The 69,332-nt window shown below is 45.2% G+C and overlaps 8 protein-coding genes across 10 annotated transcripts; 3 read left to right on the top strand and 5 right to left on the bottom strand.

The window, feature by feature from the left end:
- Positions 1-21,849: 21,849 nt before the first annotated feature.
- Positions 21,850-22,353, bottom strand: LOC123867685. Its single transcript, XM_045909865.1, has 2 exons — positions 22,108-22,353; positions 21,850-21,956 (listed from the first exon to the last, which is right to left on the bottom strand). The coding sequence occupies exons 1-2, from the start codon at positions 22,334-22,336 to the stop codon at positions 21,850-21,852; spliced, it is 336 nt and encodes a 111-aa protein (XP_045765821.1). The 5' UTR covers positions 22,337-22,353.
- A 3,177-nt stretch (positions 22,354-25,530) lies between these two features.
- On the bottom strand, positions 25,531-29,850 carry LOC123867296 (protein ST7 homolog). 3 transcript variants are annotated; one of them, XM_045909285.1, is made up of 5 exons: positions 29,689-29,850; positions 29,365-29,576; positions 29,064-29,258; positions 26,938-27,665; positions 25,531-25,984 (listed from the first exon to the last, which is right to left on the bottom strand). In XM_045909285.1, the coding sequence occupies exons 2-5, from the start codon at positions 29,506-29,508 to the stop codon at positions 25,681-25,683; spliced, it is 1,371 nt and encodes a 456-aa protein (XP_045765241.1). In that variant the 5' UTR covers positions 29,509-29,576; positions 29,689-29,850; the 3' UTR covers positions 25,531-25,680. The 3 variants fall into 3 exon arrangements, with proteins under 3 accessions (XP_045765241.1, XP_045765240.1, XP_045765242.1); XM_045909284.1 differs by having other exon boundaries at positions 29,365-29,850; XM_045909286.1 differs by lacking the exon at positions 25,531-25,984 and adding an exon at positions 26,028-26,295 and having other exon boundaries at positions 29,365-29,848.
- Positions 29,851-30,356: 506 nt separating this feature from the next.
- On the top strand, positions 30,357-30,738 carry LOC123867914. The gene has a single exon (XM_045910247.1). It carries the CDS (start codon positions 30,498-30,500, stop codon positions 30,672-30,674), a length of 177 nt encoding a protein of 58 aa, XP_045766203.1. The 5' UTR covers positions 30,357-30,497; the 3' UTR covers positions 30,675-30,738.
- Positions 30,739-35,118: 4,380 nt separating this feature from the next.
- On the bottom strand, positions 35,119-52,680 carry LOC123867326. The gene is made up of 2 exons (XM_045909317.1): positions 52,671-52,680; positions 35,119-36,717 (listed from the first exon to the last, which is right to left on the bottom strand). The coding sequence occupies exon 2, from the start codon at positions 36,336-36,338 to the stop codon at positions 35,196-35,198; it is 1,143 nt and encodes a 380-aa protein (XP_045765273.1). The 5' UTR covers positions 36,339-36,717; positions 52,671-52,680; the 3' UTR covers positions 35,119-35,195.
- Positions 37,615-45,956, bottom strand: LOC123867325 (proteoglycan Cow). Its single transcript, XM_045909316.1, has 11 exons — positions 45,808-45,956; positions 44,558-44,609; positions 42,926-43,028; positions 42,722-42,853; positions 42,231-42,405; positions 41,199-41,271; positions 41,035-41,130; positions 39,646-39,744; positions 39,267-39,572; positions 38,809-38,971; positions 37,615-38,514 (listed from the first exon to the last, which is right to left on the bottom strand). Exons 1-10 carry the CDS (start codon positions 45,925-45,927, stop codon positions 38,817-38,819), a joined length of 1,311 nt encoding a protein of 436 aa, XP_045765272.1. The 5' UTR covers positions 45,928-45,956; the 3' UTR covers positions 37,615-38,514; positions 38,809-38,816.
- On the bottom strand, positions 48,627-53,690 carry LOC123867327 (inorganic pyrophosphatase). Its single transcript, XM_045909318.1, has 4 exons — positions 53,474-53,690; positions 50,806-51,469; positions 49,102-49,211; positions 48,627-48,831 (listed from the first exon to the last, which is right to left on the bottom strand). The coding sequence occupies exons 1-4, from the start codon at positions 53,682-53,684 to the stop codon at positions 48,800-48,802; spliced, it is 1,017 nt and encodes a 338-aa protein (XP_045765274.1). The 5' UTR covers positions 53,685-53,690; the 3' UTR covers positions 48,627-48,799.
- Positions 53,691-56,974: 3,284 nt separating this feature from the next.
- On the top strand, positions 56,975-59,733 carry LOC123867684. The gene has a single exon (XM_045909864.1). It carries the CDS (start codon positions 57,382-57,384, stop codon positions 59,731-59,733), a length of 2,352 nt encoding a protein of 783 aa, XP_045765820.1. The 5' UTR covers positions 56,975-57,381.
- Positions 59,734-64,993: 5,260 nt separating this feature from the next.
- On the top strand, positions 64,994-66,886 carry LOC123867682. Its single transcript, XM_045909863.1, has one exon. It carries the CDS (start codon positions 64,994-64,996, stop codon positions 66,884-66,886), a length of 1,893 nt encoding a protein of 630 aa, XP_045765819.1.
- Positions 66,887-69,332: the final 2,446 nt, after the last annotated feature.

Genomic DNA, 69,332 nt, shown 5'->3' with positions numbered 1-69,332 from the left:
GTGCTGTCGGGTAACGTGAACGTCGCGGGATGATTGCATCGGCTGCCGAGCACGTGCCTCGCGTGCGCACCTCACACCGCCTTCCCGTCACATACAGTGACACGTGTGTTCACTTTAGGCTTTAACTACTGGTCATTATTACCAATAGCAGAAAGGTCACTAGTTCCGAGTGAACGAAATCGAATTCGTTGACTCATCAGGTTTTGCATAGGAGCAGAGGTGACGGCGACAGTCGGAAGGCACGTCCTAGCGCGCGGTGCATAATCCGACACGCGTCGAGCCTCGTGAATATTCAGCAGCCTCCCCGCCGCCAGCACGTGAGCGATCAGCGCGGCTATCGGCGCGCTACGTGCTCTATGTGCAGCTACACGTGTGATGTAAGCCGAGCACGTGCTCCGGCGAGCCCGTCCGCATGAATATTCACGCGGCAGGCGACCGATCCGATGAGCCGTCGATAATGTACTCGCACGACGCACGCGAGCCACGAGCAGCTTCTAACTCGGCTCTGAGCTGTCCCGTTTGGCCGTTTTGTATAATCCAGTAGCATTTCGACTGCTATAAATGTAACTTGTATGTTTTACTTGACAAAAGACGCCGAGTCAGCGACTACTTGCGTGTATCGGCTTAGGACAGGCTCGTGCGTACCGACACACTTTCTACCAACACACACACATCCGTGCGTAACAAAATAATAATATACCGATATTCCTAATTACTTTAATTTTTGAGATAGCCCCCGTCACAAAAATGGTCTAAAATCGGTAACTTTAGCCCTATTTCTTAATTTTTCTTAAGATTAAAAAAAAATGTTTGTATTCTACTCAATGAGCTGCAAACAATGATACCCCACATATGCCCACATGCTAGAATAAGGAAATCCGGCTCTATTTTTATGTATGGGAGCAAGCCCCCCTGAAAAATAATTTAATTGAATTTCTAATTCAAGCTTGGTTTTGCGTTAGCATTTTACACCAAATAGCAAAATTTCAGGTTTGTGAGTCATTTCGTCTACGAGCTAGAGACCGCACGCGGACAGACAGACAGCAGAGTGATATTAATAGGGCTCTGCTTTTGCCTTCTGTGTACGGAATTCTAAAAAGTAATGAATGGATCAAGCGTGGCATTGCAGTGTTCAGCCCAAGGTTCGCTCAAACGGTAGTAAATAGGCTTACCTATATCATACCTACATACTCGTAGCGTGGGAAATATTGTGAGGAAATATCTCGACACGGATTGTGAAATATGAGCGCGCTGCCAGCCTCAGCAGAGCTGTGAGATTTATCCAGCACTGGGACACTTTCATTCATACTCATATTGAAAACACGACAGTGTGCGTCTGTATGCCTACTCGCTAGCTATTACAACCCCTTAGTCCTTGGGACCAAACGCCAAAGAGTATAAGGTACTTTTTATCCCGGAAAATCGAAAAGTTCCCACGGGTTTTCACAAAACCTAATTCTACGCGGGAATCATCAAGTAAGCTATAAACTTTACGAAAGACTTGTAGACCGCCCCGGCTGCCCTAGGATGTAGTTTAGATCTGAAAATCTATTGTTAGTGAGGATGTTGAGGTGAGGTGAACGTGTTAATAAAGCACACGTGTCGGCCTCCCACGCGGCGCGCGAGCGATTGAGTTGCTAATACTGCGCCCCGCGACACCACCCGACACCGCGCCGCGCACGGCTTACAACTGAGATAAGCTGACAGCACACTATGTGTTCATTTATACGTTACACAACAGGCAGTGACGCAACACAAATCTACAGAAAAGATATTTCAATAAATAGACTAGCGCTTGGCTGCAATCAGACCTGCTAGCAAGAGATGATCAGCCTAAGATGAAGCGCGCTTGCCCAGAAGATGCCTATTCACTCTTGACTTGAAGGTACCCATATTAAAAGTGGATGGGAAAACAGACGCCGGAAGGGCGTTCCATATCCTAGCGGTTCGGATTACATTCTATTTTGTTCAGTTGAAATTGATATCGTGAATAGTCAGCACCAGCTCACACAGGTCTCCTCTCAGAATAAGAAAGGTTTGGCCATGGCATAGTCCACCACGCTGGCTCAGTGCAGATTGAACAACTATAAAATGTTATCCTACACCATTAAAAGACAGTATAACAGTGTTTAATTATTGCTTGAAAAATTTTCAAAAGAAAAATAAAACCGACTTCAAAAACCAAAAACACTAAAAAGTAGAAAATAATTTTTGTTTAGCTACACATGTAATGTACCTAGGTATGAAGTCGAGCGAGCATATTAAAACAAAATTAGAAATCCAAGAGTGAAGCTCGCCCGACTTCATACCTAGGTACATTACATGTGTAGCTAAACAAAAATTATTTTCTACTTTTTAGTGTTTTTGGTTTTTGAAGTCGGTTTTATTTTTCTTTTGAAAATTTTTTATTTCACAATTTTTAGTGGCCCCACTGTACTATAATATGCTATGCCCAGTTAAAACCCTACTGTTTACTAAGCTATTACAGTGATCGCGAGCAATTTGCTCTTATCCATTGAGGAGTTCTGTTCTCCATCTCCGAAGATATTCATCAGATCTTCACCAAATTTATATGGGACCACCTGCACAGTATACCCTTTCAAACAAAAAAAAAATTCCAAATCGGTCCAGGGGTCTTTGAGTAATCGGGGAACATACATAAAAAATTAAAAAAAAAAAAAAAAAAAAAAAAAAAAAAAAAAAATCCCGACGAATTGAGAACCTCCTCCTTTTTTGGAAGTCGGTTAAAAAGCACAGAGCTCCGAAAAGTTGAAAGTCTAGAATCGAACCTCCGACCTCCCAAATAGGAGGCGGACGTCTTAATCACTCGACTAGCGCGGCTTTTACTTTCAATTGGTGTAATAGAAATCTCAAGGAGGAGACTCGAGGGGCGCGCCGCCGCCGCCGCCGCCGCCTCTATGCTAAAGTATATAAAGCTTAGTTTAAGGTGATATCAGAAAAGGCACTGCCCCTCAGCCAACTCTATTATTATAGACGTATTCGTTGTAAACTGTCTCTATACTCAAGTGCGATTCAGAAATCGAGTTCAAGAATAACCTGAAATTCTGCTTCTATGTTGTTCCCTCGGGCTATTAAAATCTCAAGTAATCCCGTCCGCCACTAACCTCTCCACCTTGCCGTTAAAAGTAATGTTAGCGCCGCCCGGACCATGGGATATTAATGCTAGTGTTATGATAGGCCTCTTTTAATAATAAATACTATTCATAACGGTTCTCCCCTATCCAGGAAACTTCCGATATTTTTACGATAATAGACCTATCTATATCTAGCGCTAGGTAAAAATTTTGACTATACAATGTGTTTCAATCGAGATAACCACCAGCCACTGCCTCAGACAAGCGATAAATCTTTTCGTTTGGTTATAATTTTACAGTTTTTTTTTTTGAAACAACATAAATACAAAAATAACAAAATAAGTAAAACAATAAAGAAAACTTAAATATTTAATGTAATCATTTCAAATACAGCGGTGTTCTTCTCAGTTGAAACATATCTTAGTCAAACAGTCTGCTCTAAGTTGACCTACGAGATATTGCTACGATTTGTGCTACATCGCTGCTACGTTCAAGCTACGAAATCATATAGTTGTATGGTAATACGAAATGGACAGATTTACGTCAACTCCAGTATCGCTTTATTGATATCTTTTCATATGCAAAACAAGTAGATAGTTAAAAACTCTATGTGCGTGCGCCGAGCTACGTAAATAACTAATTCACGGTTTAAATCTAAATTAGACAAACGATGAATTGTTTAATGTCGTTACCTTCGTGTATACAAACAAGTTAACCAGAGTCCTCATCAACACAGAGCACAGCTCCCACGCTGCGGGCAGCTGCCTACCGACCCAGTGTACCAACAGTTAGGTCCAGTTGAATGACTGACGGTTAAAGTTACGGTTTAGTAAAATAAAATGGACTCCACAAGCAGAATTCGTTATTTTAGGATTATAATTTTAGTGAGGAGCAGGCGAACAAAACGATTTTTGGCCGTTAGATTAAACTCGTTTCCAAACAAAACGACCTAAAACTGTGTTAAAATTGAACGGTAAAATTACAGCAGCGTTTTAGAAGTTTTCAGTCACTTTTTGCTCCTCCTGTAAATTTTCATATCGTGCTATTTCACCGTTTAGTTCGCCGGCGCCTCAATTTTACCTTTGACCTAATCGTTGAAGTATAAATACAAACTTTGCTCAACGCATTTGCTTTTTAGGATTCTGAACCCGAATTGTGCTAACAGGAGCCTATTACTAAGTCTCGGCTGCTATCCGTCCGTTCGTCTATGTGTCAGTGGGTTGTTCTCATGAACTGTAATAGGTAGAGTTGAAATTTTCGCAAAGTGTATTTCTATTGCCGTTATGACAGGAAATAATAAAAACTTCAAAATGGTCGACATTTAAATAAATAAAAAATTATAAGTAGGTACATACGTTTGAACATAATTTTGTAATATGATAAGTGTAACGTTAACTGTAACGTAAGTTTAACCGCCTGCCGTACAACAGGTCCCGCTCCGTCACGTCCAGTGCGCTCACGAGCCGCGACTCTAAACTCGTTACTCGTTAGCAGCTCGCGGTCGCTCGCTACCGTACTGCACCGCCGCTGGATACACAACACGCGACAACGGACAGTAATTACTTCGTAAACCGAGTCATCTGTTTACACACATCGACCAATCAACTCGTTACCTACGACACACTCATACGCAATGGGCCTTACTGTAAATTTTAACCTTAGTGTAACTTTTAGCGATACGACCTCTGCCTACGTCTTCGAGCTAATGTTGCTGAGTCAGTCAGCGCGCGGAGGAGAGCGCCGGAAAGAGTCTGACATCATCACAACACTATCAGAGGGGACAGCTTAGATATAATAAAACTAGATTCATCACTTCTGACCTTTGACATTTTGAAATAGTTACTCTTGATTCGTTAAATTGGTGGTGTCGGTGTTCGTCAACTTCAGCGAACGTGAACTGAAACTCGCGGTTCTGAAATATAAAAGAGATTTTAGATCTCAGCTTGACTCTATGGATTGCATTTCGGATTGGAAGATAGAAAATCGCTATTTAGTTTAAATTCCCCTCGAGCGGCGTGCGAGCGACGCGAGCGGGGGCACGCCGCCGCTTCATTGGATTCCTTACAGAGCTCCCCCGGGAGTGCGCCGTACGAGCCGCTACGCTACCCCTATACCCCTACCCGACTGAAAGATAAAGAAAAAGAAATTAAACATTGGAACAGAGTTCACTTCAAGATAAAAAAAATATTAATTTTATGCACAAAAATAATAAATTAAGTATTTATAAATGTTTTTTTTTTTCAAAGAATATTTGCCTTGTTAATCATGAATAACATTCACCTTTCCCCTCCAACTAAGGGTAAAGCTTGTTCTAGGAATAGGTGCGACAACATTGCAATGGGTGGAGTTTGAACACGCCGACCTTTCGGCTGTCAGTTCGCTCTTTTAAACGTTGAGCTTTGAGGCATCATGAGGATTGAGGATAATATTACATTTATACGAGTACACTCAGTATACCTACATCCAGTACAGTAGGTAAGTAGACATTTTCTACATTAGATTGCCTTCTACACTCCTAAATTAGGTATATAGGTATCTGTGCGCGCGCCGCCGCGCTGCTGTGACAGATGTCCGCATATCATACTAGATAGAGTATCAGTATAAACTGTCAATCGTGACGCTGAACAGTAGGTGTTTCTTGTTGGCCCACGGTCTACGGCAACATCCGCATAGCAAGTAAGTGCAAGTCCACAGCAAGTAAGAGCAAGTCTGTGCAAGTCAACAGCAATGTGATCGTATCAGCACAATCCAAGCTGTCGCGTGGGTGCGAAGTGATTGCGGAGTTATCCATGGTAATGTATTCCGTTTCATCGCAATCCCTACTCCCTGCCGTCGAAGAATTTCAATATCCGCTTTGTGCGGCGCTGTCTGTGCTGCGAGAATTACAATATTATTAAGTGTATAGGACACGAACTTAGATACAAACAAAATAAAAAGATAACATTGTAAGAGAGTACCTTTTCGAATCTTTGCATGTTGAATGTTGGCTGACTGTGTAAACAGACTGACACCAATATGATTATCTAATTCGCAAAGTGAATTATCACGAACGCGGCGACGAAATATATCACAGGAATACAAGTAAAGAGAAACAAAATACAACACGCAGCGTATCACACTAATATTATAAAGGCGAAAGTTTGTATGTGTGTGTGTGTGTCTATGTTTGTTACTCCTTCACGCAAAAACTACTGGACGGATTTGGCTGAAATTCGGAATGGAGATAGATAATATCCTGGATTAGCACATAAGCTACTTTTTATCCCGGAAAACCAAAGAGTTCCCACGGGATATCGAAAAACCTAAATCACGCGGACGAAGTCGCGGGCATCAGCTAATCTCATATAATATTACAAGCTGATGCCCGCGACTTCGTTCGCGTGGGTATAGGTTTTTACAAATCCCGTGGAAACTCATTGATTTTCCGGGATAAAAAGTAGCCGATGTGTTAATCCAGGGTATAATCTATCGTCATTCCAAATTTCAGCCAAGTTCAACCAGTAGTTTTTGCGTGAAAGAATAAAAAACATCCATACAGCCATCCATACATACAAACTTTTGCGTTTATAATATTAGTAGGATGTCAAAGCTTCACTTGTTCTATTAGGGCCAGGAATCCCCTGATACGTCACGCAATACCTCAGGCGTTTTCGTAGTTAGCTTTGTCTCGGCGCTAAAAGAGTTAACTAACTAGGCATCCCCAGTGACACAAGTTCGTACCCTCGCTCTGCGAAGTCGGCCGTGAGCGTCCTCAGTAAACAGCTTAGCCGCTGCAGCTACTTATCTTATACCTACTTAGTAAAACTTGTCTTCATTCATCGTGGGGCTCGGCCACCTCGGCCCCGGGGAACACTCGCCTCTTCCCAACAAATACATTGCCTGCATTCTTTACTTCGCAGTTTGTTTTATTTCGTGGAAGTAAATTTCTTTCAAATAAATGCAACGAATAAGTAACTTAAACAATGGTTTAACAGCCAGCAATGAAGGTATGAAGTTTAGTAAATGCCAAATGGTGGCAGAAATACTTTAAATGGTATTCTTTGAATTTCATTCTAAGTATTTCTACAAAAAATTAAATAAAATGAAAAATAATTGCAAGAAAAAACCAGAAATAATAACTCTGACACTAAAAGTACATTGTAATTGAAGTGTGCAACGAATCGATGCAAGCGGCGCGCTTGGCGCGGAATCAAATGCCTCATGTGAAAAAACGACACCAAATTGGCTTTGACTGAGCTGACTACATTGTCCCGCGAATTAGTACTAGCGTTTGCCACTTGCTGATTGTACCTACTGTACTTTAATTACAAGTACCAAGCGTTTTATACTCTTAACACAACACACATAAATATACGAAAATTCAGATTTCTTGGTGGTCTTGCTTTTCAAGTCGAAAGAATCATAAGGCAAATCGAGTCAGAAACATATTCTATGAGAGAAAAGAAACAAGTAATTTTTATTTTCACTTAACTACAATTATTTTTGTGATACCCGAGTTATAGACAACAGCACACGAGGGGACACGAGTCTCGACATCGTGTGCGAAAAGTGGAAACCTAAAATCCATTAAGTGACAAATTACACAGAAACGCATACATTCAAATTTCAAATTAAATAGTGGACGATACTCTTTCTCCGTAATGATATATTATAAATGCAAAATGTATCCGTCTGCGTGTTACTTTTTAACCCTCAACCTTGGACCTTCTCGATGAAAGCTGGCACACGCCAGAGGGATTCATTATATCCCGGGAAATCAGAGAGCTTCCGAAGAGCTTTCAAAACATAAATCGAAGTCGCGGGCATCGGCTAGTAAGTCCATAAGTAGGTAATATTTGAGGCTTTGTGCTAACATAAAGTAAGTATTATATCGAGCTCATCGCCAAACAAGCGCAGCCGGGACCGCAGAGGATTAGTAAGAAAGCTCGTCGGAAGATTCACAAAAGTTTGTATTATCTCGGATATCGGCTTTCGTTCGCGATTCCATTCCGCGCAAACGATAATTCCACTATAATCATACGAGTATTAGGATTTCGCTGCGTCCCGTATCCGAGCCCCCTCGCCCCGCTCCCGGCCGCGTCGTTCGCCTCAGACAATGTGTTGCCAGGGAGGGATTCGGCAGTTGGAAATATCTTCGAAAACTTTTCCTAGAAAACAGTATTCTTTGAAAGTGGGGCGTCTTATTGAATTTTGCTCTGTTTAGAGAATCTATTTATAGAGAATGCACCTATTTCATATGAAGTTTTTTCATTAAAAATGTGACACCCGAGGAGTTCAATTTAATTACTGACATTCAAAAGTATAGTGTTACCCGCTTTACATAAACACTTTGCCGAATTGGTATGTCGAGCAGTTGCACCATGTTGCACTCATTCGTTACGTCAACGCTTGTCACGTTTAGTTATACACACGTTAACTAAAAATTTGTATAGGGCTTCTAAATAAAAACACTCTGATTGAATCTGATACAGATTTCTAATGCACTGACAACTTTTATCTAAACCAAGCGAAAGGCGAAATAGCCTTCACAAATCACCAAAACGTGTAGTGTTAAATCCTTCCATGACCGGAAAACAGAATACTCATAAAGTATTTCCTGGCAAAAATTTCGAACGTTATGAAATTTTTGCTGCCCTGCTGCAAGCTTCGGAAATGTTTTTCTTAAAAATCATTTATAAAACACCGGTCGGCTACCGCGGCGCGATATTCATGATATTCACGCCAACAGCTCGCGCGTGCCGTATCACACACACACACACACACACACACAGCTCCTCGCTCGTAAATCACTCAGCCTCGCCCTCGCTGTCAGCTGCAGCCAGGTCGCCCACACCTGCACTGCCAGGCGAAAGTGATAACCTACTTTTCAGTAGTTTGTATCTGTTTTTTTGCACTTCTAAACATTGGACAAACTTATGCAGAATAGACCCAACTTACACAACAATAGAACTTTGATTCATCGTGCAAAATGTTGGAAAAAATACCCGAGAACGGAACCCTCGCTGCGCGAGTCTGACTCACACTTGTCCGGTTTTTCCCGATAAAATTGATTGTGTTTATTCTATAAAAATAGACTAACAAAACAAGAATGCAAGATGTCCAAAAATATTCTGTACCCAAATAAATCTTAATAACTGCAAATGAGGATACCTTACATCATAATAAACCATGATAGTATATCATCCTGCCGTCCTGTTGTCGGCTATCGGCGGTTATCAGTGGCTCGACAGTCGCATCCCGCTAATTAATCCGCGCTAGTTATCGCTAATCGCCTCGCGTTCGCTGTGAGTGCCTACCTCATTAGAACGTTACGGTTTGAGCGGCTCCTGACGCTATTAGAGTTTATTAGAGGTTGATTCTGTGCGCATTACTCATTATGACAGTGGCCTACTATATTCCCCCACTGCTGGGCATAGGCCTCGTCCCTTATATTATGCTCGAGGAATACGGAAGTTAGACTGCTAACGGGCTACGCTCGCGATGTGAATCCGCGACCCTCGGTGCCAGCACTGCGTGCCCTGCGACCGCTGCGCCTGCGACCACCTCTGTCACGTAGTATTAATATGAGCGTGAGCGCGAACCGCAAGTGTCGCCACACGCGGCATGCATTACTGTCATTACGGTACGTGTGCGGTACGCGGCTCATCACAGCGCGGCGGCTCGTTTATCTTCCTCAGCCGCGTGACGCGTGACGTCATATATCATTACCACACGAGCTTCAAAATGATCGTTTTCATTTTAATTTTACTACACTAATTTAAAAACAAAAAGCATTTGAATAGTCGTTTAACATAATAAAGCGCAACGCTGCCTCATAGATAGTAATAATAATTTGAAGCATTTTTGTCGTTTTTCATTCTATCCTTGATTTTACAAAAATATTGTGATACCAACATGGGTATGCCGACAAAACAGGCTAGATAGGGGCGTCTAACATTGTGTAGAATAGAATGGAGTATGTTTTTATTCTAATAAACTTTTACAAATGTTTAGAAATATATACAGAGGAAATATACACGGTCTGTAAAAGGTAACTGTACAACTTTTCTTACGAATAAGTATTCACTATTCAGGTAAGTATCTACTTATTTAACTAAATTCAGTTTTGTAACAGATGTTACAACTATATTGTATAACTCGTATGTATGTATGTATCTGCAGCCCACAGGCAGTCAAGGCTAAACATTGACACTCCCCAGTTATTCCACTCCGCGTCACCGCAAGTGGCATTATTGTCGTGTGAATGGTCTCCCCGCGCCCCCGCTCCGCTCCGCTCCCCTCTCAGTAGGTATTCACAATAGAGCCTTTGAAGCCGCACTTAATTGACAACCGTCGACGGGCATCCATTGCCGGGCATGTTGGAGCAGATTACCGCCAATATTGATTCGTGGACCTTTCATGCCATGCTGAGTGCTCCTTGCCCTGCGACCCATTTCGTACTGTTTGAGAACGTGCTTTGTTTTGAAAACCGTTCGAAATTTGAATTATTAACAATGATATTTGAATTAAGCAACTAGCATAATAATACTAATACTTATTAGATCTAAACTTAGCCCAGGTTCATTTAAACATAACAATAGGTACAATTACGAGACATCATACAATGTTTCATATTTGACTCCGTCGCATCCCTATGGTAGAGTTGTTAGTGAGACACAATTTAAACACGATTAGATACTATGAATTAAACGTGTTAAAGATAACGTTAGTTACGTAACTAACTACTTACCTGAATATAAACAAACTATAAATGTCACGCCCAAATCTTCGAATAGATATTGTCCAGCAAAGGAACACTAGTCGCAGATGAAGCCAGCCACGGGAATGTATTGTTAGCTAACTGCACAACACACTAAAGTATATCCTCGATCAGTACGGGGCTGTTTGCATCGACTCAACGGCTAATTGCTTACTAGAGAACTGTATTTTAAGATGTTATATTGGATCCGAAATTAGCCCTAATTCAGGTACCCAACATTGCTTATTTCAATTTAAAATAACTGCCGTTCCTAAGAATGCCTACCTTTCTAAAAATGTCTAGTTGTTAACCGACTCTAAAAAGATTTTCAATTCACTGCATATTTCATAAAACGCTGATTTATCTGATATTGACGCGATTTTTTTAATCGTGAAGGACACTGAAACTTTATTTTCTTTAAAATGTAGGAATGTATTGTAAAGTAAAGTGGCCAACTTTACCGCCTTTTTTTCGATGCCAAGCCTTTGACTGTAATCTCACCCGGTGGTAAGTGATGATACAGTCTAAGATGGAATCGGATTAGCCTGGAAAGGGTCGTTTCCTGGTATGGTAGCTTATATTAAACCAATACCTATCCCTAGCCCATATCTGCGCGGGTCGTACCGGAATAATTAATCGCTCGGTTGTACAACTTTGCCAGCAGGCTCTTACAAGAAATTATGAATTTCTAAAATGATCCGAACACAAATCCTCCTTCTTTCAAGACCACATCGCTCCCCACTGAGCCACAGGGGGCGCCTCGTCGCTTGCGGCGCGCGAGCCCGGCTTGTGTGTAAACATAGTTTGCGTGAAAGCGGTTCATGAAACTTAGACCTACTACATTCCAAATTACATATAACATCAAACTCCTACACACTCGCAAACTTGCCGAATATCACATATTTTAGTTTAGCACATTTGTGTTGAGATTATTACATTCATAATTTAAATATTAAGTTTAGTTTGGTTACCGTTTTTATGTGCCATCGATTTAGTAAATGAAAAAAATGAATTGAGAATTTTTCCTTTTTGAAGTCGGTTGTGTACACTGATTGTAACAAGTAAGTACAGGCGAAGAAAAATGTACATTTTCCTATATTTACTGTTTTCAATAAAACGAATTGGGAAGGAGATAGGTACCTACGTCCAGCTTCCCACGGCAGCGGCGCGGCGGCGTTGTAACAGATGGATACCCACGCCCGATGTCTTGTAATGCCATACAAGTACGTTCGGGTATGTGACACATATCGAACATTGCTGTAGATTGTAGAAGGTTCTCGACTTTAAGACTTTTGTTTCGGGTATAAGCTTTCACTGAACAACGCGCTTTTAACCCCCGACCCAAAAAGAGGGGTGTTATAAGTTTGACGTGTGTATGTATGTATCTGTGTATCTGTCTGTGCATCGTAGCTCCTAAACTAATGAACCGATTTTAATTTAGTTTTTTTTGTTTGAAAGGTGGCTTGATCGAGTGTTCTTAGCTATAATAGGCTATACACAAGAAAATCGGTTCAGTCGTTAGAAAGTTATCAGCTCTTTTCTAGTTACTGTAACCTTCATTTGTCGGGGGTTTCATAAATTTTTAATTTACACTTGTGTTAAATTAATATTACTATGCTTATATTAATACAACTTTGCCTATCTGTTATCTTCTGACGGCTTCACCGCTGAACCGATGTTGCCGGCAATAGAGAGAACAGCTCGCGGCGCAGGGAGTAGGGACGACGGCGGAGACGACAACTCGCATTGACACTCTAGTTCGGAGCAGCCGATCTAGTGCGTAGTGCGTATCGTTGGTTTCAACTTTCTACTCGTCTGCAAAGTTCGCTTCGGCGATCTCTTTAAACGCGTCCCTCGAGGAAGCTCACGTATAAGCTCGAGTCGTGATACACTGCGTGCAGTGCAGCAGGTGACGTCACAGCGGCTGCGGGGGACACTGCCGATGACGCCGGAACAGCCACGCGGGTAGTTAGTGCTGCGCCGCTAAGCGTTGACTGATCGCAACTAGCTGATCTAGAAGTAATGACTCAGGTAACGAACATCACTACCTCACTATCTATATCATAATGCGTGTGTGTTTGTCTGTCTCTCGAACACGTCAAACGGAGCACGGAATCGACATGATTTTTGCATGGGTATAGTTGAAGACTTGGAAAATGACATAGGCTACTTTTCGTCTTGGAAAATCAAAGAGCACAGAATTTTTGAAAACCTCAACGCAGGCAGATGAGCAGATGAAGTCGTGGGTATCGGCTAGTCTAACATTTTAGAAAGTGTAACAAGGTTAATTTTACAGAAACATACTACTAATAGGATTATAGTTGGAAGGAGCAATAGCAGCAAGCGCCAACACCAATTGTCGAAGGCTTTAGAGGACACAGTTCGCTCCCGGGCGGCCGCTGCGCTTTAGCTACAATTCGTTTTAAGATTATTGATATTCCCCTTTCCCTTCCAACTAAGCGTAAAGCTTGTGCTAGGAGTAGATACGACAATAGTGCAACGGGTGGGATTTGAACCGCCGACTTTTCGTAATTTATTTCGCCTACTGAGGCTGATAACAATAACTAATTTCATGAATAAAAGCTACTTAACGCGCTTCACGCAACATGAGCTCCTTCCGCAGTGCACCCCGCGCCTCGCTCCACGAGCTCATTACATTGTGCCAAGGTCTATAACAAAACGTATCGCAGTTTTCCTTCACATTGTGTTATTTGTTTGAGGACTATGCGCTACGGTAGCATGTCGGGGGTTCGATCCCAGAACTTTTAAGTTTTCTGAGTTATAAGAGTTTTAAGCGATTAAATATCACCTGCTTTAACGGTGAAGGAAAACATCGTGAGGAAACCTGCATGCCTGAGAGTCCCCAAAGGTGTATGAAGTCTGCTAATCCGCCTCCGCACTCCGCCAACGTGGTTACTATGACCGAATGTATTTATACAGATACTTGTTAGTTTGATAAAAAACTGTAGCAGAAGATGTAAGACGACAGTGCTAATACCCAGTGGCGCCCGCACTCCGCACTAAGTAGAGTAATAATTACAAAGTTATCTCGGCGTCCTTTGACCCGGCGAGCGCGGTCTCCGTTAAAAATCATAAGAGCACTGGCGAGCGATGAATATTCACGACGCGCTCCCACCTAACTAGCTCGCTGCACGACAGGGGGGGGGGGGAGATGGGGAGGAACACCGGCCACTCACTCGCAGAGAACTGAGGAGTTGAGGAGTTCGAGGGATAACTTTTCTTGACTTGCTTACTGCTTCAGCTCACTGAATTTTTTGCACGCTTTCTCAGTAGAAGCTGCTTGCCGAACCTGCGGTGCAATCTTCACATGAGCTATAAAGAACCCACACCACATGCCCTATACGAAAATTGAAATCAACATTTTTTGATTTCGAGTCGAAACGGCGTCCGATTAGAAACCAAAATTACAAACTTACTACACTTAAGGTACCTCCTGGCAAAAAATAACTACAGAGGCATTGCACAAATCAAGTTATAGTTTTGTAGAAACTTTTTAAAATCAAACCTCCACGCAGAGCTGTTCTTCAACTTTGTACTTTAAGTAAATATTATTTTACAAATAGCTACTAATAGGTGCCTTAAACGCGCAACTGTGCTTTTGAAATATTACACGCATGCAGCAATTGAGATTTAATTTTATTAGCTACTGACTAATTTGCGTACTCTACTCTTTCTTTGCTTATCAACAACTTTAGGGCGCATCATGTCAAGGTAGTTTCCCATCGTCAAGTGAATCTGTAATTTAGAAAGGCATGGTTTATTGCAAAAATATTAATTAGATAGCATCATCATCACAAATTCCGCATCACTCGCAGTTCTAGGCTTAGGATCAGTATCACGAGTATGTATACTGCTAAATATATGTATACTTCACTATCCTCTGACAGTAAAGTGATCGAAAGCTTCCCAAAGACCTTTTCCGCTGGAGCCGACTTCCTTTACGGCGACTTGTAAGAAAGTGCGGTCACAGTGCACAAAGACGAAGCCATTTGCTTATTAGCCGCGAAGCTGGCGGCGGTCAGCTACACAGGAGAGTTGCAAACAATGTTGTACAGCTGTACTACTGCCTAGCTACCGCCGGGCGCCGGCCGGGCGCCGGGCGCCGGGCGGGAACCACAAAGGCGCGCGCCCGCGGACTCGCCACGAGGAGGGCTCTTCGCTTCACCTTGCGATGCTTGTGAACTTTACTTATCCGAGTTGATACGATCTTTCATGTTCTTAACTGAACTAATTATTATTATTATTAATGGTCAAATTATATTGATCGTTGGATGAAGAACTCTTTGATTGAACCCTTCTCGTGATGGTGTAAACTTTGAGAGCTCGTTAATTTATTGATTACAAGATATTTACTAGAACACTATTTCGATTGGTAGCACATAAATGACGGTAGGGTAACTAGCCACGGCCGAAGTCTCCCGCCACACAAAGACCAAAACTCTTGCAGTTCATTATTTTTGCACCTTTTACTTACTTTTCAAATTCCTGGGACACAATATAGGTAAGTGCCGATAACTGAGTTAGTGACCGGGAAGACAATTAGTTTCCTCGCCGTCAGAATGTATCATAAAGGTGTTTAACTGATAAACTAAAATAAAACCTGTTATTTGCGCCAATAAAAATGATTTGAACCCGTCACAAACGACAGCAACATTCGCTCCAGTGTTACTGCTTTTTGCCAGTTCGCAGAGAGCTCTAGCCTATTAAACTACGTTTGATGTTTGTATCTTTTATCTGTATTCGAGTTTTTCGGCTCATCCTCTCGTCCTGTGTCGTGTATAAAAAGCTTGTGAACGTATCGCGAAACATGAGTTCCGAGTGCTAGAACCGACGATGATTTTAACATTCTCTCTATCTTTACTCGACGCTACGAAGAGAGGTTCTTTTTACACGGCTACTTAAAACAAGAAGTATTTAGATATGTTCATTTCTTTATTCCGACATAACTTCTAAATGCTTGAACAGACTTGAATGTAGTATGGTATATCAAAAAAATTCAATATGATGGCTGTATGGCGCGATTTTCAAATGTGAATATTTTTAGTTCGAATTTTTGGCTGGGCAGTTGTGTTTTTTAACCCCCGACCCAAAAAGAGGGGTGTTATAAGCTTGACGTGTGTATCTGTGTATCTGTCTGTGGCATCATAGCTCCTAAACTAATGAACCGATTTTAATTCTTAGCTATAATCCAAAAAAATCAATTCAGCCGTTTGAAAGTTATCAGCTCCTTTCTAGTTACTATAACCTTCACTTGTCGGGGGTGTTACAAATTTTTAATTTACACTTGTTATTTTATTTAATTACTCTGATATTCATATTGTGCGTCAGCTACGTTCTGTGTTCACGGACATGACCGACTTTATAACTTATTCAAGTTCTAAAATCACTAGTCTCATTGGACTCATCACTTGCCAGCAGGTTCAACTCTAGTCAAGCGCTGGTATGTAACTTGTATGTAATTAAAAAAAGATAATTGCTTTTTAACCCCCGACCCAAAAAGAGGGATGTTATAAGTTTGACGTGTGTATCTGTGTATCTGTGTGTCTATGTATCTGTGTATCTGTCTGTGGCATCGTAACGCCTAAACGAATGAACCGATTTTAATTTAGTTTTTTTTGTTTGAAAGGTGGCTTGATCGAGAGTGTTCTTAGCTATAATCTAAAAAAATTGGTTCAGCCGTTTAAGAGTTATCAGCTCTTTTCTAGTTTTCTTGTAGAAAAGAAGGTTAGATAACCGTTAGGTTCATAATATTATGTCAATTGACAAATGTCAAGCTGTCAAGATGGACGTTGCCTAAATACATAATTATTTATTTGAAAATAATGTTTTGGAAAACTCAAATACTTTGGATCGTCGGGGGTGTTATAAATTTTTAATTTACACTTGTTTAAATATTTCTAGATTATCAGCCAAAATTGGTATGGACTATTACGTAATAAAAAAATTATGATTGCTAAAGATTTTTGTAAACTATAATAAAATCATACCAATACTAATGCACATAACGATGCTAATTCTGTTATACACAATCTCTAACTAAAGTGACATTTATTCATGTATTGCTATCCCTTTTATGTCGCTCCCTGTCTAAACACTACAAAGTACACTCCTTGTTCAACACTATCAAATATTTAGTTTAGAGTGTGTTGAGACAAAATTAGTCACAAATCCATATTGTCAACTAGCTGATGCCCGCAGCTTCGCCCGCGTGGATTGGTCAGATCCCCTGCAGCATCAGGATTGAGGAGTTGGACTCCAAATTTTTTATGAAACAATGTCGCAAAGTTCCTCTATCGATTAAAAAAGAAATGACGCAAATCGGTTCAGAAATCTCGGAGATTTCGGTGTACATAGGTAGAAAAACACAACTTCCTTTTTGAAAGTCGGTTAAAAAAGTAGCCTATTTTACGCCCTGGTCAATCCTCTACTTGCCTGTGAAAGTCCCGTCAAAATCGGTTCAGCCGTTCCAAAGATTAGCCTTTTCAAACAGACAGACAGACAGACAGACAGACAGACAGACAGACAGACAGACAAAAATTTTAAAAACGTGTGATTCAGTTATGGTATCGTTCAAATAACCATATGAGCTTAATATGAGGTAGTTATTTCGAAATTACAGACAGACACTCCAATTTTATTTATTAGTATAGATATAGATATAAGACGTTCAAATATATAACGAACGCACACTTAGCACTGCTACACACGTAGCACTGCTACAAATGTAGCGCTGCTACACACGTAGCAACTCTGTAGCAGCTGTAGAGCGTAGCTGTAGCAAGCAATGCTCGATAGTACGAGCAAATTTTATTTCAACTTTTTACCGTATGTACAACTTTACTGATTCAAGTAAACGATCATTATCAATATATATTATATATAGGTAAGAAATATATAAAAGGGTGGAATGACTGACTTGTTAGTCAGTCAGTCATTCTACCCGTTTATATTATTCAAATTCTAATTCAAATTCAAATTATTTTTATTCAATTAAACTTTTACTAGTGCTTTTGAATCGTCAAAATAATCTACCACAGGTTTGGAATGCCGCCCCTACCGAGAAGAACCAGCAAGAAACTCGGCGGTTGCTCTTTTCAAATGTACAATTTACAATAATATGCCATACTGTATACAAGCAATTGCAGCGCCGTGTATTGCTGGAGCGAGTCAAATCCAAGCTTTTTTGTCATTTACATAATCTTTGATTGTATAATAAGCTTTTTTCAGGAGCATACTTTTAACAGATTTTTTAAACTTGTGTAAAGGCAAGCCTAAAATTGATTGTGGAATTTTATTATAAAATATTACACTCATTGCCACAAATGACTTTCCCACTTTCCTGAGGCGGAGCGTAGGATATGCGAGCCTATTACGGTTTCTAGTTTGCCGGTCGTGGAAATCACCGATTTTTTTGTAACTAAGAATGTTTTGTCGTACAAAAGTTATATTAGTGTAAATATATTGAGAAGCTACTGTAAGAATACCTATTTCCTTAAATTTCTCTCGTAGGGAATCGCGCGGTTTTAAATTATAGATTGCGCGTATTGCCCTTTTTTGTAACACGAAAATTTTTCCAATATCTGCCGCTTTACCCCATAGTAAGATTCCGTAAGAGATAATACTGTGAAAATAGGCAAAATATACAATTTTTGCAATTTCCACATCAATTATCTGTCGAATCTTTCTAACAGCGTAAGCAGCAGAGCTGAGTTTGCCAGCAAGTGTTGATATATGGGCGTTCCATTGAAGCTTTGCATCTAAAGTTATCCCCAGGAACACGGTGGTCTCCTCTACTTTCAACACATCATCAAATCATTATTCTCCTTCTTTTTGACCTATATATCAATAAAAGGTCTCGCTGGATCTAGAAACCCGTGATTTCACCTTCATGCAGGGAGATGTTGTAACGTAGACAGTAGACGCCCACTAACAAAGGCTTTCCAACCGAATATTAACATGAGCAATAAAAATACTCAATGAATATTTCTGGTTGTGGCACAGTCGTAGCTTCACTCTATCTCTACTCAGAATAATGAATGTAGCGCCAAAATTGAGGCAATAAATCGTCAAATAATTTTCACTTCGTATTATTATAAAGCTCGCAGTAAACGCCGCCCGCTCGCCGTGAAACAGCGAATGGTGTTTAAAGCTGTTTGCGATGAGGCGCGCCGCCCGCCGGGAGCTCCTCGACTCCAAACCCGGGAACTTTGCACTTTTTCTCACTCATCAAACAATACTTAGGTACTTTCCTCTGCCACTATCGCGGTATGCATTACGGAGACCTAGTCCACAGGGTAGCAACTTGCTGCCAGTAAAATTATTGTCATGATTTCTCAGATGTTTGAAGCCACTCAGCTTAAAATCTCTCTAAAAAGTCGACAACGCCAAAGCAGTGGAAATAATACTCATCTTGCCCTCGCGGCCTGTTACATAAACATAAAAGTTTATCCCTAATTGCAGCGTGCCGACGGACCCTATTAATAAGCTTCCGTAGTTTGTTTGTATCTCTGTCCGTCTGTCTGTCAGCGGGCTATATCTCATGAACCACAATAGGTAGAGAGTTAAAAAATTTATAGAGTGTGCATTTTTATTGCAGCTATGACAACAAATAATGAAAAAACCAAGTTTTTTTTAAAGTTGGTACTAGAACTTGTATGTGACACACAGCATGTAGGTGCGTCAGTGCAGGCAGTGAGCCGCATCTGCGCCTATCGGCCGTACCTCATAGATATGATATTGCTGGTGTGGGTGTGCAGTAGAGCACACGCAACACCGAGGCCAGCAGGCCAGCAGGCCAGCAGGCCGCAGCTGTGAGCACAGTCGGCAGGTGGTGGTGGAGCCGCAGAGCTCATCAACTTTTCATTTCCTCGCCTTTGTTTGCGCCACACTACGTAGGTACTATCTACTGTTGTGGAAATTTTTCACGTTTCCAAATGTCTTGCTTTTGTTTCCCTAATTACTACACTGGACTCCACATAATATTACAATAATTGAAAATGGCAATGTTAGAAACTCCTTAATTAAGTGTTCTTTGTGACGAGATGAATGCTTACTGAAGCCTCAATTTTATACAAATTGGTTGAAAAATATTACACGCAACAGTTTTTTTTAAATCCGAGGTTATATTTTGTAATGTCAAAGTTGACTGAAGTAATTGGTTTTGCACTATTTGCAATAAAATTCCACCAGAATAAAAATATTAATATAGGTCAGTAAGTAGTTACCAACAATCGTGTTGCCTCTTGAACATAGTATTCAGTCAGTCAGTAGTCAGTAGTTTAGAAAAAGAAATGGATGCATTTTACATTATTTCAGCATAAAGTAAGAATGGCTCTGGATAAGATCTTTTACATTATTTCAGCATAAATTAGAAAAGGTGACGTAATATCCCGCCACGTGACGTCACAGGCACTTAGAGAGGAAATTACAACACGCTATCTCGAATTAAATATTCCCAAAAGCACATTATAACATGTGATAAATTTGAAATATCTTGAACGCCTGTAGCGTGCGTGGGGTCCTGGCCATTCGGTTCGCGAAAGGTACCTATTTAGATTAAACAGTTATTTCGAATTAAAATCGAAGGTTATATCAAGTTAAAACCTATACTTACAAATTACGTATGTATGTATATATTATACTCTATTGCGCCCCAAAACACAAATGACAGGTCACAAAAAGAAAACTTGACAGTCAATATCAATGAGTCTCCCGAAAATTTATGATTTTCCACATAGCGTATTTTCAGGACGATATTATATTGTTCAATATTTGGATATAAATAAGAGTATAGAGCACTCACCCGGGCCGGCCTGGAGACGGCGCGCAGCGCGTGCGCGGCGTGCGCGGCGTGCGCGGCGCGCGCCGGCAGCGTGGCGGCCGCGCCGCGCGCCGGCAGCGTGGCGGCCGCGCCGCGCGGCGCCGGCGTGCGGCAGCGCCGCGCGCCCGCCTCTGCGCACACACACACCCGCTGTACATATGTACTGTAGCGACCGCAGCAGACTAACGACCGGTCCAACGACTCACAACCCATCCGAGAAATAAGAAATAATACACGCGAGAGAGGTTGCGTACATCTGGGGGCAGTTCCACTTTTGTATGGAAACAGTATTTTGAAAATATGATCACGAATGAGTAGTACCAGGTTGACGCATTGGATTCGGTGGACCGTCGCGTTAGAAGGCTCACTGGTGACGAAGCGCTGCTCGATTGGGATTATCTATATCATGTATTTCTTAGGAATTATGTATTAATTATATAAAGGGTCTTCAAAAATAAGTAAAATTCACGTGCGCTGTTAATTTTAAGTTTGCTAACCATTTTAAATTATCAATTCACTTAACTAAAAAAATACACTGTAAAAAATACACGAGGCGGCGCGCCGCCATCGCGCGCGCGGACGCACATCCGGGCACTCGCACCGACCACTCCCCGCACCCTCACCTACGCAGTACGCACCGTGCCTGCTGCGCGGCGGCGGCGGGTCGGGCGTGCGGCTGCGGCGCGGCGCCTCGGGCAGCGCCAGCAGCTGCCGGTACAGCTCCAGCTCGTGGTAGAACTCGGGCGACGCGCCCGCCGCGCCCGCGGCGCCCGCGTCGCCCGCAGCGCCCGCAGCGCCCGACACCTCCGCCGTGAGCCCGTTGAGCACGAGGCGGCGCGCCGCCATCGCGCGCGCGGACGCGCATCCGGGCACCCGCACCGACCACTCCCCGCACCCTCACCTACGCAGTACGCACCGTGCCTGCTGCGCGGCGGCGGCGGGTCGGGCGTGCGGCTGCGGCGCGGCGCCTCGGGCAGCGCCAGCAGCTGCCGGTACAGCTCCAGCTCGTGGTAGAACTCGGGCGACGCGCCCGCCGCGCCCGCGGCGCCCGCGTCGCCCGCAGCGCCCGCAGCGCCCGACACCTCCGCCGTGAGCCCGTTGAGCACGAGGCGGCGCGCCGCCATCGCGCGCGCGGACGCGCATTCGGGCACCCGCACCGACCACTCCCCGCACCCTCACCTACGCAGTACGCACCGTGCCTGCTGCGCGGCGGCGGCGGGTCGGGCGTGCGGCTGCGGCGCGGCGCCTCGGGCAGCGCCAGCAGCTGCCGGTACAGCTCCAGCTCGTGGTAGAACTCGGACGACGCGCCCGCGGCGCCCGCGTCGCCCGCAGCGCCCGACACCTCCGCCGTGAGCCCGTTGAGCACGAGGCGGCGCGCCGCCATCGCGCGCGCGGACGCGCATCCGGGCACCCGCACCGACCACTCCCCGCACCCTCACCTACGCAGTACGCACCGTGCCTGCTGCGCGGCGGCGGCGGGTCGGGCGTGCGGCTGCGGCGCGGCGCCTCGGGCAGCGCCAGCAGCTGCCGGTACAGCTCCAGCTCGTGGTAGAACTCGGGCGACGCGCCCGCCGCGCCCGCGGCGCCCGCGTCGCCCGCAGCGCCCGCAGCGCCCGACACCTCCGCCGTGAGCCCGTTGAGCACGAGGCGGCGCGCCGCCATCGCGCGCGCGGACGCGCATCCGGGCACCCGCACCGACCACTCCCCGCACTCTCACCTACGGGGGCCTACTTTAACACTTCACAATACTTTTTCGCGCTCATTTTTCTAATTTTAATGTTCGCACGTTGAAGCGATACAGCGAGTCAGGTACCTAGATGTCTCGTAGATATGACGTGTGTCCACGACGTGAAAAGACTACGAAAAAAAATCAAGATTGCAAAAGTGAACTAAAAATCATAAGTTTTTCCTCACCTCTACCTACTGTAGTGTATACCCTAGCGTAGCCATCATATCACTCAGAGAAGCATGTTAAAATATTTTCAACTGATAACATGCGCGAGGGACACAGGTCACAACACCAGAAGAGTGTCGTGAAAAATCTAAAACGTAATCTATACGTCTTAGTATTATTATAAAGCGATAAAGTTTGTAAGTTTGTTTGTAGGAAGTAATCTCTGAAACTACTGAACGAATTTGGAAATTAATTCCATACGTTGAAATAAATTCCATACGTTGTGTAGGTACAACGAAATTATTGAAAACAAAGATTCATGTATTTATTTATTCGTGAATACTACGGATATTTTTTTGGCACTTGCATTCTTGCATCGTACGTATTGTGCGTCTCATGCACAAACAACAGATCCTGTGCATTTTTGCTAAGGCGCATGCTACAATGGCAACTTTAAATGTAACGTCAAACTTTATGCTTAAAATCGCAATCCATACTTAATATTATAAATGCGAAAGTGTGTCTGTCTGTCTATCTATCTGTCTGTCTGTCTGCCACCTTTTCACGGCCCAACATTGTAACCGATTCTGACGAAATTTGGTACACGGTTAGCTTATATCCCCGGGAGGCACATAGGCTACTTTTATCCGGGAAAATTAAAGGGTTCCCAAGGGATCTTTAAAAACCTAAATCGACGCGGACGAAGTCGTGGGCATCCTCTAGTCACACTAATATTATAAAGGCGAAAGTTTGTATGTGTGTGTGTGTGTGTATGTTTGTTACTCCTTCACGCAAAAACTACTTGACGGATTTGGTTGAAATTTGGAATGGAGATAGATAATATCCTGGATTAGCACATAGGCTACTTTTTATCCCGGAAAATCAAAGAGTTCCCACGGGATTATCAAACCTAAATCCACGCGGGCGAAGTCGCGGGCATCGGCTAGTTTATAATAGGTAATTATAATTATTCTTAAAATAAATGATTTTTGTCAGCCCTAGCGCAGACTGCGGTGTATGTGGGCTGCAAAGTGCCAACGCCAGTCCCAGTTTTTATCTGGTGCTTTCGTCTACAAAGTTTGGTGTACGATATTCACTTTTCATTAAGTCTGCAATTTATAAAAATTAAAATATTTTTCTAATTTTTCCGTCATTATTTCATAAATTTCAAATGGTAAGTATTTTATATCATCTCACAAATCTAATAACTCTGACCATCATACGGAGTACAATACTTAGTTCCTTTGAGGAAATGATTTTGAGTTTTATTCTCTAAAAATAGTTTTCGAAATCTGAAATGCTCAGTAGCTCAATTGAACGAGTTTAATCGAGCGGAGCACTAAAAGTTTTAAACAATCATTATTATTTACGTACTTTTCGTTTATTTGCTACATTAGATACTTAGATAGGAGCTACACTGGAAACACTTTGGAAACTTTTTATCGCCGAGGTATATTTTTGAAAACATAAAACAACCTAAATGTAATAAATAAAGTATCGTGTGAATAAAGTTTTATCAGTAAAAGTTTTCGTAACTCGTGCTCCGTCAGTTCCGCGGCGGATCGCGCGGCGCACCCTCCCGGCGGCGTCACTCGCGACACTGCCGCCGCGCCGCGCCGACTGCTGATGCTGTGCGCCGCGCGACCGGTCTCCACGATGCCTGCCTGTCTAGGCAGATACAATACGTGCTCTTGCCTCGTGGCCACTGTCTATTGAACATTGAATTACACCCTGTTGCTCGCAGGCCATGCAGACATCTCAGGCAAAGAGAAATTATTTTTCATACTTATTGCATTACCAATTCTTTTGTTAATATTATATAAAAAATTAGCTTCGCCCGCGGTTTTATTTGGTACTAGATGATGCCCGCGGGGATTTACGTTTTTAGAAATCCCGTGGGAACTTTTTATTTTTCAGGATAAAAGTAGCCTATCCGTAATCCGTCCCCGGGAGGCAAGGTATCTCAGTACCATTTGGTAAAAACATTTTAACGGATGATCCTTTAAAAAATCCCGTGGGAATGCAACTCCTTACAGCATAATCAGGGTTGAGGAGTTAGGTCTGTACGGGAGCTGTGTCTGTGTGCTCGACCGTACCAATACGGAATTCCCACTGAGCCGGTAGCGCCAGCTGGGCCGACGCGGACGGTTGTGCGTTGAAACTTCTATATATAGTGCAATTTTGTAAACGCTCTGTCAATGCGATTGAAAGTTGCGTGTTCTACTTGAGTTTCCAATTAAGCTACCCGTGCTGCCATCCAGGCCGCGGGTCGTGAGTTATCAGGCTGGGGTTCGTGTTTCGAGCGTTGTTGATTGAGTTTAGAAGCGATATCTTGTGAAGGTGGCAACCGCTACAGGTCATACGACAGTTTTACCTACTTGGTATAGGTAGGTACCTCCAAAGACAATTTATAACCGACAGTTTCTAAATCCCATCAGCTTTGGTGGTCAGGTCCCCTGCAGCATCAAGATTAAGGAGTTGGAATCCAATTTTTTATAAAACAATGTCGTAGTTAGTTTCTTTATTGATTAAAAAAAATCGGTACAGAAATCTCCAACATCTCGGTGTACATAATTAGGTATAAAACACAACTCCATTTTTGAAAGTCGGTTAAAAAAGGAATCTATGTTACTCCTTAGTTAGTCCTCTACTTGTCTGTGAAAGCCCGTCAAAATAGGTTCAACCGTTTTGAAAATCAGCCCGTTCAAACAAAAAGACAAACAGAAACAAATAGAAATAGACAGTAATAAATTTTATAAACGTGTGATTCAGTTCAAATAACCATATGAGCTTATGAGGTAAGTAGTTATTTTAAGGAGTATAGATGAATTATAGTAAAGCCTGTAAGCACAGAGTAGCGAGCTCGTGTGCTGCAATGTATAAGGACGAACTGCGTTTTTGAACGTTTCACTGGTATTTTTAATAGAAAGACGTTCAAAACAAAACAAATGAATGATTTCGGTTATATCTTATTTTATTGTTGTCACAACATAATTTTTTAAATTTACTTAACATAATCGTACATAGGTAGTAAATTATCTATAATACATTATAGTCCATCGAGTTTCAGTTTAAATAAATAATAACGAAGTAGTGTAGTCTGTGAGGAGAGCTACAGCGCGGACAGCAGCGGCAGCAGGCGGCGCGGGTCCAGCGCGTGCGCGGCGCGCGCGGCGGCCAGCGCGGCCTGCGCCGGCCAGCGGTGCGCCAGCAGCGCCAGCAGCGCCGTGGCGGCGCACAGCGCGGCGGCCAGCGGCAGCAGCGCGGGCGCGCGGCGCCGCGGGAACACGGACAGCGCGTGGTGCGCCGGCAGCAGCTCGCGGTCGGCGCACTGCGCGCACGCGCCGCCGCGCGCCGCGCCCCACGCGCCGCGCCCAGCCGCGCGCTCCGCCGCCGCCCACGCCACGCCCAGCAGCCTGCCGGCATACAGTCGCTCAAACCAGGAACAATACTAACTCGTTATTTTGTCGCCACAGTTTATATTCAATTCAGAGCCAGAGGTTCAAAAATAGAATCCTGAGCGTAGCGAGGAATTCAAATGCTCGGGCGCAAATAAAGCAGCCGTGCGAAAAACACAACTTTTCATCTCGCTACGGCGAGGAAAACACTAGATACACGAGGCGTCAGTACCGCGGAGGTTTCAATGAGTACAGTCCGGCGAGGATGTTGCGGTGAGATTGACAGGGGGCGTCCTTGTAGCACAAAGGCTGCCACCAAATGAAGTCTTCTGTTTTAGGGAATATGTTGAAAATGTCAATATTGAAAATTGAGTAAGTTTATCTAATTTTAACCGAATGAGAAATTAAGAAAGGCGCCCCTGTTTGCACGTCCCTGTTTGTACTCGGTATTTTTCCAACATTTTGTACGCTAAATAAAAAAACTATTATGCTTAAAAATAAATGAAAATCAGTTTTAGAATGTACAAGTAAAGCCCTTTCATATGATATCCCACTTGGTATAGTTATCTTACTTTGAAAATTAAAACACATTTTAATTTTTTTTTCTGTGATGTAACCACAAATTCACAGTTTTCAGATTTATTCTTGTGCTATAAGACCTATCTAGTTGCCAAATTTCACGATTCTAGGTCAATGCGAAGTACCCTATAGGTTTTCTTGACAGACAGACACGACGGCCGGACGGACGAACAGACAGACAGACAGACAAAACAAAGTGATCCTATAAGGGTTCCTTTTTACCTTTTGAGGTATGGAACCCTAAAAACAGTGAAATTTACATTGTTTACTTGCTACGTGGGACAGCTTGCCACTTCACAAGATGGCGGCGTAAGTTCCGATCTCGGTCACGCGCCAAAAGAGCATGTGTGCATTGTGTGTGTGTCGAGTGTTAGAGAGAGAGAGAGGCCCACCTGAGCGCGCCGTCGGCCGCGCGCCAGTGGCGCAGGTGCCAGAAGGCGTAGGCCACGGCCTCGCTGTCGCCGCGCCGCAGCACGTGCTCGGGCGGGAAGGTGAGCGCGCGCAGCTCCAGCAGGTACTCGGGCACGTGCGGGTTGTAGGCGATGGCGCGCCGCAGCGCGTGCAGCGCGTGCGCCTCGGCCGCGGGCGTGACCGCGCCGCGCGCGCGCAGCAGCGCCGCACCGTACGCCACGGCGGCCGAGCGCGGCGTGGGCGCGTCGTCCAGGCGCGCAAGCAGCGCGTGCGCGTCGGCCCAGGCGCGCTGCTCCAGCAGCACCTCCAGCAGGTTCTCGTGCAGCTGCAGCGCGGCCAGCGCGGGGTGCGCGTCGCGCGCCAGCTCGCGGAACAGCCGCGCCGCGTCGCGCAGGCGGCCCAGGCGCCGCGCGCACATAGCGGCGCGGCGCTTCACGTGCGCCAGCACGGCTGCGTCGCGCCGTGCGCCAGCCGCGCGCGCCGCCTCGCCCGCGCGCCAGGCGCGCCGCAGCACGCGCTCCGCCTCGACCACCGTGCCCGCCTCCTCCTCGGCCAGCAGCAGCAGCGCGGCCGCGCAGTCGGGACGCAGCGCCAGCGCGGCGCGCGCGCACGCCACGCGCGCCGCCGGCTCGCGCTCGCGCCACGCGCGCGCCAGCGCCCCGTCCGCGCCCTCCGCTTCCGCGCCCAGCCCGAACCACGCCTGATGCTCCTGCGGACCGCGTCATACATGTTCACCTCACTCGCTCAAAAAGGGTGCCTTCGCTGCCTACAACCAGTCAGCAAAAGTCGTTGTGCGAGTGATTCTAAGTTAAAATCCTGAGTGTAGTGAGGGGCACAAGAAACAAAAACTTAGCTAGTGTGTGATACATACAACTTGTCACCTCAATCCTCCTCCTTGTATGTAAATGAGTTAATGGTATGATTGATTGTCCTTACTTGTTGAATTGAATCAAATACAGTGTACCAAAACCCTTAAAGAGAAATTGTCAGCAGCAGTACACATTTCATCTTTCATAAGTTAATTGTAACTTCTGTAGGAACTTTCTTTACAGATGGTGCGATAGGTGTAAATACCAGCATATTGATATATTCTACGGGAAGGTTTGCATCTGAAATCAGGAAATGTGTCTAATTCGCTTTCTGATAGTGGCTGCAAACCTTACCATGCTTGTGGAGGAATGAATCAATATGTTAATATATATGTGAGCCAAAATAATTTGCCCGATCGGGAATTGTGGTTTAGGCAATGAGTCCTTTGTGTGAAAACTTAACTGGCTCAGTGTATTTGTCTAAAATAGACTATGAACTCATTAAGCTGTATGTTTTCCTAAATAAATAAATTTTTAAAAAATAGCGAAACAATACAAGATGTAAGAAAAATATTTATATGTTACGTATCTACTTACTTATCAATATGCTTAACTTAAATGATACGATAAAATCAGTCTCTGAACAGGTCTTCGCACCCTTAGCAAGTCTCCAATTATTATTAAGTAATAGTTCATTGGTCTTCAAGTATATTAAAGAGCAAAAAAAATTATTTTAAGACTTAACAAATCAAAGGTCATTAACATTTCTACCTAAAATATTATTAGTCTACTCTCATATCTTAAAATTCTGAATATGAGATCAAAATGTGTCACTTATTGGTTTAATTTATTCACTAATTTATACACTTTATTATGAAAAAAAAACATTAATTATTAATTATTGTAATTAATTCATTATATAATAATAATTCTATTGTGGCATTTTTGACAACAAAAACAAAATTTTATAATATAATAGGTAGTGATTTTAGAATCTCATGAGATCTGTATCCCTGGGCCGAGTGGTAAAGAGCTAGTCATGTAAGCGATAGCTTCCAGGGTAGACGGAAAGAAATAAACTATTTTTTATTCTAAATTCATATAATACCTCGGCTAAGTTCTAATGCCATTGAAATAATATGTAACTAGCTTCTTTAGCTTATCAATATTGTTGTTTTACAAAATGCTTACTACAATTTCACTAGGAGGAGAATGGTTTTGTTACTTTGGAAATAAATTTTGATTTAATTAGTTTTTAGCATATTTATACCATGAGTGTTTTAGTGGCTGACACGTACCTGTGCGGACAGGTTCATGTCGTAGTAGGTGAGCGGCGCGCGGCGCGCGGCGCTCCACAGCCGGCCGTACTCCGCGCCGCGCAGCAGCGACATGGGGTTGCGCCACACCTTGCACTCCGCCGCCTCCGCCTCCGCGCCCGCGCCGCCCGCGCCGCCCGCGCCGCTCAGCCACGGGCCCAGGTGCGTCAGCGACACCTGCGCCACACAGATGCTTCAGATCCTAACTGGCAAAGTATTTCTCTAGCGAAACGCACATCTAGAAGAACCAAAGTTGCGATAGGAAACATTCCGACAGGCTTACCTGTTCGATGAAAGAGGTGCCATACTTGCGAAAGTACCACCACTCGAAGATGAGGATGAGGCCGGAGATAAGCGACGATGTGCCCGTCAGAGCTACGTAGAACTTGGGCGTCAGCGCGCCCAGGAACGTCGACGAGTCCCACATCGCACCGGCGCGGAGCCGCCTGCTCGCCGCCGCCCACTAGCAGCTAGCAGGCAGTTACAGAACTCTCACTGTAAGGCAACAAACCCTACACTGCTTCCGCTAGTTCGTCGCCCAATAAACACATTTCAATACTTTTTCTCATTCATTAGGTACAATAAATATAAAAAAATAAATAGGTACCTAATCAAAAGTCAAAACCATTTTACAAAGTTCCAAAGACTACAATATTATACTGGCAAAGTTCTCTGCATGTTCTCTGTGACTGGTGACATTAACATAGAATCCACAGAATCTCCGAATCAATACCGTTTATATTGTTTTTTTTTATTTCTTTTGCGGCCTGGAGAACCGAATAAAATAAGAATCACAATCACTTACAAATTCGTCACAAAATTCGCCATATAACAGCTATCTTATATTAACTCAAAACTACTCTGGTCTATGGTCTGTGAACATCGAAGTTCCTAGAACCCAGAGCCGTAAACCAGATAATAAAATACAAAAAAAATGTTTTTTTTTTTAAATCTGGCTTTACTCTGATTAGCCAATGTCAAGTTTGTGATATTTTCAAGTTATTGAATTTATACAAGTATGGACTCCGTCTGCGCCGGCGCCCGCCGACATACGCGCGGCGCCCCTTTAGAGCGCTTCCCAGTGAGTTCCACCACCAAAAAACACCAACTAACACAAAAACCAGCCACTCTTAACAAAAAAAAACACTCTGAAACAAGCACAGCACGCGCGCCAGCAAACGCCATCACAGACGAAGTCCAAAAAAATTTGTTTACTCTGTTATTCCGTCTACGGTTACTTGTCAGCTGACAGCAGGTGCTTGTCAGTTGTCAGTGGCATCTGGTCGGTGGTCAGCCGTCAGTGGTTTGTACTCTGTAGTCTGTACTCTGTGATCTGAGGATTTTATTCGTGACATTTTTACGTAACACGAAAGTCGAAAAGTGTCTGAACACATTTTCACAAAAGAAAGAGCCGAGATGCTGGGCAGGCTGGGCAAGAAGCAGATGGAGATCGCGGCGAGCTTCGCCTCGTCGGCGGCGGGCTACGGCGGCTGCGCCTTCCTCGCGCTGCTGTACGTCACGGACTGGAAGCTGTTCGTCACCCGGATCCCCTACTACGGCTCCAAGTTCAAGGACCTGCCGCCCGAGGAGTAATGCGCTCGGGATTAAGTGTTTCTGTTTGTTCGACTAGTGATTAATATAAGTTATAGATTTCCAACTGACGTTTCATTTGCTTCCTCTTAGCGTACCTCTTATTTTACATTCTGTAGTAGTCTGTAGTCCCGTAATAAATGGCCAATCCGGGGTATGCTGGGGTGAGTCCGTTCCTTATAGAGCAAAATCTCAAGTTTCTAAGCACAGTGATTTAAGCTGTAGGTATGTTGCTATGTGAATCAGTTGTCCTATCATGTTCCAAGATAGATAAGTAGGTACCTGTGTAATAAGCAGTTTCAATCAATCAATTATTTTAAGAAGCCCCTCTTTCAAATCTTACATGATCAAATTCAAATTCAAATTCAAAATGTTTTTATTCAATTAGACTTTTACAAGTTCTTTCGAATCGTCAAAAGCATCTACCATCATCATCATCGTTAGCCTGCGGATGTGCACTGTTGGACATAAACATTCCCTAACTAATAAGTCATTTTTAATAACTATCAAAAAATCCTTAAGGACCACCACCTGCCTTTTTCTATTTTTGGTCTACCTGAAAGGCGTCTCGCACTACGCTTGCTTATGCACAACCTACATTTGCCACTCTAATAATACTTGCTTCCTAATGGTCTGTGTCAGTGACATTGGTTTTCCTGCAGATCCCATCATTTTTGGATCTTATTATTTGAAGAATCTCCATATGAGTAAGTCACTCAACAACTTTGTTGTGAGCGACAACAAGTTGTGGGTGAGGGTGTTTGTTTGTGTCCCAGCACACGGCGCGTAGCTTTAGTTTTAAGTTTAATCAATCATCACCATAATATCATTATCTTACTTCCACAATAAATTGACAATCAAAAAGTGTACAACAGTCATAGATATGTCAATAGTACACAATTTGAACAAATTATTTCAATTTGAATTTCAGAAAGTTGTATAAGGAGACCATAATATTTACAATTATGGTACATGAAAAATAAATAAATATGTCATGGATGTACCAGTGATGCCTACACAAATGTATTTATAATGTGTTTTTGCGTGCAATAAAGATTTTCTATCTATCTAAATGTTCTAACTCAGAATACTTCACTGTGGACACTTTTTCAACTTTGTTGTTTATAATGTGTTTATTGTGCGAAATAAAAGAACTTGTGTTGCTCTGAAAAGAGAAACAACAATCGAAGCTGTTACTCCACACTTTAATCAGATTTCAATATCCAAATTACATTAAAAACATTCGGCAAAAATAACGTTCATTTTCAACACTCGCACAACTCTTGACAGTTGACAGTTGACACTTGTGACGTGTGCGCGGCAAATTCAAATTATGTTGCCATCTAAATGAAGATCTTCATTTACATCTCCCCCCCCACATTAGTCATCAATCTAACACTGGAACCAGTTTTGTTATGTGGAAAAGGTTTGATTCACACTTTTTATGTCCTGTATTTATTTTGTAGACTGAGTTTGAAATTTTTTCTAAAATCTCATACGGACCAATTTTTAATTCATCCAGTTTTTTCCTGTTTAAACGATTACCATTTTCAACATATACTAGGTCTCCTACTTTTAATTCACACGTTCTCCTGTTCTTATCAAAATGTTGTTTATTATAATTGTGCGATTTTAAAGTATTTTCAAATGCGGTTTTCCTATCTTGCAATAAATCATTATAGGTTTTATCTTGTTTTAATTCTTCTGGTAATATGTCGACATTTTTTCCTTCCAATAGATATTTTGGTGAAAATCCTGTTACAGTGTGTTCCGTTTCATTGTACTTTTCAGTGCATTCATGAGCAATAGTTGTCCAAGCTAGTTTATCTTTTCTTTCATTTATCTTACATCTTATTTTGTTAGTTAATGTTTGATTTAATCTTTCATTCAGACCATTTGAAAATGGTGAATTTACCGCAGTGAAGATGATAGGTATATTTTCTTTGTCTAAAAAATTTTTGAAATCCTTTGAATTGATGCCTGGATATTGATCGGATAGAATTAGACCAATTTTATTTTCATGTGTTACCTTTTGAACCAACTTTATAAAATCATTGGAATTTTGAGTTTTTGAAGTCAAAATGTAAGCATATCTCGAAAAGTGGTCTACTAGGAGGTGTAAATATGTCTTTGTAGAACGTGAGCCACCAAATCCACCAATAGTATCGATAGACATTATTTCAAAAGGGTAAGTAGCCGGACCTAAGTGAGACATGAGTCCAAAATTATATTTTCCTCTAGATTTGTTTTTTATGCAAATTTCACAGCTGTCACAAATTTTTTTGATATTGTATGTTAAATTTTTCGCTGTATAGAATGGATTAATTTTCCTTTTCATCTGTTGTATTCCAATATGACAGTACTTATAATGTATTTTCTTTATAAATTTTTTACTGAATTCTTCAGTTAGTAATATCTTTTCCTTTTTCCCATCCTTACGATAGTATATGTTATCTTTTAATGTTACTTTATATTTACTCTGTTTTATATCTTCATTCCTTTTTTGATCATTTTGTATATCTTCTAATTGAATTAAATTTATAATTTTTAAAATCTCATCTTGATTTTCCCATGGGTCTAGTACTGGATTTCTGCTTAAACTATCTGCTTCCACATTGTATTTACCTGGAGAATATTTTATCTCAAAGTTGAACTGTGATAGGTAATATGTAAGGTCTCCTAGTTCTTCATCTGTTCTTGCCTTTATGTTCATTTTCTCCAATGGTTTATGATCAGTGAAAATCTTGAATCTTTTCCCTATAAGCCAGTATTGCCAGTATTTTACGGCTTCCTTTATCGCTAAACATTCTAGATAAATGGCCTTTTTCTTTTTTTGTGTGTCATTTAATTTTCTTGAAAAATATGCACAAGGTTTTTCTTCTCCACTTTGTTGTGGTTGCTTCAAAACTGCGGCGATACCTTGTATACTAGCGTCTGTATATATATGTATCGGGAGATCAGGGTCAAAGATCGCTAAAATAGGTTGTGAACAAAGTAATTTTTTTATTGTCTCAAAAGACTCTTGACATTTTCCTGACCAAATGAATTTTTGTCCTTTTCTTAATAAATTATGTAATGGATCTAATATGATTGATATTTTTGGTACATATTTTCCGTAAAAGTTTATCTTACCTAGAAACTGTCTAACATTCTTCTGGGTTTTTGGAACAGGGAAATTCTTTATAGCAATTAAGTTATCCTTCAGTGGAGTGATTGTATTATTTTTGATAATATGACCTAAATATTTTACTGAGTCTTGTGCAAAGTTACATTTTGAAAATTTTAATCTAAAGCCTTCTTTTAATATTGCTTCCAGCAAAAGTGATAAGTGCTTTATGTGGTCAGAAAATGTCTCAGAAAATACCAAAATATCATCAATGTAGTTTACAGTGAAATCTGCTAGTTTGTGTTTCCGTATAATACTACTTAATATTCTTTGAAAAATTGCAGGTGATGTCTTTAAACCGAATGGCAAGCATGTCCATTGGAAATGCCCTTCCTGCGTAACAAATGCTGTTTTTTCCCTGTCTTCGATCTTCAAAGGTATGGACCAGAATGCTGAATTTATATCCAGTGTTGAGAAGTATTTACATTTTGCAGTCTTTACCATCAAGTCTTCAATAAGTGGAAACGGCTGTGATTGAGGAACCACAATTTTATTTAATTCCCGAAAATCTATACATAGTCTTGATCTTTTCCCTTCTTCTTTTTTATAGGCCAGTGTTACAGGCGCAGCAAAAGGACTACAGGACTCTTCAATTAGGTTCTCTTGTAATAATTTAGATACTTGTTGTTCAATTTCTTTTTTGTCTTCAATAGAACACCTATAAGGTCTTTTACTACAGTATTTATCAATTAATAAATCAATATGTGCTTCATAGCCTTTCACAGTGCCTATATCATATTTGTCCTTAGCAAAAAGAGGTTTATATTTGCATATTAATTCCTCTATTTCTGCCTGCTTTTGAGCGTCTAGATGATTGACAGAAATGATAAAGCTAGTTTCTTCAACATGCTCGTTGAAATTTATTTTATACATATCCCTAGTTTTATTCAGGGCGTTCATATTTTTATTGCAATTTTCTTCAACTATACTGTCTGAAATGTCAGACAGTGTTCTTTTGTTTTTCAGGCTTTTTCCTTCTTGACTATTCTCTATTTTGAGGCTGGAAGTATCCTGAGTAATTTCCAATTTCTCATTTTGAATCAGATGAAATTCCTTTATGCAGTCTAGTCCAACTAAAAAGTCATAATCAAAATTTTCTTCATCAATTACAAAAACATTAATTTTTTTTTCAATATTAAAAATCTTCATCTTTAATGTTACCATTCCTTTAGTTTTTCTCACGCCATTAATCGTTTTTAAGTTTGCATTTTCGATAGAAATATTATTGTTGTTGTTATTACCTTTCAAAGATAGCAATCTAGTATTTATTAAAGACACATTTGATCCCGAGTCATAAATCCCAGTTGTTTCTAAGGTATCATTTAATAACAATTTAATCTTGATTAATGGCGGGATCACTAGTTTTTTGGATTTATCTCATTTAATTCTGTTTCTAATTCTGAATTGTTAACTGTTTTTATCTGATCTCTTTTTTGTTTATCATTATTTTTGTTTTTGAACCAGCACAAGGATTCAGGGTGATAGCGGTTGCCTTTGTTTTCTTTTTCACAAATTCTACATGGTTTGTTACTCCCATCTTTTTCTTTAATTTTACTTTCCAAACCTACCACTTTTCTTCCTAAATTCTTCTTATTCACTATATGTTCCAAGCCCCTGATATTATTAAATAAATCCTTTGTTTCCTTTAAGCTATTTCTATCGATTTTATCTGAAATAAAATTTGGGAGCCCGGTGGCGATTAAATCAATTAAGGTGGTATTATCCATTGATTTATTTATTTCCAATAAAAGTTTTTCCTTTTTCAAAGCATATTCTAGTAATGATCCTTGTCTATATTTGAATAACATTGCATATCTCACTGGCGACCATCCTTTGTCCGCATAAGTTTCACAGAAGTTTTCTTTCCATGTTGACCATTCCGAGTTTACTGTATGTTTTATGAGTCTTGAACTGTACCAATCCAGACATGAATCTTCCAAAAATAATCTCAAGGCCTCAATTTTCTTAGTATCTCCTTCTATACCAACACGAGTACATTCTGATTCAAAAATAGCCATCCACTGTGATACATTTGACGTTTTATTATTGAATTTTTCTAAAACAATTTTTTCTGTTAGCTTTTTTATGTTGTCGGACTTTGATGTATCTTTCTTTTTTTCAGTGAAATTTTCTAAGATCCTCGTCAAAGCCTCTTCTGAAATTCCGGAAGTAGAGGCCCGTTTCTGCATTTCTTGTGTTGATTCCTCTAACAAATATCCTTTAAACTGCATATTTCCGTCTTCATCTATATAGGTACTACATATCTCTGGTGTTAGTGTAATCCAAACTTGTCTTCTATCATTTCTCTTTTGTAATGTAGTCTTCACTTTTAGAAATGTCTGAGTTTTTATCACTGTATCATGCAGTTTTGCCGGTTGAAATTGTTCCGGAATTAAAAAGGTCTGTTTATTGACATCAGTAATTGAGGTTATGCAAATGACATTCGTTTTCGGATCTTCGATCGATTTTTGCACAATAAATTCAAATCTTAACTTTTCCATGTTAACTTTTTGTTAATAACAGCTATAAAATTGTTGTTTTATAATGTGTTTTTGCGTGCAATAAAGATTTTCTATCTATCTAAATGTTCTAACTCAGAATACTTCACTGTGGACACTTTTTCAACTTTGTTGTTTATAATGTGTTTATTGTGCGAAATAAAAGAACTTGTGTTGCTCTGAAAAGAGAAACAACAATCGAAGCTGTTACTCCACACTTTAATCAGATTTCAATATCCAAATTACATTAAAAACATTCGGCAAAAATAACGTTCATTTTCAACACTCGCACAACTCTTGACAGTTGACAGTTGACACTTGTGACGTGTGCGCGGCAAATTCAAATTATGTTGCCATCTAAATGAAGATCTTCATTTACATACTATTAATCTTCTATTAATATATAATTTTCAGTGATGGTGTAGACCTATGAGGAACATAGAAATCTTTATACACTAGCTAGTTGAAACTTGAAGCAGAGCGAAGTGGTGAGCCTATTTTAAAATTCCTGTGGGAACTTTTGATTTTCCATACTATTAGCCTATACGTAATAGCCCTTTCTCAGGATGCAAGGTATCTCTGTACCAAATTAGCTTCAGCCGTTTTAGTTATAAATTGATATTGAAGGTATCAAGGATCAGTAGGTATACTAAGTAAAGACTTGGTCGTTGGCCTCGAGGACCCAACTCTTCAACCCTGATGCTGTAAGGAATTGCATTCCTAAATGTGTGATTCCTAGTGATTCCACAGAAATTTTAAAGGATAATCTGTTTAAATGTTTTTACGAAATTTGGTAGTTACAGAAATACCTTAACCTAAATCCACGCGGGCAAAGCTGCGGCATCAGCTAGTCATTAATGAAAAGTATAGATTATACTTACGTGCCTATATAGATAAGTATAGATTTCCGAACGTTTCTTGAGAACATGAATTGAAGAATTGGCCTCAATGCCAAATTCAAAAACCCTTTTTTCCCTTTTTCTCCCCGGATGAGGAACTGAGCAAAAACTACTTTTGCTCACCTGGTCTTGTGGTTGGCGCCCTTTTTGAGCTAGTGAGGCAAGTCATTATTAATTATTATGATTGTCATCACTTACTACAGTGAATTCTTTACGTATAGGTAGAGAATATCTAACTAAGTAGGTACCTACCCACATGCTAAATATGTAGCTACTATTAGGTATGTACTTACCTTTTGTACCTGTAGGTATATGTACCTACCTACATAAATTGTTAGTCTGTGAGAACATTGTAAGAGAGGATAATAAGACGCGTCATGTGAATTACTTTATTTATTTATTTAAATTAAACTAGTGAGATTTAAAAAAGTGCAAATAACCTTTGATGTTGTAATTTTTACATATTTTGGTTTATTACATCCCTTATTTAGTTAATACTTAGTTGGAGTGAATCGGTTTGCTGGAACTTAATCTGACGTGTTCGCTCAACGAGCAGCACACGAACACGAGATGACGTACCAGAATATGACTATATCCTATAACTAGATTACCAACTAATAATATCGAACATTCATAAGCTTGTTACATAGGTTTCTTTTATATGAAGTATTTTACTGTTAGGTATTATGTGTTACACTCTATCCTTAACTAATAAAGGCTCCACATGTCTACATAACGTTACCCTACCTTACATGCAACGGCGAACCATCGACCGCGTTCCATGCAACGCTCTAGCGACTCCTACACTCGTAGTCTAAGCAAGTGCCTACCGCGTCTCATTCGCTGTACGCATGACAAAGTACGTATTCCCTAAGTCACACTAACTTTAGTCACCAATTTTAAATACATAGGTAAGTACAACTATTGCCAAACATTTGTATTTCAAAATTTTAATATGAAAATATTCTCCCATAATCTTTTATTTTATCAAAGTTGTAACATTAAATAAAATATCATAGGCCTGTATGTCAACGACTAAATTACTTTGACTCTTAGTAATAGTGCAGCTAAAAACGAAGTGAGTACCTGCCGTAGCACTTCTGTTGACTAAGCGATGCCTAGCCTCAGCTACTCGATAAAACAGAAAAGTAAAATGATGTATTACGCTATGTTATGATTTGTAGGTTTTAATGCATTTTGTTTTAATTATTTACTATACGGGGTTCGGTGAAGACGTCGTCTGCCGGCGCCGGCGACGCGGACGCACGTTGAGGCGATGTCTGCAAGTACGAGAGGTTTTAATGATTAATAGGATTTCTATATGTACCTTCTTACATAAACATGATTAATTAGTTACATTGACCCAATCCAAACAGATATGTGGCAGTGTTATAAGTTGTAACGAACGAGTTGCACACGAAGACGTGCTGTAGCCTGCCGTGCTGGCGCTGACGTCAGGCGCTGACGTCAGGTCACGTCGCGACTTATTCCGATACTATATATTTGGATAAAATTATTTTCAAAATGCAGAAATGTCTGTGAGGGATAATACAGTAAGTACTCAGAGCGCTCACCGCGCGCCTCAGAAGCGCAGCTCGTTGTCATCGTCACCGTCGCCGCTGCCGCCCACGTCCTCGTCGTCGTCGGGCGCGCGGCCCTCGCCCGCCGCCTCGTCCGCCGCCTCGCCCGCCGCCTCGTCCACCGCCTCGCCCAGGCTGTTGTCCGTCTCGTTCTCACCTGAAAATGTATCCGAGTTTAAAATTAAAACGCGTATCGCATAATACATCTGGTCTATAACAAATAAAAAATGAAGCATCCGAGGACGCCCACTGCATAGAAGTGAAGGGAACGATGAGAGTGAGACAGTATCGCGCAGTCGGGTCTCGCACTACGTGCAGTGTCCGCTCGAGCGACTACGCGATGGCCGGCAGAAGTGAACATGAACAATGAAGCAGTTCATCGGTCGGCGCCGGCGACACCCGAGCGCATAGCGTCCGACGGCAAGCTTCACTTCGATAAACGTCGTCCGTACCGGGGCAGAGCGGCGCGCCCTTGGTGCGCGAGCCGGGGCGCTCCACGCCGTGCGCGTCCACGCACCAGCACACGCCCAGCGCCGCGTGGCACTGCCGCGCGCGGTACCAGCCGCGCGCGTCGCACGCCGGCACGTAGGCGCCGGGCGGCGGCGCGGGGTGCGCGCGCGCCAGCGCGGCGCACGGGCGCGCGGCGCGGCGCAGGCAGGCGCACCACGCGGCGCGCGTCACGCCGCGCGCGCCGCGCCCGCCGCGCGCGCCGCACGTCGCCAGGAACGGCCGCAGGCAGCGCTCGCGCTCGTCGTGCCCTGCGAACCGACAGCGAGGTCACTGCGCGTCCGCCGCCGCACGTGTGACGTCACGCGGCGCGGCGGTACGTACGTAGCGCGTAGAGGTCGGCGGCCGACAGCGCGCCGTCGCGGCCCGCGTCCAGGTGCTCGAACATCCAGCGCACCTCGGGCTTGCAGTCGCGCGGGAACCCTGCACAGGCAGGGGCGGGCTGTTACGCGGGCGTGGGGCGGCGAAATGCGCAGAACTATCGATATATCGGTGACTAGCACAGATTACGGTCTATGTGGGCTGCAAAGTGCAAACGCCAGTCTCAGTTTTTATCTAGTGCTTTCGTCTACAAAGTTTGGTGTAAAATGTTCACTTTTCATTAAGCCTGTAATTAATTAAATAAATAAAATAAATAAATGTCGTAAAGATAATGGCTAATTCTGTTGTATCTGTACCGACAAGTTATGCAGATTGATGACGGTGAACGAGTATTGCCGAAACCGACTTCGTGATTGAACTCCGAGTCGCAACTCCTCGAGCGGCGTGTGCACTGCGCAGGCGCAGCACTTCCTCAGGCGGTAGTTAGGTGCTGGTTACTTGGAAATCTTTTCTCTTCCGTGGTGTCGCTGATTACTTCGAGTGGAAGAATCTTGAATTATTTGTTCCTTTTTTGTGTGTGGAAGAGAAAAATAATGCGTTTTTCCGTAAACGAATTCTCGATGGTGGCCCAAAGTCCAGTTTTTGCTTTATGTCAAAAGTTACTGTCACTGTCTGAAATGGTCGTTTCAGTTCGTTTTTAACCCTCGACCCAAAACGAAGGGTGTTATAAGTTTGACGTGTAATGAACCGATTTTAATTTAGTTTTTTTTTTGTTTGAATGATGGCTTGATCGAGAGTGTTCTTAGCTATAGTCCAAGGAAATCAGTTCAGCCGTTTGAAAGTTATCAGCTCTTTTCTAGTTATTGTAACCTTCACTTGTCGGGGGTGTTATTAATTTTGAATTTACACTTGTAACTTAGTTATTATGTGTTCAAAAATATTGTAGGCGCCAAACGTAGACATGACTATTGAACTCTGAGTCGCGACTCCTTATTCCTCATGGTCCTAATATGGAGTTTCAGGAATAGTTGATGCAGAATTGATGTTGTAGATATATCAAGCGACGGCTTCATGATTGAATTCCAAGTTCCAACTCTTTAATTCTACTACTAAGCTATGTGCACAAAAAATGCTGGTTGTGAATTTATTTAGGTACGCAATTTAACTAAAATACCTACTTAAAATAAAAATTGTTTTCAAAGACCAACTTCCAAAGCCACTACAAATTTAAAAAGTAATTTTGTTAAAAAAAATTAAAAGTTTTTGGAAGTCGGTTTGTGAAAAGAATGTTTATATGCCTAATATTAAATATCAGCGTGTTAGGTAAACGGTGAGTACGGTGTCGCCGTATCGATTGTATCGATACATCAATATCAGCAGCAGTGCACGTACCGTCGGGCGGCGGAGGAGCGGCGCCCGCGTCGTCCATCAGCACCGCGAACCAGTCCAGCAGCCGGTCCGCCATCCGCTCCAGCGCGCAGCCCGCCCCTGCAACAACACCACACGTCAGCGAGGCGTGCCGTGCGCGCGTGGCGCTCACCGGCGGCGACACTCACCGTGCGCGGGGCGGCGCGCGCGCGCCCGGGGCGCGTGCACGTCGTTGTGCAGCTGCGGCCGGCGCCGACGGTCCTGGAACGTACGCGTTTACTTCTTAGCGATGTGCACTAGCCATTGTTTATGCTGAGTGTACAACCGACTGTTAGATTACATAATATTACATTCATCAAGTTTGTGAATATACCTACTTTTTTTTAATGTATTTATTTAGTAATAGACTTAATTTAAAGAGAAACATTTTTCACCAGTTGTTATAGACCAAAGCACTAGATAAAAAACAGACTGGTGTTTGGAATTTTGCAGCCCAAATAGACCGTAGTCTGTGCTAGGGCTGACAAAAAAGAAAAAAAAGATTAATTTATTTTAAGATTAAAAAAAAAATCCTATCAATCTTTAATATTGTGTTTTCTACCGTGATCTGAGATGGCCAGGGACAGTTCACGCCGACCGAGGCACAGTCGGCAGTAGCCGCGGCACGTGAAGCGCACGGACGGCACGGCGCGGCGCACGCAGTCGTGCAGGTCGAGGCGCAGTCGGCGAGTCGGACCCACCTCGTCCTCGGGCGCGGGCGCGCGGCACGGGCAGAAGCCGCGGTACGCGAGGCGCACGGGTGGCACGGCGCGGCGCACGCAGTCGAGCAGGTCGAGGCGCAGTTGGCGAGTCGGACCCACCTCATCCTCGGGCGCGGGCGCGCGGCAGGGGCAGAAGCCGCGGCACGCGAGGCGCACGGGCGGCACGGCGCGGCGCACGCAGTCGTGCAGGTCGAGGCGCAGTCGGCGAGTCGGACCCACCTCGTCCTCGGGCGCGGGCGCGCGGCACGGGCAGAAGCCGCGGTACGCGAGGCGCACGGGTGGCACGGCGCGGCGCACGCAGTCGAGCAGGTCGAGGCGCAGTTGGCGAGTCGGACCCACCTCGTCCTAGGGCGCGGGCGCGCGGCAGGGGCAGAAGCCGCGGCACGCGAGGCGCACGGGTGGCACGGAGCGGCGCACGCAGTCGTGCAAGTCGAGGCGCAGTCGGCGAGTCGGACCCACCTCGTCCTCGGGCGCGGGCGCGCGGCAAGGGCAGAAGCCGCGGCACGCGAGGCGCACAGGCGGCACGGCGCGGCGCACGCAGTTGTGCAGGTCGAGGCGGCACAGCGACGAGTAGGTGCGGTTGTCGGAGCCGCACAGGAAGGCGCCGCGCGCTGCGCGCGCGCAGCCCACGCACCTGCGGCACACACGTCACATCACTGCGCGCGGGCGAGCGAGCTCGCGTGCGAACACGAAGCACACAAAGTAAGCTACTCGTTTTTGTGGACATGATCTCACCCTGCCCTGATCATGTTTCAATGTCCATTTCATTTTATTGCAAACAACGCAATGCAGAGCGGCGGCGGAAGCCGCAAGCCGTCCACGCTGCGCGAACATACGCGCCCAGTAATATTTATGTCTTACACGTTATTTTAAATTCTAATTTATTAATGAAAATCTGTCGATCAGTTAGCTGCTCGGCGTGCGCTGAGCGGCGCGTGCGGCGTGCGGACCTGTCGGGCGCGGCGGGCGCGGCGCGCGCGGCGGGCTCGGCGCGCTCGGCGTGGTCGGCGCGCGCCTCGTAGAACACGTCGTCGTCGTCGCCGCGCTCCCACGCCGCGTCGCCGCCCGCCACGATGGTGTCCCTGCAACAAACGCCGCTCTGTAGCCGCCGGCGCGCCGCCGAGTGACAGCGCACGTCGGTCGGTGGGCATTACCCGCGGGCGCGCACGTCCTGGCGGCGCGCGCACAGCGCGGTGAAGGCGTCGCGCAGCAGGCACGTCTCGCGCGGCTCGCACACCAGCGCGCGGCACAGCGGGTCTGCGGGGGAGGCGGGCACGTTAATGCGATGCGCACACACGCGGTACGAGGGAAACCTTCAGTAAACTACACTTTGAGAGAGCAAGACCGATGAAGATGATTTGTATGCATAAAAAGTAGAATCATTTGTAGAGTTTATTTATTTATAAGGTAAGCAAATATGCAAATATCGGACAATAATATACCTAATTAATGCCAAATAGTAGCGACACTTTGCAGTTATCGAAACTACTTTCAAAGGCCCGTATTATGGTGCAGCTCTTTGAACGAGAAATGCCATATTGCGTAATAATACTTATCTCTATTTTATTACATTTTTAAAACTGCTTTTAAAACTTTATAATTTTGGAAAACTACATGAAACATATGGAGTCGGTGCCAATGTGCCTCAAACAATATGAAGAGTTACCTAAACATCATTTGGAGCATGCTCGTAAAGTATTTTGGGTACTCATATGCTGTCTAAACTGCTTTTATTCTCTCGTGCATAAAAGTGTATGGGTAGGTAGGTGCTAATGGTGCTAGGTGATACTTAGCAACTTACAACTGAAGCCGGCAGCAGCCTGCAGTAGGTCAGAGGCAATGTGAAAAGTAGGTAAGTACAAACCTTTTATCCTTTCAAAGGGCATGAATAGCTGTCTACTCAGACGTACTTAGCTCAAACAAAAGCGAAGGTAACTAGGTAGGTCGTGTGACGCGGCGACTGCTCAGCGCTAGCTATTGTACGCGTAGGTAAGTAAAGGACCCAGTTCGCTTCTCACGAGTCACGCTCGCAACCTTTGTTATCTCGAGGCGCATTTCGCAGTTCTGTCTTCTGAGTCGCGGAATTCACAATGGGCGCCTCGTGTCTTGGATGTATACCTATCTGCTGTAGGTGATGTTGTGGAACGTATTATGTAGGGCATCCGCTACCACAACGGAGACGGTAGTCTGTGAGCGGGCAGAGGGCACGCCGCTCGGCCCCGCTCGCACCCGGCGCAGGACCCACGCTCTCCCGCCGCCGCCACAGACTCAAAAGTGAAAGGACATTTTACTTTCAAATACTTACCTACTCGTTTATGGAAATCCAGAATTCATTGCGAAGATCAGTTCCTACTTCCTAGGTATTTCGATCTTTATAAAAGTTAATATTTATCTTTCTGTCTATTCGTTACCTATGCATTCGCGCATCGCTCGTCCGCACGAGTTGAGACTTTGTACAGTTGCTGTCGATACTTGCGCAAATGTTTCTGGCGTGCGATACTCGATGGCGCGCAAATTGCAATGCAACACATTAAGCTGAAAATGACTTAATTATTACTCTACTTATTACGATATGTACCCATCAGTCCCTTACCTATCTAGGCACCAGGCTCTACCTTCTATACACAGTTTGGTGGAGCAGCTTTTAGAACACTGATATTGAGGTTGTCGACGTGGTGGGTATGGATCAGTGGTGTCTGTGTGGCGGTGTGTGGTGGTATGGAGTTTCGTGTGGTGGTATGGAGTGTCGCGGGGTGGTGTGGGGTGGTGTGGCGTGTTGCACTCACTGTCGGGGTCGTACACGTAGCGGCGCGGGCGGCGCGCGTGCGGCGGCGCCTCCTGCAACAACACGCCAGTACAACGACACATCAGCAGGCACACTACTCCGAACGGCGCCGACAATCTCGCTACTTCACAAGTAGCTAGGTACCTAACGTGTTTATTATTAGGACGAGTTCTGACAGGTAGGTATTAGAAGCTAGGTATTGGTGAGTTCGCGGTGTAGGCATACTTAGCTGTGATGACAGGCCTGGGACTTGTCGAAATACTGGCGATGGAACGTACGGGAAAGTGCGGACGGGAACACCGAACCACATCGGAAGAGCGAAACCGCACGATGAAAAAGAGAGGCAGGTGGAGTGGGACAGGTGGGGAAAAAGAAACTGGTCGAGAAAACTTTGTCTGCGTAAAGCTCTGGACAGGAAGGCAACACGGACGAGTGGACGACTCTATAACTCGAGCCCTCAGACGGTGGTTAACACGTAGGTACCTCCATGCCGTTGGGAAAGCGCCAGCAGCGGCTACGCTCGGCCTGCGGCGCGGAGGACACGCCAGACCACGCAACGTTTCAGTGCGCGGGGTTCGAGGACTGAAGAAAACAAGCCCACAGAGAAGGTGAACCTACTAATCTTATTCCTCGTATGCTTTTAAATAAATTTCAGTGAATACATGTTCTGAAACGCTGCGTGCTGTTGTAGGGAAAAGAAAAATAAGGACGAACGGGATACGCAGAAGCGAGTGGCGTCTAAAGACAGCCATCTTTCACATGACATGCTAACGTATTACCTGAAAGTAAGAGTGAAAGAGTTAGGCCGCTGGGCAGCAATCCATAGACCCATGAGGATTTTCCTTTTCCCCAACCAAACGAATAAAAGGTAAAGAAAATAATTATCTAGGTAAAAAAACATCTTGGTAACTATCTAGGTATATTAGATTAGGCAGATATGGGCCGTAGAGCTTTTTGAATAGTCAGTTTTAAAATATAATTCTTGTTGTGACAATCTAAAGTGATAAAATACCTGGTACTAGTTAGGCATCTGCGACTTCCTTTATTACGGCTCATAGAAAGTACCTATTCGACCTATTCTCTTTTAATGGATTACCTACCCAATATTTATAACTAGGTAGCCTAGGTAGGGATTAGCTACAAGCGGGTAGGAGCAGCGGAACATTCTACGTGAAAATCAATACACGAGACGAACGCTCGATGCGGATAGATCGTCACAGGACTGGGACTGAGGGTTCGCGGCGGTCGTACCGGCGCGTCGTCGAACTCGAAGTCCTGGTCGTGCTTGCGCGGCGAGGCGGCGGCGGCGGCGGCGGCGGCCAGCGCCGACAGCGCCAGCAGCGCCAGCGGCGCGCGCGGGGCGAGGCGCATGGCGGGCGTGCGGTCGGCGCGCCGCGGGTCGCGACACTGCCGCGCCGCGCGCCCGCTCGCACGGCGCAGACGGGTCGCGCGGGCTCGCTGCCTACGCACAGGGCGCAGGCATGCGGCGCTCTCTAGCTATTAAATATCTGAATTACTATTTTAATCTTAAAATAAATTAGTCTTTTAAGGCCGATGATCTTTGTCAGCCCTAGCACAGACTACTGCCTGCTGAAGCCGGCTGGGCGAGCTCCGGCGGCACGAGTAGCGCTTTGTCGACGGCATGCAGCCGACATTAATAATTTTTGAAAACTAGTCCTATCCGAAAGCCTATCATTTACAGAGGACAATAAACAAAAAATCGAAAGCCTTAATACAAAAGGGTGATGTCCTGCCGTTCGTAGTTCCTTGTATCACAAATCGTGCACGTCTACGCGCGCGTTCCGTGTAGAGTAGTACAGCTGTGTTTTAGGCTTCATGTCATGCTTTACAATTTATTTATAATATGCCTAATTATTGTCTGTTACACAACTAAGCTATCACGCGAGCAATTTACTCTTAAAGAGAATTTACTCTTGAAGAGTTCAAACACAAAAAAAAACAGTTGAATTGAGAACCTCCTCCTTTTTTGAAGTCGGTTAAAAATATAGTAGTCTGTTGGTTCAGTTGAAACTCCCAACTTCCTACAGATGATAGGCATAAGCGGCGGTGGGCGCGGCGGCGCGTCTGCGCGGCGAGTGTTTGCCGCGGGCGGGAGGAGGCTCGGCGACCGGTCCGGCGCGGGCGGGGCGGGGGAGGGCGCGCGATCGATGCCGCGAGGCGCCAGGCCGCCGGACCTCCTCCGACCCTCCACAATCCACATCCCGCCGACAACCGAACCATCGCTGCGCGCAAATCTTACTTACTCAGTAGCTACTTACCTATTTACTGCATAACCAAAACATTTGCAGCAAGCTATTTCCCACCGATTCTTCCGCCTTCATACAATGTGCAAACATCCCGTTGGAACTTCTCAAATTGTGTCAAATGTCTCAGTTTCTCCATTCTCGATAATCTCGTAGTTATACATACCTAGGTATAGGTACATTAAAGTAGCTACCTACGTTTTTAAAACAGACTAAGAAATCGGTCAAGTGCGAGTTAGATAGCACACGAAAGATCCCGCACCATTGCGTTGTGCAAGTCGCAAGATGCACTTTGCATTTTTAGGAATCCGTAATTGGGTATTTTTCCAACATTTTGCACGATAAATCAAAAACTATTATACATAAAAATAAATAAAAATCTGTTTTAGGATGTACAGGTAAAGCCCTTTCATATGATACCCCACTTGGTATAGTTATCTTATTTTGAAAATTGAAACACATTTAATTTTTTTTTTTAAATGATGTAATGGTAATGATGGAGAGCGGAGTTCACCCAATTCTTAAGACCTCATAGACAAATTTTCTTTTGTTTTTCCGCCATGCTTCATTCCTTTTTGTCCGCGTTCAGAATTATCATTGATAAAATAATATAATAATAAGATATATTAATTAATAATTAATTTAAATTTTCTTTTGTTTCATGTTGTGTTACAGAATTAAGTTGATTTCAAACTACGGAATATAATATTATATATATAATTATCGCTCAACCTACTTTTAAATGTCACTGTTCACACTGCTAGATGTAATAATCACACTAATATTATAAAGGCGAAAGTTTGTATGTGTGTGTGTGTGTATGTTTGTTACTCCTTCACGCAAAAACTACTGGACGGATTGGGCTGAAATTTAGAATGGAGATAGATTATACCCTGGATTAGCACATAGGCTACTCCGAGTTCCCACGGGATTTCGGAAAACCTAAATCCACGCGGGCGAAGTCGCGGGCATCGGCTAGTATTACATAATAATATTACATCTAAGTGTGAACAGTGACATTTTTATATATTATATTATATTTCCGTAGTTTTAAAGCAACTTTATAGTTAGTCTAAAACACATTTGAACAAAAAGTAAATAGTTTAAATAATAAAAAAGAGAGTTGAAAAATATTGTCAAAATAGAATGTACCTATGGGGTATGCTATATTTTATATACAAAATTTTCGAATGTTTCTTGAGACGATAAATTGAAGAAATGCCAATCCAAAGTGTTCTAAATTCAAAACACTTTTCTCACTGGATGAGCAAAAATCGTTTTTGCTCACTTAGCGAAAAAAAGTGTTGTCTCAAGAAAAGTTCGAAATCCTATTTTCATTTTCATAACAGCATTTTATTTGATAAAAACTTTTTAAATTTTCTATTTTTTAATTTAAACTACCTATTGACTTTCAATTATTAAAATCTGTCTTCTTACATCTTGTATTTTTTCGCTATTTAAGCAAGCAAGTTTTTGTTTCTTGTGCCTTTGAATCCCTCGCTACACTCAGGATTCTAACTTTGAATACAGAATACTTCGCCCGCTCGGGGTTCAACAAACCAGGCACTCGCAATAAAAATGAAATGAAAATAAAAACTTTGCTATCTTGTTGAACAAATAACTATTGTTCTCTATTCAATAAGCTCTAAACTTGTAAAGTCAAGAGGTCCTCGTTGCACCGCAACGCGCGCCGCCAGCCGAACGTCTCCATGCCTCCCGTCCGCTCCCGCGAGTGGGAGGCTGCCGTCGCAGTGGGCGCGCGTCGCGCCCGAATGTACTCAAAGATGGATTTAAAATGAAAGGCTGTTTACAAAAATATTTATATAATAGCTTAAATTAGTTAACAACAACTTGTAACATCACTCGCCGGAAAGGGAACGCCGAGGCTGCCCGCCCGCGCCCGCGCCCGGGGACCGCTCCCCGTGACGCACTGCCGACACCCCGCCCCGCGCCGTGCCGTGCTGCGCCGCCGCACCACGCTACAGGCTCGACACGTAATGCCACTTGTCCACTGTAACCGAACGGGTATTTATTAGTCTTAACGTAAACATTACGAGGGCCGTTTGTTTCGCTGCGGAAAACCTTTTATTTCATCACTAGTTAGCCCTCGACTGCGATTTCATCCGGCGGTAAGTGAAGATGCAGTCTAAGATGGAAGCGGACTAACTCGAAAGGAGTATGGCAGTTTTTGATAAAAAAACACATCTTGCGCACACGCCTCACTCACTGGCTCGTGTGCGGGGCGTGTGGGAGTGAGTCGGGGTGAATACGCCGTACTGACCGTGCGGCGGCGGCGGCTGCGGCGGCGCGACGGGCGGCGCGGCGGCCAGCACGCGCGCCGCGTCCGCGCGCTCCACGCGCCCCGGGCTGCCCTCCACCGTCACGTTCATCCTGCGCACACGCACAACCGTATCACTACTGAACATTTAGCTTTACTCTATTTCAACTTTAAGAAAAGATGGTCCTCCATGAATAAGTTATTTGTTCAACAAAATAGCAAAGTTCGTTTTTGTTGCGACTGCCTAGTTTGAATCCTGAGCGGGCGAAGGATTCTATAATAGTAATAATAATAATAGTATAATATAATTTTAGGTTAGAATCCTGAGTGTAGCGAGGGATTCAAAGGCACAAGAAACAAAAACTTTGCTATCGTATGAAACGTACAACTTTTCACCTCAATAGCGAAAAAATACAAGATGTAAGAAAAATAATTATTTAGTGAAACACTAAGATATTTTTATGTTCATATATATTACGTACTTATATGATAAAACCAGTTTCTGAGCAGGTCTTCACAACTATAGCAAGTCTCCGACCGTTAAATTATTCATAGGCTTTTAAGCATTTTTCACGCGGCTTTTCCGGAACAAAGCTTAATTCAGCGTTAGACACTGATTCGTTTAATAACTGATGGTGTTAAATTATCACAAGAATCTTTATTATTTTTAAAACTTAAAACTTGTTACTTGTTATTACTTAAAATTTGTTACTTTTAAAACTTTTGTGACAATTATCTACAAACATATTAGATAGGTATGTAGCGGTATGTAGTTATTAAGATTTAAGACCGCATAGACAATTTTTCTTTTGTTTTCTCGCCATGTTTTATTCCTTTTGTCTGCGTTCGGAATTGTGTCATTTATAAAATTAAATAAATATTAATTAATTAATTTAAATAGAATTATAAAGTCTAAAACACATTTTAACAAAAAGTTTAAAAGTTTATATTCTTGAATTCATCGTCTCAAGAAAAGTTCGGAAATCTTGTGTTTACAGGGTGGTCAAAAAGTCGTGGATCAAACGCAATAGGGAGATGGAGGAGGTCATTTCCAGCAAAAAAAAATTCTACAGCATGGCCATATTTAAATGGCCTAAGAGTTATGAATATTTTTGGGTTTTTTAACAAAATACCAAAATCTCTTACAGTTAGACTAATTTAAAAAAAAACAGATAAAAAACATTAAAACAAACGATGCTGTGTCATTACTAGATAATGTATCAGCACTACAAACCTTCTATTGAGGCTCTGGCTACCAAATTACAAGAGCAATTAATTTTTTTCCAAAACTTTTAAAGCGTTACCAAAAATTAAATGTCACTTTAAAAGCGCACTGTGAAAAAAAAATGTACTACGGAAAAGTGACCCTGTATCAGAAAAACTTGCTGATTTAATGCCAATTTAAATGAGGTATAACACATTGGCGTCTTAGAGTAATCAGGTAACATACATAAAAAAAAAAGATTTTGACGAATCGAGAACCTCCTCCTTTTTTCAAAGTCGGTTAATAATAATAAATATATTAGCTTTAACGCTACTCAAAATGTTGAATGTGTTTATTTTATTTGATCCAATGTAGAATTGATCTGAACCGCTTCAAGTCTGGGACCTCATGGTTTAATGCGAAGAACAGTTCTGAGATAACTTTTGGTGATTTACAACTTTATATTATTTGTTATGTGCAAGCATCGCACCCACGAGACTCACTTGCTGATGTCGGGCGCGTCCGCGTCGCCGGCGACCAGGCCGCGCCAGAACTCGTGCACCTCGTCCACGACGCGCAGCGCGAAGGCGGCGTCCTTCACCTCGGCGTCGAAGGCGAAGGCGTTGGGCGGCTTGCCGTCCGGCACCTTGTACAGGCGCAGCCACTCCACCGTGGCGCGCAGCAGGCCCGGGAACTGCGCCTCCACGTCGGCCGGGCCGTGCAGCGCGGCGGCGGCCGGGTCGCGCGCGTCGATGGCCAGCAGCTTCCAGTCCGTCTCGCCCTCGTCGATGAGCGCCAGCACGCCCAGGATCTTGACGGCCAGCACGTCGCCGCGCGCCGCCACGCGCGCGCCGATCTCCAGCACGTCGATGGGGTCGTTGTCGCCGCGCGCGCGCGTGGCCGCGTCCGCGTGGCGCGGGTCCTCCCACGTCTGCGGCAGCGCGCCGTAGTTCCAGATGTAGCCGTGGTGCGGGAACACGTTGGCCACGTAGCGCAGCGCGCCGCGCTTCACGTCCTGGCGGATGGGGTTGAGCGGCTCCGCCAGGCTCAGCTCCATCTTGGCGTTGCTCCAGCGCGGCACCTCCACCACCATGTGCGCCAGCCGCGCCGCGCGGTCGGCCCACAGCGGGATGTCGTGCAGCGGCGAGATGGGCCCGCTCGCGTCCTCTGCGGACAGGGCGCACGGCTGTAAACTTGCCCGCCATCATACTACTTCGATAATTCCAAAACTATAATACATATAAATAAATAAAAATGTAGAGGTACGGAACCCCAAAAATGTGGAAATAATGATCCCCGAAAATGTCATGAAAAGTTATAAAACACTGTGTTCCAGAGTCACTAAGAGAACCAGATGGGGGGTTTTATTTTTGCTTGTTAAACTACTTAAATAATTTTCATGAATTAGGAATTGAGGTGTAGGAACATACCTAGGTGCCTTTAACTGAATAAGAAACAAGTATCAAAACACAACACAAAGTCAAGCTTTCAAATTGATATTACAATCTAGCACTGGAGGCAGGTCAAGGTTAAAATGAAAGGGAACTTAAATACTATTCAGCTGTATCTATCTACATTAAGTTTTTGCATAACTTGTTATATGATAGCGGTGGCTGTCTGGCCACGTCGCCAAGCACTGCCGTTTGCCTCAGGCTCGGCATGTTGCACCAGCCTGCAGGCAGTCAGCCCGGCTAGGCATAGTGATAATATATGATGTATTGTAAACACAATTAATTATAACTATTACTCCACAGGGGTATGGATTCAAAAGCAGGTATTACCTATACTGAAAAGAAAAATTAATCAAAATAATGTACTCGGACAGCCGAGTACTCTATTTAAATAAAACATGTAGCTATAAAGAGTAAGTATTAGCTATAAGCTCTTCCATATACATAGACTTACTGATAACTTGATAACAATATCTAATGATAACAATTCTTCCTAAAACATTCATATTTTCTAGATTGTATCTCCTGCAAAATATATTGATAATAATAAATACTTGTTTGCACTCTCACAAGCACTCCTGAGTTCCTCATTGTGCAGCAACGTCACACTTGGACAAGTAAACATTGCAGTGCTGTTCTCACTGGCTATTATGTTTATTATCTACACTGGGATTTGAACCACAACTTCTTTGATGTGAGTCTCCGCCTACGTACAGCCAACTTAAGCTATTGAAAATCTGTCTTCAGTTTGGTTATGTAAAACCAAACCTACCCTATAACCAGTTTAGACAAATTGTTTAACATCTCATGGATTGACATTTGTGTATGGATGCTCAAGGTCATGTAAAATCTATAGGTATATCTTGATTGATAAGACTGTAACATATCATGTTATACCATAGTGATGTTAGTAATACACATACAAATAGCTCACGCTGTATAATGTTCCACTACCCTAAGTTATCATTGAATGAACGTAAAAATAATAACTGTGAGAAGAACTGCAGCTCCCCTCAGTGGAAACTATGACAAAGCAATCCCATGATGATAACCTGTTCTCTACCAACTATGACAAAGCAATCCCATGATAACCTGTTCTCTACCAACTTTCTTTTTAACCTGCTGTGAGACATCACAGGCGTTCCAGTGAAAGCAAATGCCAAGTTTAAAACATTTCATTTACCAGGTTTTAAATATCATACTTTCAAGTACTTCTTACATATTCTAATCCTATAGTGTTGAGTATTTTATTACTGATTATGTTAACCTAGTGCATTAACTTATTTCCATTTTTATTAGCAATTATTTTACTGTATGATAAGTAAAATGTATAAGTAGGTATATACTTGCATGTATGAGGGGCAACTAATTGTGCACAATATAATATATGGACACTGATGTAGGGTCCATAATAACAGAGTGGCATAACATTAGATCATCAAATATATGATACTTATGTGTTTATCAAAATCTTTTATCCAATATGGACTTACAGTGATACTATCTCTATAATGGTAGTATTATAAAGATCTCAAAAAAATCCTTCAATCTCTACGGAGGTCATCAAACCACAACGGCCTCGCAGCTGTAGCGTTCAGATTGGCTCCTGGCAGTTGTAAGTATACGGTAGCTAGTGTGTGCAGTGGCTGGAGCGACGCGCGGCGGGTCGCGCTCTCGCCGCGACCCCCGACCCGGATGTGACGTCGGACGTGGTACTCACTGAAATAGACCCGGTAGTCCGGCGAGTAGGGCGCGCCTCTGTCCTCGGCCACGTACATGCTGGCGCTGGCTCGCTCGCTGGCTGCTGACGTCACGCTGGAACGCGCACTGGACACCGCGAGCAGCCTGCACAGCTGCTTGCCGAATGATGCCGGCGCCGCGCCAATAGCGCGCCGCGACGCCGCCGCAACGCACAGGCGTGCCGCTGGCATTCTTGCTTTCACATTGACATAACTGACAGTTGACAGTTGACAGCTGACATCCCTCGAGCGCATAGACTCAGTACGGCGAGCAAGCGACGGGTGACCGATGCGGGTAACATTGTCGCAAAAGTTGTGAATCAACGACGCATACAGTTTTCATCCAAGCGACGACGCCTCAGTAGTGATGTGATAATCAGGAGGCAAGAGGAGTCAAACGGCAACCGGGGCACTACGTACTTTTTCTCGAAGCGTTTCGTCGTATTTAGTTACGAACCGTCATAGCTTTCGTCTATATGACGCTAGAAAGCTGAAATTTTCAGTATAAGGTGTCCTCAGCGAATTATTAAATATACCAAGTAGTTATCATTTATCTAGCTTTTATGATTATAGATTTATTGATATCTAAAATACGTCGATTTCGTCCCTCACTGATGATCATCAAAACCGCTACCTAGTCAAAACCTCTAAGGTACTTCCCGAAGTCCTAAAAGACTGAAATTTGGTATGTAGGCTAAAAATTGCATACAAACAACAGGAAAACTCAGAAATTGGAAATTTCCCCCCTCCACCCCTTTGTATGGGGGAAGCAAACCTGTAAAGTCTCCCACTAGAATACTGATATTTTCAAAATAAAATGTCTTTGGCAGATATATTAAACGTACCAAGTATCAATTGTCTAGCTTTTATGGTTTCAGATTTAATGACATTCAAAATCTCTAGTCAAAAATTCTAGGGTACTTCCTGAAGTCCTAGAAGATTGAAACTTGGTGTGTAGGCTAGGAATTGTATACAAACAGCGGAAAAATTAAGAAATTGTAAATTTTCCCCCTCCACCCCTCGTACAGGGGAAGCGTTTCTGTAAAGTCTGCCACTCGAATGCTGAAATTGTCAGGATAAGATATCCTTAGCACACTTATCAAACTCAGCACTCATTACGGCACTTGCCAAAAAGAAATGATATCCCAAAAAAAAATTTCGTGTAAAAGTTTCCAAGAATTACAAGTTCATGATGTTTCAATTTTAAAAAGTTATGAGATCTCTAGTAGAGCCAAGCCCCTAGCTGAGCTTAGATTTGTGCTGCCGATGGGATCAATCCCAAGTCCAAAGTATATAGTTCTTAAGTGCTCTTGACTGTATTACATTTATAACAATAAATAACAAATAACTCTACTTACATGCTTTGATTCCACAAACCCTAAATCTTGGTTAAAAAAGTACGTCTTGGCCGTTTAATGTTCGTGAACCTATAACATGACATAACATATTTTAAGGCCATAAGGAATGGTTTGTTCGAAAATTACTAATTTGTATTGTACCTACTTCGTGATTGTCGCACAAGCTATTCTGGGCTTAATGTCATATCAGATAAAAATTGCACGAACATTTAACGGCCAAGCCGTAGGTACTTTTTTAACCAAGATGTAGGGTTTGTAGAGTCAGAGCTTGTAAGTAGAGTTATTTCTTATTTTTTGTTATAAATGTTATATAGTCAAGAGCATTAAAAGAGCTACATATTTGGACTTGGAAAAGGCCCCATGGCCAGCACAAATCTAAGCTCAGCTTGGGGCTTGGCTCTACTAGAGATCTCATAACTTTTAACATTGTGAAATTGTGAGTCTTGGCAACTTTTACTTGGATACTTTTCTAAATAGAAACCTTTGCGTTCTATACACATGTATGGTGTGGTAAGAAAGTCCCATACAAAAATGCCCTGGGAACCACTTGAAAATGAAAAATAAATTTTGTATTGAGAAAAAAAAAATATTTTGTGCAGTAGCCATCTTTTTTAGTGGCTCACCAAAGGGCCCAAAGTGTTGTTCTTTTTTAGGGTCCCGTAGCCAAATGGCAAAACACAGAACCCTTATGGATTCGTCATATATGTCTGTCTGTCTGTCCGTCCGTATGTCACAGTCACTTTTTCCAAAACTATAAGAACTATACTGTTGAAACTTGGTAAGTAGATGTATTCTGTAAACCGCATTCCCCATGGGGTTCCCATTACTTAGAACTGAAACCCAAACTTTTTTTCATCAAACCCATATGGATAGGTCTTCAAAAATGATATTGAGGTTTTTTTTTTTAATTTTCAAAAGGCTCTCCTGAATAATAGTATGGAACTTTTCCCCTTCACTGTTTGTATGCCTAGAACTTCAGTTTTCTTTTAGGAAAATTATGAAACTTCATGAATATGGAAAGAGGCCCCCGAAATCTATCAATCATTGAGGCGTAGTCCTAGAACTAAAAAGCGGCCAAGTGCGAGTCGGACTCGCCCATGAAAGGTTCCGTAGCAGCAAGTAACATAATATAAATGTTACGACACTCAGAAATAAAAGGAATTAACTTGTATAAACCAACAGGAATTTAATTCCGATATTCACAGGATTAAATGTAGTAAATAAATCACTCAAAACTACACGTAATAATGGCCGCACGCGGCCCGACGACCGCTTTTATTACCGCGTTTAACACTTTGGAAGTGTCCCTTGCGCAAATTATTCAGTATAGAAAAAAATGTTTGAAGAGCTATCCATATATACCCCACACGTCGTATGGGTTTGATGAAAAAAATATTTTGAGTTTCAGTTTTAAGTATTGTTTTTTTTCTAATTTTGTGTAAAAATCTTAATGCAGTTCACAGAATACATCAGCTACTTAGCAAGTTTCAACAGTATGGTCCTTATATTTTCGGTAAAAAGTGACTGTGACATTCGGACGGACAGACAGACAGACAGACAGAAAGTACAGACAGACAGACAAACATGACGAATCTATAAGGGATCCGTTTTTTGCCTTTTGGGCACGGAACCCTAACTAGAGTTAGACTCTACTGCTAGTAGAGACTATGATAGGTAATAGTTTTAATAAAATTAAAATTACATTATTGAAATTCAAAAGACATAAATAATTATTCACAAGCGTTAGTTACAGCCACTTTATCTCCTAAACCACTGTACTAAGAAATCTGGAAAAATCACTGCAAAATAACACATAAACCTACACTTTTCATAAACGAATCAAATCGGACAAGTACTGAATATCCAACGAGATATTAGCGACCAACATAATGTGTAGTCAGCTCGTATGTATCCATGAACAAACTATACAGAAGACGGCTGCATCTATAACTTTGTAAACTTAAGGACTAAATGCTAACCGTTAGGTTGTGTTAGGTTGTGTTAGGTTGTGTTAGGTTGTGTTAGGTTGTGTTAGGTTGTGTTAGGTTGTGTTAGGTTGTGTTAGGTTGTGTTAGGTTGTGTTAGGTTGTGTTAGGTTGTGTTAGGTTGTGTTAGGTTGGGGTGCCAGCCAGGTAACCTCCACGCGTGCCCGAGTGCTGCGGGTCCCTTTCGGATACGTCCGGGGGGAAGAGCTGCGCTTGGGTCGGTGCACCCCGGTAACATGGTAACAATTTCTTACAAGGGATATTGTTAGCCATGGCTAATAACCTGGTGGGGGGGGGAGGTTTCTCCGCGTGCCCCTCTGATTAGCAGAGGGCACAGTGGAAGAAACCAGGGGTAAACACCCCAAGGGGTGGAGAGCTGTGAAGCCTATCGAGAGGAAGAAAACCTCTTTAAAAATAACCGAAGCGGGCGGGAACGCCCACCTAATCTCAAGGTTTGACGCCTGCCGATGGGATGAGTGGCTGATGGGGGATCAGTCGTTAGGGCGTCACATTGGGGGGGGAACTGGGGTTTAAAAAAAAAAAATCATGGATAAAGCGTCGTATAAAAATTCTACCCGGGAGGGTCCCGCTAGCGGGGAATCCCTTGGTGCTTCGGAAAGCCGGAGCATCGGCCCCATCGTATACGGGGGGGCCAACCGACGTTTAATGGGGGTAGGTGCACGAATGGGGGATAAGGAAGAAGGAAATGTGCTGGGGGAAACAGAGAAGGAGGAGAAGAGGAGAGAAGAAGAAAAGAAGGAGGAGGTAGTAATGGAGATAGGAGAAATAGAGTCCGTGGGACCGAGGGAGGCAGGGCTGACGGAGTCCGTGGGACTGAGTGAGGTGGCGCTCTCGTTGCCGGGATCCGACATGATCGTGGAGTGCGGACCCAGGTCAGATTCGGATGCCTCTATAATCGTGTCGGGTCCGGGCCGCCTGTGGCAATTACAAGGCGTTAAAAGGCCACGTCTTGGGGAGGATGCTTCGGTGTCAACAGAAACCGATGATGAGATGTCGGAGGCAAGGAAGCCGAGAAGAAGGGGACGGCCTCCTGCTGCTGGCAAATCTATGGGGTCGGCCAAAGCCAAGGCGGAGCTGGCCAGGAAGAGGCGCCAAGATGTCTCTGAGAAGGCAGAGGAGGAACTGTTGAGAGCCTCTGTCGTCTCTCAATTCAGGAAGGAGCAGGGGCTTTCCGATTCGTCGGCAGCCGGATCGTTGGAGTCTGGGCCAGCAGAAGAGAAGACTGTGGCTCAGATCCAAATGCGAGTGCAGGACAGTCTGGCGGCGATCACGACGGTCGCCACAAAGTCTGGCCATCTCAAAGGGACATTTGTGCGTGTCCTGAAGGACGCTGTGGTCTCCATTAAAGAGGCTGTAGAAGTCCTCAGCTCGCGCACAATGTCAGAGGAGACCAAGAAACTGCAGGCCGAAAACACGCGCTTGCAGGCTGAAATGGCCAGCCTCCGTAAGGAGATCGCTGACATAAAAAGGGACATGGAGAGTGCGCGGAAACAGGGTTCCGTGCCCTCTCCCTCGGATATGGCTGAAGAGCTGCCCCCTGTGTCGCAGCCTTCTCAAAGGGGGAAGAAGGGTCGACGCTCTGAAGCCATCTCGGCTGCGTCCCCGATAGAGGAAATCTGTCGCTCGGTGATGGTCCAGGTCGGAGAAATGTTAAATGCCCGCCTGGCCTCCTTCGAGGACAGGCTCCTCCCGGAAAAGCGACTCCGCCCCCCATTGGCGGCAGATAAAAAAGAAAAGGCAGCAAAGCAAGCAGGCCCCAGCCTACCTGTGAAGGAGTTGCGTCCCACAGAGAGGACGCTCTCCGGAGAAGAGTTACACCAAACACCACCTTCTGCATCATCCTTCCAACCCCCTCCCAAAGAGGGTCTTTGGGAGAGGGTTGGAGGGAGGAAGAAGGGGAAAAAGGGGAAGAAGAAGAAAAAGAATAAGAAGAGGTCGAAAACTGGCGCACATGGCGATGGACCGCCCTTGCGGCCACAAGGCCAGTCAAAATCACAGCCACAGTCTCAGCAACGGCCTCAACCCTTGAACAAGGCTCGAAAGCTCCGACCGCCTCGTTCTGCTGCGATAGTTATAACGCTGCAGCCAGGGGCTGAGGAGAAAGGAGCTTCCTATAGTAAAGTGATACAAAAGGCTAAGGAAAATATCTCACTGTCTGATTTTGGCGTTGCCGCGGTACGGTTTAAAGTGGCTGCGACCGGAGCGCGGATTTTGGAGCTCCCAGCGGCTTCTGGTGGAGAGAAGGCGGATGCTCTGGCCCATAAGATCAGGGAAGTAGTAGGTGAAGAATTTGTGCGAGTCTCTAGGCCCACCAAATGCGTCGATATACGTGTTTCGGGCCTGGATGACTCCGTCACCAGCAATGACGTGGTGACCACCGTGGCACGTATAGGAGGTTGTTCTGTTGATCAGGTGCGTGCCGGGGAGGTAGTCCGCAATTCCTCGGGCCTTGGGACGATTTGGCTGCGTTGCCCAGTCATGGCTGCAAAAAAGGTGGTCGAAGGAGGAAGACTATTAGTGGGCTGGGTTTCGGCCCGCGTTAATCTGCTCGACGAGCGACCCCAGCGGTGCTACCGCTGCTTAGAAAGGGGTCATTTGAGGGCTCAGTGCATCGCTGAGACTGACCGCAGTGACACTTGTTACCGCTGCGGGCAGATTGGCCATAAAGCGAAGGGGTGTTCGGCCGCGCCACATTGTAGTGTGTGTGCGGCAGCTGGTAGACCAGCGGATCATCGGGGGGGCAGCGGCGCATGCAATCAGCCCAGAAAGTCCAGAATGAAGAGTGGTAAAGCTGACGATGGCCCCCGGGTCTCCTCGCAGTCTGCCGGCCCATCCATGAACAATCGGGCTGAGGAGGTTGAGATGGCCGTAGGATAATAAATGGCTCTCAGATTTCTTCAAGGGAATATCAACCACTCTGCTAGAGCTCAGGACCTCCTGTTCCAGAGTATAGCGGAGTGGTCGATACACGTTGCCGTGGTCGCTGAACCGTACTACGTCCCATCGGGTGACGATTGGGCAGGGGACCTTGACGGCTTGGTAGCCATCACAACCCGGACCGCTGCTGGATCTCCGAACTTCGAAAGAGTTGTGAGGGGGCGGGGTTATGTCTCAGCACAAGTGGGTGACGTCACAGTAATTGGCGTCTACTTCTCACCGAATAGAACTCTGGCGGAATTTGAGTCATTTCTGGTGGACCTCGGAGCCCAAATCGATCGGAATCGCTCAGACCGGATGCTCGTCGCCGGTGATTTCAACGCCAAGTCTATGGCGTGGGGATCTTCGGTGACTGACGCGCGTGGTAGGGAGCTCGAGGAGTGGGCGCTCTCAATGGGGCTGTCGGTGGCGAACCGGGGGACGGCTTACACGTGTGTGCGGCAACAGGGTGGCTCCATTGTAGATATCACTTTTGTTGATGCTGCTCTGGCATGCAGTGTCCATGGTTGGGAAGTGTTGGAAGGTGAGGAGACACTCTCCGATCACCGATATATTCGGTTCACAGTTGCCTCATCTGCAGCATCTGCAAGCGGTACAAGTCAGATCTCACGAGGCAACTGTCCTCGCTGGTCATTGAAGCGCTTAAACAAGGAGGTCTTGTACGAGGCGGCATTGGTTCAAGCATGGGTAACGGGTTCTGAAAATCCAGTGGAGGTGGAACGGGAGGCCGAGTCATTCAGCAAAGCCATGATGCAGGTTTGCGATGCGGCTATGCCACGAGTCGGTCCCTGCCCGCCAAAAAATGCAGTGTACTGGTGGTCAATGGAGATAGCGCAGCTGCGTAGATCCTGCGTAGCAGTGAGACGCCAGTACCAAAGGAGCCGCCGCCGTCGAAATCGGAATGAGCCAGAGGAGGCGCGCCTCTACGCGCTGTACAGGGAGGCTGTCGTTGCCCTACAGGTGGCCATTAAAACGGCAAAGGAGCTGGCGGAAGAGGAGATGCTTGAGAGCCTCAACGCTGATCCGTGGGGGCGACCATATAAAATGGTCCGACGAAAGCTGCGCCCCTGGGCACCACCCCTCACACAAACTCTTCAGCCTCAACAGCTGGAGATGGTCGTGGATTCGTTGTTCCCACAAAGGGTCATTCAGGAGTCACCTGATATGGCGCCGCCTACAGCTGGAGAGGACGAGACTGTTTCTCACGCGCCCGAAGTCACCGAGGGTGAACTAAAGGCAGCGGTGCTGCGGCTCCGATCCAAAAACACCGCTCCGGGTCCTGATGGAGTGCACGGCCGTGCATTAGCACTGGTTTTGGGCCCACTAGAGCCTCGACTAAGAGGGCTTTTCAGCGCATGCTTGGAGAAGGGACAGTTTCCAGGTCCTTGGAAGACAGGGAAACTGGTCCTGCTACGCAAAGAGGGTCGCCCAGCCAGTTCTCCATCAGCATATAGGCCTATCGTGCTACTTGATGAGGTAGGCAAGCTCTTCGAACGTGTGGTTGCCGCGCGTATTGTTCAACACCTGGAGGAGACAGGACCGGGTCTCAGCGACCATCAGTTCGGCTTCCGCCGGGGCCGTTCCACCATTGACGCAGTCGCACGGGTGAAGGCCCTAACGGATGACGCAGTTTCTCGGGGTGAGGTAGTCTTAGCGGTGTCTCTTGACATCGCTAACGCTTTTAACACCTTGCCTTGGAACAGCATCAGGGAGGCGCTGAGATACCATGCGATGCCGGCATATCTCAGACAAATCGTGGAGGCCTATCTCTCGGGCCGGGCTATTGTCTATCCGGCACACGGTGGAGAATGGGTACGCCGAGAAGTGTCGTGCGGTGTTCCACAGGGTTCGGTTCTTGGGCCTCTCCTGTGGAACATCGGCTATGATTGGGTACTGCGGGGGACCAACATGCGGGGTGTCGATGTGACGTGCTACGCAGATGACACTCTCGTGACAGCTCGAGGCAGCAATTTCAGGGAAGCGCGCGTCTTGGCGACGGCTGGAGTGGCCCAAGTTGTAGCGCGTATCCGGCGGCTGGGACTTCAAGTAGCCCTCAATAAGTCTGAGGCTCTGTGCTTTCATGGGCCAAGGAGAGCACTTCCAGCGGGCGAATATCTGGTAGTGGGCGGAGTTTCCATCGCTGTCGAGTCGACGATGAAGTACCTAGGACTCGTTCTCGACAGTCGATGGAAATTTGAGGAGCATTTTCGGCGCCTGGCCCCCAAACTAATTGGGGCTGCCGGGGCGCTGGGACGGCTTCTTCCAAACGTGGGTGGGCCAAGTGCCAGTTGCCGCCGCCTGTATACGGGAGTAGTGCGGTCGATGGCTCTCTACGGGGCACCTATCTGGGCGGATGCTCTGAACTCCTGCATTCGGACCCTGCTGCGAAAGCCGCAGCGAGTCATGGCGGTCAGAGTCATCAGAGGTTACCGCACCATTTCCTGTGAGGCAGCCTGTGCTTTGGCAGGGACTCCTCCATGGGACCTGGATGCGGAGATGCTGGCAGACATGCACCAGCGAAGGGTGGATGCCCGATTGAGGGGCGAGTACCCTACCTCCACTGAAATCGCTGGGTGGCGGCGAAATGCGCAGGTCGAGCTCCTCCACCAATGGTCGGCAAGGCTCGAATCACCCAGCGCAGGTCATAAGACAGTGGCGGCGATCCAGCCCGTTCTACAACGGTGGGTGGAGAGAGGGCATGGAGTACTCACCTTTCATCTTGTGCAGGTCCTTTCGGGGCACGGCTGCTTCGGAAGGTACCTGTGCAGGATCGCTGGTAGAGAGCCTACTGAGGAGTGCCATGAGTGTGGCAGTGCCATGGATACGGCGCAGCACACTTTGGCAGAGTGCCCAGCATGGGATGAGTCGCGAGAGACGCTCGTGACAGCAGTGGGGCAAGACCTCTCCCTGCCAGCCGTAGTCAGAGCCATGGCGAACAGCGATAGGTCTTGGAAAGCGGTAGAGTCCTTCTGCGAGGAGGTAATGTCGCAGAAGGAGGCGGCGGAGCGCATGAGAGAAGATGATTTGAGCTCTCATGCCATCCGTCGTAGGAGGGTTGGGCGTAGGCGAGTCGCCCACGACCGCCGCCTACCCCCTTGAGAGGGGCTCTCGGGCGATGGACACGGGGAGTCTATCGCCCGAAAAGAAACCAGTCCCCGAGTCGGGAGGCGCACTATTGTGTTCCTAGTGTGCCTCAGACGGTGGGTAGGGACTATATTGGTCCCCCGAGGAGAGTCCTTAGTAGGCGCCGCTGGCCAGGTTGCGCGAACGTGTTTGGCCCCGTAACCTGACCATCAGGCGATGCGTGGAACGCCGTGGGGTTTTAGTCGGTAAAAGTCCGACATAACCTCCGTGCCTCCCCGGGCGCGGTGGTATCCATGAGGATTTCCCCACGATAAAAAAAAAAAAAAAAAAAAAAAAAAAAGGTTGTGTTAGGTTGTGTTAGGTTGTGTTAGGTTGTGTTAGGTTGTGTTAGGTTGTGTTAGGTTGTGTTAGGTTGTGTTAGGTTGTGTTAGGTTGTGTTAGGTTGTGTTAGGTTGTGTTAGGTTGTGTTAGGTTGTGTTAGGTTGTGTTAGGTTGTGTTAGGTTGTGTTAGGTTGTGTTAGGTTGTGTTAGGTTGTGTTAGGTTGTGTTAGGTTGTGTTAGGTTGTGTTAGGTTGTGTTAGGTTGTGTTAGGTTGTGTTAGGTTGTGTTAGGTTGTGTTAGGTTGTGTTAGGTTGTGTTAGGTTGTGTTAGGTTGTGTTAGGTTGTGTTAGGTTGTGTTAGGTTGTGTTAGGTTGTGTTAGGTTGTGTTAGGTTGTGTTAGGTTATGTTAGGTTGTGTTAGGTTGTGTTAGGTTGTGTTAGGTTGTGTTAGGTTGTGTTAGGTTGTGTTAGGTTGTGTTAGGTTGTGTTAGGTTGTGTTAGGTTGTGTTAGGTTGTGTTAGGTTGTGTTAGGTTGTGTTAGGTTGTGTTAGGTTGTGTTAGGTTGTGTTAGGTTGTGTTAGGTTGTGTTAGGTTGTGTTAGGTTGTGTTAGGTTGTGTTAGGTTGTGTTAGGTTGTGTTAGGTTGTGTTAGGTTGTGTTAGGTTGTGTTAGGTTGTGTTAGGTTGTGTTAGGTTGTGTTAGGTTGTGTTAGGTTGTGTTAGGTTGTGTTAGGTTGTGTTAGGTTGTGTTAGGTTGTGTTAGGTTGTGTTAGGTTGTGTTAGGTTGTGTTAGGTTGTGTTAGGTTGTGTTAGGTTGTGTTAGGTTGTGTTAGGTTGTGTTAGGTTGTGTTAGGTTGTGTTAGGTTGTGTTAGGTTGTGTTAGGTTGTGTTAGGTTGTGTTAGGTTGTGTTAGGTTGTGTTAGGTTGTGTTAGGTTGTGTTAGGTTGTGTTAGGTTGTGTTAGGTTGTGTTAGGTTGTGTTAGGTTGTGTTAGGTTGTGTTAGGTTGTGTTAGGTTGTGTTAGGTTGTGTTAGGTTGTGTTAGGTTGTGTTAGGTTGTGTTAGGTTGTGTTAGGTTGTGTTAGGTTGTGTTAGGTTGTGTTAGGTTGTGTTAGGTTGTGTTAGGTTGTGTTAGGTTGTGTTAGGTTGTGTTAGGTTGTGTTAGGTTGTGTTAGGTTGGGGCGCCAGCCAGGTAACCTCCCAGTGTGCCTGGGTGCTGCTGGTCCCTTTTGGAGTCGTCCGAGGGGAAGAGCAGTATTCGGGCCGGTGCGCCCCGGTAACATGGCTAACAATTTCTCTACGGGGATATTGTTAGTTATGGCTAATGACCTGGCAGGGGGGGGGGAGGTTTCTCCACGTGTCCCTCTGACTAGCAGAGGGCACACTGGATGAGACGCGAGGGTGGAGGGAGATAATCCCTCGGAGGGAGAGGCGAGCTCAGTGTGCACTTACCCTGCCTCTGAAAAGGCTGTGTGGGTACCAGTCCTGCGCGGCCCTCGCCACGTATCGTAATCCCATTGGAGTGGTCATGGTCATGTCTCACGACCTCACAATGGGACCGAGGGTCTTGGCTTGGTCGCCCGGACCACGAGGAAAAAAAACCTCTATAAAAAATCACCCCGAATCCCAAGCGGCGGCGCACCGTGAGGGGATGCATGGCTGATGGGTTGTTCAGTCGCTAGTGCGTACCTCGTCAGGGTACCGGCCGACCCCCGTGACGAGTTACGCGCAGGCTTGCTCGGGTGGAGGGGGACCACCAGGGAAGGACCACGTATTTCCCCTGTACTCGTGGGAACAAATATGACTAATAAAACAAAAACAAAACTTACGTCGGAGGAAGAGAAAAGTGAGAGAGGTAGAGAGGAGGATAGGAGGGATGGCTCGCGGACTCGGAGCCCACTTTTTCGAGCCCCGAGTGGCTTGGCATCAGAGTCGGATTCAGAAGGCTCCAGGACATCATCCAGGACTGGTGCTGCAAGTCGCGGTAGATCGTCAGCCAGAGGTCGTAGCACTGGCATTGCTAAAGCCAGAGCCGAATTGAGAGAGGCCAAAGAGGAAGCGCGAGAGGTACAATTCAACCAATATCTGAGGGATCGCGTGTACCGCAAGGAGACGCCTGCGGTAGTATCGGACCCCGAAGAGGTACCTCAGGTCCATGTAGACGACCCAAGTAAACTCAGTGCTGACGAGTTGCGGGCCCTCGGCGACCACAATGTGGCGAATATAATCCAGGTCGCTACCAAGTCGGGGAACCTTAAAGGAACCTGGGTGAAGCGCCTGAAAGACGCGGCCAACAAGCTTCAAGAGGTTGTGGACACCCTGGCCGCCAGAACCGTTGCGGAGGAGACCCGCCGGCTGAGAACCGATAACGATCGCTTACGTAGTGAGGTTGAGACTCTCAAAAACGAGCTGAAGGCTCATCGGCGGGAATTCAGTGACATGAGGGCCTCTATGGCTGCCGCTGCAAAGGGCACTTCCGCGCCCAGTCTAAGCGGTGACCTTATCGAGGAATTGAAGGCCTCCATTGTTTCCTCGGTGGGCCTCATTTTAGACGCTCGGTTTGCGGGAATTGAGGAGCGACTTCTGCCCGAAAGGGTGCATCGCCCGCCGTTGTCATCGGACCGGAAACGATCAAGGGTGCCGGCATCTCAGCCGGTCGCTTCCTCTGTGGCAGCCCCGAATGAACCGGAAACCCGGGACACCATGACTGACCCATCTCCTGCTGGAACCACGGAGTCTGCTGCGGGTCCGAGCCACTCTCAGCCGACTGCCAATGACTGGGCCACAGTTGTAAAGAGAAGGGGGAAGAGAAAGAAAGTCCCTACCCCCGTAGCCTCGGCAGCCACTCCCGCGGCTAATTCTGCCAAGCCTGCTAAGCCAAGGCTGGCCGCCCCAAAGACCGCTGCGGTTGTTATTACCTTGCAGCCGGAGGCAGCGGAGAGGGGTGTTACCTATTCCCAAGTCTTGGAGCGGGCCGAGCAGAGTGTTGATCTGCAGGAGTTTGGCATTGCTGAGGGCATGAGGATAAGCCGAGCTGCAACTGGCGCCAGGTTGCTGGAACTTCCCAGGAACCAGACACAAGAGCAGGCCGAATTGTTGGCAAGTAGACTTCGGACGGCTCTGGACGGTATTGCAAGCGTCGTTCGTCCTTCCCAATCCGCGACTCTTAGGGTTACCGGACTCGACGATTCAGTCACGAAGGAAAAGGTGGCCTCCGCTGTGGCGCGAGTGGGGAATTGCGCTGCTCAATCAATAAGAGTCGGGGAAGTACAGACTGGTCCCAGGGGGATGGGATGGGTAACCGTGCATTGTCCCGTTGAGGCGGCCAAAGTGTTGTCCGATGCCGGCAAGCTCCGTGTTGGCTGGAGCTCCGCTGAGGTTCGCGTGCTCGAACGACGCCCCCTGCGCTGCTACAAATGTCTTGGTATTGGGCATACAAGGCCGGTCTGCCCTTCCACGGTGGACCGGGGGAATCTGTGCTTCCGGTGCGGATGTGACGGCCACAAATCTCTGGCTTGCTCGAGAGAGATACGTTGTGTGGTGTGCGCGGATGCAGGGCTGCCTGCAAACCACATAATGGGAGGAAAGAACTGTAGTCCTCCCCACACAAAGGGTGGGCCAGTTCCAGGAAATCAGACCACTGTCAACGCTGGACGTGACCAAACACAGGAGGGATCTGATATGATATCATGAACCAGTTGTCCCATATCAGCTTCCTCCAGTCGAATCTGAACCACTGTGCAGCAGCTCAGGACCTTTTGCTGCAGTCCATAGCAGAGTGGCAAATAGATGTGGCGGTGGCATGCGAGCCCTACTACGTCCCTAACCAATCCCATTGGGTGGGAGATTTAGACGGCTCGGTGGTGGTTGTGACCGGGAACAATACCAGTACCCCACTCTCTGCGATAGAAAGTGGCCCGGGCTATGCGGTGGCAAAATGGGGGGAATTCGTCATTATAGGGACGTATTTCTCGCCCAATCGTAGCCTGGCTGAGTTTGAGGCCTACCTTGACTCAGTCAGAGCAGCGGTCCTCAGACAAACGGGTGGGCGCGTCATCGTCCTCGGTGACCTTAACGCCAAGTCTCGGGCGTGGGGGAGTCCCTCCACCGACGAAAGAGGACGGGCTGTGCAGGTCTGGGCTCTCCTTTCAGGCCTATCTCTACTCAATAGAGGAGCGGTGAATACCTGTGTGCGGCAGCAGGGTGGATCTATAGTCGATCTCTCGTTCGCTATGCCCGCAGTTGCTGGAAGAGTCACCGACTGGAAAGTGGAGGAAAACGTGGAGACTCTCTCAGACCATCGATATATCCGCTTTGGGATTTCCAACACATCTGTATCGGTAAGGATTCCCAGGAGTCCAAGCCACTTCCCACGGTGGTGCCTTAGCCAATTGGACCGAGAGTTGGCTAAAGAAGCGGCTATTGTCCAGCGGTGGTCCACTTCCGGCAATAATACTGATACTGGTGTAGAGGAACTCGCGGGATTAGTACGCAATGCTCTTGTGAATGTCTGCAACGCAGCTATGCCGAGAGCCCGGCGACGGCCTCGCCGCCGCTGCGTGTACTGGTGGTCGGCGGAAATTGCAGACCTTCGCACGGCCTGCATTAGGGCCCGTAGGGAGTATACCCGAAGCCGCAGGCGGAACAGGCCAGACCCGGACTTAGAGAACCGACTTCAGGATGCCTATCGCCAAGCAAAAAGAGCGCTGCAACTGGCCATAAAACAGGCTAAGGAGCTGGCCCGCGATGAACTGTTGAGGACGCTGGACAGGGATCCGTGGGGGCGCCCTTATCGTATGGCGCGCAACAAACTTCGCGCCCAATGTGCACCGATCACTGAAACCCTGCAGCCGAACCTCCTAGTGCAGCTGGTGGATGAGTTGTTTCCAAACTCCCTGGGTCACATCCCTCCGGTGATGGCCCCTCCTTCTAGGAGCGAATCGAGAGTTCTGGATGTCCCTCTTATCACGGAGGAGGAGATGGACCTTGCCCGCGAGCCTTTACGGACCAAAAAGACGGCACCGGGACCCGATGGTGTCCCAGGTAAGGTGGTTCACATAGCATTGGAATACCTGGCGGAGCGGCTTCGAGAGCTGTTTGACAAGTGCTTGCGCTCTGGACAGTTCCCGAAGTCATGGAAGGATGGAAAGTTGTGCCTGCTGCGGAAGGAGGGCCGCCCGCTAGATTCCCCTGCGGCATATAGACCGATTGTGTTGCTTAGTGAGACGGGCAAATTTTTCGAGAGGATTCTTGCCGCACGTCTCAATTCGCATCTTGAGACGGTGGGACCGGGTCTGTCCGAGGTGCAGTTTGGTTTCAGGGCGGGCCGCTCGACGTTAGATGCCCTAGATGCCCTGAAGAGCTTATCCACGGAGGCGGTAGAGAGAGGGGACGTGGTCCTTGCGGTCTCTCTCGACGTCGCAAACGCTTTCAATAGTCTTCCTTTTGAGACGTTACGGGAGGCACTTCGGTACCATGAAGTGCCACCCTATCTCAGGAGATTGTTGGAGGCATACCTTCAAGAGAGAGATGTCATCTGGGAAGGTAGCGATGGACGATTGTACCGGCACCGTGTAGGCAGTGGAGTCCCGCAGGGCTCGGTACTGGGGCCAACCCTTTGGAACGTTGGTTTCGATTGGCTCCTGCGGGGTCCACTGCTTCCGGGGATGAGGGTATTGTGCTACGCTGATGACACCCTAGTCACTGCCCGTGGGGAGAATTATGAGGCAGCGGCTCGCCTTGCAGAAGTCGGCACGTCCATGGTGGTGGACAGGATTAGGATGCTGGGCCTGAAGGTCTCAATTTCCAAAACTGAGGCCCTCCTATTCCATGGTTCACGCAGAGGTCCACCCCGGGACGCGCAAATCAACGTCCAGGGCACAGTCGTGAAGGTCAAAGCCTCTATGAAATACCTGGGCCTAACCTTGGACGGACGCTGGGATTTTGGAGCGCATTTTAAGCAGCTAGGTCCCAGGCTTGTCAACGCCGCCGCAGCTCTCGGCAGACTGCTGCCAAATATTGGAGGGCCTGAGTCGACTTGCAGACGGCTGTACGCGGGAATTGTGAGGAGTATGGCACTGTACGGGGCACCTGTGTGGGTGCAAGCTCTGTCTCCGCAAAACAAAATGCTTTTGCGGAG

This window comes from Maniola jurtina, chromosome 8, assembly GCF_905333055.1.
Source record: "Maniola jurtina chromosome 8, ilManJurt1.1, whole genome shotgun sequence".
In the NCBI taxonomy this organism is placed as follows: Eukaryota; Metazoa; Arthropoda; class Insecta; order Lepidoptera; family Nymphalidae; genus Maniola; species Maniola jurtina.
This window is presented reverse-complemented; position numbering and strand designations above follow the sequence as displayed.

Excerpts from the sequence above, each read along its gene's own strand:
- LOC123867684 (XM_045909864.1), top strand. The coding sequence starts at position 57,382 with ATGGATAAAGCGTCGTATAAAAATTCTACCCGGGAGGGTCCCGCTAGC.
- LOC123867685 (XM_045909865.1), bottom strand. The coding sequence starts at position 22,336 with ATGGCGGCGCGCCGCCTCGTGCTCAACGGGCTCACGGCGGAGGTGTCG. Across the intron at positions 21,957-22,107 it reads TGCGTACTGCGTAGGTGAGG|CTGGAGCTGTACCGGCAGCT; the intron begins GTGCGGGGAGTG and ends TTCTACCACGAG.
- LOC123867682 (XM_045909863.1), top strand. The coding sequence starts at position 64,994 with ATGACTAATAAAACAAAAACAAAACTTACGTCGGAGGAAGAGAAAAGT.
- LOC123867914 (XM_045910247.1), top strand. The coding sequence starts at position 30,498 with ATGCTGGGCAGGCTGGGCAAGAAGCAGATGGAGATCGCGGCGAGCTTC.
- LOC123867296 (XM_045909284.1), bottom strand. The coding sequence starts at position 29,508 with ATGTGGGACTCGTCGACGTTCCTGGGCGCGCTGACGCCCAAGTTCTAC. Across the intron at positions 29,259-29,364 it reads GCACCTCTTTCATCGAACAG|GTGTCGCTGACGCACCTGGG; the intron begins GTAAGCCTGTCG and ends TGTGTGGCGCAG. Across the intron at positions 27,666-29,063 it reads ACATGAACCTGTCCGCACAG|GAGCATCAGGCGTGGTTCGG; the intron begins GTACGTGTCAGC and ends CGCGGTCCGCAG.
- LOC123867325 (XM_045909316.1), bottom strand. The coding sequence starts at position 45,927 with ATGCGCCTCGCCCCGCGCGCGCCGCTGGCGCTGCTGGCGCTGTCGGCG. Across the intron at positions 41,272-42,230 it reads CGCCCGCGCCCGAGGACGAG|GACCGTCGGCGCCGGCCGCA; the intron begins GTGGGTCCGACT and ends CGTACGTTCCAG. Across the intron at positions 38,972-39,266 it reads GGGCGCGCCGCTCTGCCCCG|GTGAGAACGAGACGGACAAC; the intron begins GTACGGACGACG and ends ATACATTTTCAG.
- LOC123867326 (XM_045909317.1), bottom strand. The coding sequence starts at position 36,338 with ATGGAAAAGTTAAGATTTGAATTTATTGTGCAAAAATCGATCGAAGAT.
- LOC123867327 (XM_045909318.1), bottom strand. The coding sequence starts at position 53,684 with ATGCCAGCGGCACGCCTGTGCGTTGCGGCGGCGTCGCGGCGCGCTATT. Across the intron at positions 49,212-50,805 it reads GACGCGCCCGACATCAGCAA|GATGAACGTGACGGTGGAGG; the intron begins GTGAGTCTCGTG and ends GCGTGTGCGCAG. Across the intron at positions 48,832-49,101 it reads GCAGCCGCCGCCGCCGCACG|TGGACAAGTGGCATTACGTG; the intron begins GTCAGTACGGCG and ends GTTCGGTTACAG.